This window comes from Vigna unguiculata, chromosome 1 (genome assembly GCF_004118075.2).
Source record: "Vigna unguiculata cultivar IT97K-499-35 chromosome 1, ASM411807v1, whole genome shotgun sequence".
Classification (NCBI taxonomy): domain Eukaryota; kingdom Viridiplantae; phylum Streptophyta; class Magnoliopsida; order Fabales; family Fabaceae; genus Vigna; species Vigna unguiculata.
This window is the reverse complement of record NC_040279.1, coordinates 24,922,952-24,995,040: the sequence shown is the minus strand read 5'-3', so window position 1 is coordinate 24,995,040 and position 72,089 is coordinate 24,922,952. Positions and strand designations below refer to the sequence as shown.

Here is a 72,089-nt window from a genome sequence, read left to right as displayed (position 1 = left end):
TCTTGGGAAGTTTGGAACCAACCTACATGATTAGTCCCGTGTTGTGATCCTTGCAATCACATCTAAAAATGAAAAAAACGATGACGACCCAGACATTAAAATTTTAGACGTATGAATAGCAGAAAAACAACGTATTAGTGTGAAATCATTTTAACGATGGCAGCTACAATGAGAAGACAGGTGGAGGAAGGAAGAGTTTGCCTCGTACTTTGGGTCTTTGAGTCCTTATTTACGCAAATCACTGCCATTCTTCTGCCTAAGATTGATTCTTGATTATGTGTACAACACTTGTTGGTTATATCGCATTCTCATTTTCGTTGCATCATTTCAAAATCTGTACACTAGTGCATCTACATTTTACTTTATTCATTTTTTTTCTAAAAGAGACCCGTGTATACGCACGGGTCGTGATTTAGGTTTTTAAAATTTTGTATTTTTAAAACGATTTTAGTGTTATTATAAGAAATCAATTATTAAATTAAATGTTATTATTTGTAATTAATGAAATATAATATATATATATATATATATATATATTTATTTGTTACTTTCATTTATTTTTTTTCTAACATTGGATTAGTATCTATTTTAGCTTTTATGTAACATCCCATTTATTTAATAAAGCTAAATAAAGGATATGTCACACAGTATAATATGAGAAGCGAGAATAAAAGAGTATAACGTCACTCCTACAAATATCTCAATTACTTAAAGGATGAATAAAAGAGGCACACCACAATGCCAGTACAAAGTAAAGTAAGAGAGTGATAATGACTTAAACAAATTTCCAAAGAAAGTAATACACGGGCATTAGCCCTAAATGAAAAGCCCAAAAGCAGAAGTCAGTCCAAAGGCTAAGCAGCAGAACCATCACCTCCCTGTTGACCACGGGTGTTCCTCGCATCCGCTCACATCAACAAGTCGATGATCATCGCAAAAAAGAGTACCACACAACAGAATACACAACAACAACAACAACAACAACAACAAAAGGGTAAGTTAGAGCCAAAAGCGGTTTTATCATGCAAATCAGATATACTGTCACAGTCAATTTTCCATACATCACCTAAACATGTTATGACCTTCCAAACAATACACTAAGACTCGACTTGACTCATTTGGATACATATAACCTGGTCGGATTCAGCGGATGCTTGCACTTGTGGTGGATACCTCTGCTCACCCCTGAGCTATGTGTTATAAGTGTTACAATGAATTAATTCCCTCACACACAAGATTAGCCCTTAATGAGTTTCAGGCCTCTTGCTACTCTCACCACAGAAGTCAGTCCGCTCTAGGTGAGACTAACTGACTCTTTAGAGTGTCAGGATGCAGTCCTTACCTAAAATCCTTACCAAGTTATATAGATGGGGCACCACCATGGACACCCACTAACAGGAGCCATGGAATTACGTCACGACCACTGAAGCACGACCCTGAGGATCTCACCTAGAGATCCCAAGGAATTACGTACTGACCACTTATCAAACATATACAAACAGCCAAGCAATAGATACATATATCATGCATAGGAACCTCATACCAACATTCATAACCAACCTTCATTAATCATACGTTGAATCTATACCAACTCATTATTCCCAAACGTGAGTACAATACTTCTCCTCATACCAAAACCATGCCACTGGATTACCAACCATCATGTGCATTTTTGCTCATGTCAAATTCGTGACCACGTATATATATGTCCAACCTCTCATGTATAATTCATATAAAGATCATGCCAAACTCACAATTCCCCACATATAAACATCTCCCAATCATGCATAATCATTCCCATTAAGCCATCATACAATAACTCAAACAAGCCTAAGTTAAACATCCAAGCACAGAGGGAAACCAACTCGGGACGCATTCTCGCCCAGCTCTTCGCTCAGGCTGAAGGTTCTCGCTCAAGCGAGAAGGACTCTCGCTCAGGCGAGCTCCCCTTCGCCTAGGCGAGAGCTCGACAAGGAGAACAATAACCCATGCGCAATCTCGCTAAGGCGAGACCCCCTCCGCCTAAGCGAGACATCTGCTCGCTCAAAACGAGGGTTTGGTCGCCTGAGCGACAACTCGCGTAGAAAGCCTTGGGCGAGCCTCTGCTCATCTCGCCTAGGCGAGGCAAGCTCGCTTGAGCAAGATTATCAGTGTTTACCACTGTTCACGCCTACATCACACATACACACATACCAAACAGAAAATCCAGACAGTCTAGGCATCCATGGCAGCATACAAACTTGAGAAATAATGAAACTAAAATGGTACAAGTCACAATCACACCAGACAAGGAGGTTCTAGCTTCCCTTACTTGGAACGAGCTAGTTTTGATGCCTCGACACCGAACAACGAAATACCACAACTCTAGGAGAAAATTACAGAGCTGGAAAAGTGAACATAGGGTGCTTAATACTGAAGCTCTAACACTACCCACGGAAATAGGACCAGAGATTGAGAAGTATGGGTTGAGAATACTTACGTGAGCCAAAACGAGATCAAGCTGAACGTGAAACTGAGTACGCTTTGGAACCCTAGCAGAGGCGGCATCAGCTCTAAGAGAAGAGGATCTATTTTTCGAAAATGAGCAGCATGGTTAGGGTTAGGGTATGTTAGGTCTGAATCTTCCTTATTGGGCCAGCTCTTAGGCCCACCAGACGAGACAACCCTTAAAATAAAGGACAGAGAAATTAATGGGCCTTACATTCTCCCCAACAACAAAATTTGCGACCTCGAAAATAAAGACTTATCAGGCAAACAGATGTGGGTGTGATTTCCTCATATCCTCCTCCAACTCCCAAGTAGAGTCCCCAGTCCTCCGATCCCAAATGACTTTGACAAGATTGACTGATTTTCCTCTACGTTCCTCAACTCGACTCTTCTCCAAGACAATGGGTGGCACTTCCACAGTAAGATCCTCTCTAATCTGTATATCATCAGCTTCCAACACATGAGCCGGATCAAACACGTACTTCCTCAGTTGAGACACATGAAACATCGGATGAAGGTTTGCCAACTGAGGGGGGAAAGCTATCTCATAAGCCACCAGCCCAATCCTCCTCGTGATCTGATAGGGGTCAAGAAACTTAGGAGACAGCTTCCTTGAGCGGAGAGCCCTTCTCACACCGGTGGTTCAGATCACCCTCAAGAACACATGATCACCCGCCATCAACTCCAAGGGTCTCCTTCTACGGTTTGCATAAGCCTTTTACCTACTCTGAAAGGCCTGCATCCTAACTCGCACCATTCTGACTTTCTCAGTAGTTTGTTCTAGTAATTCTGGTCCAACAAGCATTGCCTCCCCATCCTGATACCAATAGAGAGGAGTCATACACCTCCTACCATAAAGAGCCTCATATGGCGTCATGCCAATGCTCGCATGAAAACTGTTGTTGTAGGTGAACTCTATCAAAGGCAGTACTTCATCCCAAGCACCCAGATGGTCCAAAATGCATGTCTGTAGTAAGTTCTCCAGTGACTGAATCGTCCTCTCAGACTGACCATCTGTCTGAAGGTGGTAGGCTGAACTCTTGGTCAACTTGGTTCCCAAAGCATCCTGTAAGGTTTGCCAAAACCGCGACGTAAATCGAGGATCCTTATCCGATATAATGCTCGAAGGTACTCCATGCAGTCTTACAATTTTCTTTTATGTACAGTTGGGCCAACTTAGCCATGGACGTCCTCAAGTTCATCGCCAAGAAGTGAGCACTCTTAGTCAATCGGTCCACTATAACCCAGATTCTATCATGCCCACTAAAAGTCTGTGGCAGATGGGTCACAAAGTCCATGGAGATGTTGTCCTATTTCCACACGGTTATCTCCAAGGGTTGTAGATTTTCATCGGGTCTCTAATGCTCCACATTCGCCTTCTAACACGTTAAGCATGCTGATACGAATTGAACCACATCTTTCTTCATCCCCTGCCACCAGAAGATTTCCTTGAGATCCTGGTACATCTTAATCATGTCGAGGTGCAGACTAAGGCGACTCTTATGTCCTTCCTCAATAATTAACTTCTTTACCTCCGCATCATTAGGTACACAAATCTTACCCTGAAATCTCAAGATATCATCATTACCCAAGGCAAAATCTCTAGTCTCATCTGACCCAAGCTGTTCTCTAACTTTGTTCAGACTGACATCCAATAACTGCCTCTCCCTAACTGAGCTCAAGAAGTCGCTAGATATAGTCAGGGTACTACATCTAATGAACTCAGACCCTAACTCCACCTGTAACTTCATATCTCAGAATTTCTCAATTAGTTTCGCTTCCTTAATCATGAGATGTGCAGTGTGCACTATTTTCCTACTTAAGGCATCGACTACCACATTAGCCTTCCCCGGGTGATATATCAGTTCAAATTCGTAGTCCTTCAGGAACTCCATCCATCTTCTCTGTCTCATATTCAGCTCATTCTGATCAAACATGTACTTGAGACTCTTATGATCGTTGAACACATGAAATTGGGCACCATAGAGGTAATGCCTCTAGATCTTCAAAGCAAACACTATGGCCGCCAACTCCAAGTCATGAATGGGGTAGTTTCTCTCATGCACCTTGAGTTGTCTCGGAGCATATACCACAACCTTCTTCTCCTGCATCAACACACAACCAAGTTCGAGATGGGAGGCGTCACAGTAGACCTCAAAAGGCTTCCTGACATTCGGGATCACTAGTATCGGAGCGCTGGTCAATTTTCTCTTCAGCTCCTGGAAACTTTCCTCACACTTATTTGTCCAGGTGAAAGGTTGATCTTTCCGAGTGAGTTGTGTCAGGGACGCCACTATCTTGGAGAATCCCTCTATGAATCTCCTATAGTAGCCAGCTAACCCCACAAAGCTCCTGATCTCTGTTGCCGACTTGGGACTTTCCCATTTAACCATTGCCTCGACCTTTGTCGGATCCACTACAATACGATGCGCAGATATCACATGCCCTAAAAATTGAACATCTTCCATCCAGAATTCACACTTGGACAACTTGGCATACAACTGCTTCTCCCTCAAAACGCCAAGCACCAACCTCAAGTGTTCTACATGCTCCTCCTGAGTCCTGGAATAGATAAGTATGTCGTCTATAAATACTACAACGAATTTATCTAAGAACGGTCTGAAAATCATGTTCATGTAATCCATGAACACTGCCAGAGCATTGGTCACACCAAAAGGCATAACCACGTACTCATAGTGTCCATATTGAGACTTGAAGGTCGTCTTCTGTACATCGTCAACCTTCACCAAATCTGATGGTACCCTGATCGCAAATCAATCTTCTAAAACACTGCTGATCCATGCAACTAATCTATCAAGTCATCAATTCTCGGGAGAGGGTACTTATTCTTGATTGTCATCTTGTTCAACTGCCTGTAGTCCACACACAGACGTGAACTCTCGTCCTTCTTCTTCACCAACAACATTGGTGCTCCCCAAGGCGAGGTACTGGGTCAGATGAATTGCTTCTCCATCAACTCCTCAATCTGTTTCTTGAGTTCCACCAACTCCGGCAAAGCCATACGGTATAGAGCCATCGATGTTGGGCCGATTCCTGGTGCTAGATTGATAGAGAACTCCACCTCTCGATGGGGAGGCAACCCTGGCACTTCCTCTGGGAATACATCCTCAAATTCCTACACCATTGGTATGACGGACTTCATCTGTCCTCCTTCCACCTCTAGATGCGTGAAGATCACGAAGCATTGAGCACCACCTTGCAGCTCCTTCAGGACTCCTTGGGACGATAACAACTCAGGCTCCTCTGAGTCGGGGAATAACAACCTCTTTTCTCGGCAATCTATAGGAATGTGATTGGCAGAGAGCCAATCCATCCCCAAGATTACCTCCAACTCTTGTAGAGGCAGGAAGATTAGGTTCACTTTGTACTTGCGTCCCTCTACCTTCGTTGGACACCTCGCACATAAGGACGACGTCCTGACCAAACCTGACGTTGGAGTAGACACCGCAAGCTCACACTGCAGCTCGCACACCGACAGACCCAACCGTTCCACACATGCATTTGACACAAAAGAGTGTGTCGCTCCAGAATCATATAACACACAACATTTCATCTCAGTTATCAAACAATAACCCATAACCAGGTTATGTGAGCCTGCCGCCTCTGCTCCTGTCATGGCATACACCCTGCCTGTTGCCTGAGGCCTGTTGCCTCTGTCCCTCCGCTGATGCTGGTGAGGAGTCTGAACTGGAGGGCGTGTCGCTGCCCTAGCAAGGTTGGGGAAATCCTTCCCAAAGTGGCCTTCCTTGCCACAATTGTTGCACCGACGGTAGCCCTCCATACGCGGGCAGGCGTTCCTCAGGTGAGGGCCTCCACATATATAACACTGTACTCGGCCCTACTGGGGAGGGAAACTCTTAGACCCCTGGGACTGATGGTGAGGTCTATCATATGGCCTCCTCCGCTCCTCATGCCTAGGTTTGGACCCAGATGGTCCACCAATCCTTTGTGGTTGCTGGGGTTGTTGTGGGCGTTGGCCTTCTACCTCACGTTTCATATTCTCCATCACTCTGGCCTTCTCCACCAGAGCGGCCAAATCCTTGATGGACAAGGGAACCACCATCAAACGAATATCACTGCGGAGTCTATTCTCAAACTTGCAGCATCTCCATTCTTCGTCGAGTGGCAGTGTGTAGAAGTGACTGAGATGCTTGAACTTCTCAGCGTACTCAGTCACAAATTTGCTCCCCTGAGTTAGCTGGAGGAACTCCACCTCCTTGGCATACTTGACACTGTCAGGGAAATACTCTGAGAGGAACTTCCCCCTAAAAGACTCCCACGTGACCAGCTCATCCCACCCCTCCATGATGGACTTCATGCATATCCACCAATGCTCCGCCTCCCCTATGAGCATGTATACAACAAAAGATAGTCGATTCTCGGCCGGGCACATCTTCGCATCAAAGATTCTCTCCATGTTCTTTAGTCATTGGTCTGCGGCATCAGGACTGGTCTTGCCTCCAAACTTCGTCGGCTGGTGTTTCAGAAAGTCCTCAAAGCTCCACTCCCTGACTGTAGGTCGTGGCTCAGGACCAAACACAGGGGCACCCGCCTTGTTCTCCTCCAGCTGGCGGAGGACTTCCATATGTTGTCGGTGGGTATCCTCCGCAGCCACCCTCGTAGCCTCCATCTGTTGCATCACAAGCTGTTACTGCTCCAGCGACGCTGTCTATCGCTACATCGATGCTTCATGTTGTTGCATCATCCTCGTGCTCTGTTGCGTCATAGCAGCCACCATTGCTTCTATAGCTCTCGCGATATCAGGTGCATTGCCTTGAGAGGATGTCTACAAAGGAAGTCAATGTCTTACCCAGGCTCCACCATGGGCGCTAAATGTTTTTATCAGGATTTGGCGAGGAGTCTACAAAGGAAGTCAATGATCTCTAAAGACCAGGTTGTTGTCAAGGTGTAATATGAATCAAGCTCCAAAATAGATCAGACAAAAAGATTCACCAGTAAAAATCTCTCAGAAACTTAAGTTAGTGAGAGAATAAGGATTGTATGAGAGAATAGAGTGTTTAGAATTAAATATATATATATATATATATATATATATATATATATATGATTTAATAGACTCATCAATTCTATTAATAACTAATATAAGAGAATAAGATGGTAATAATAATAGTATAAAATTTCAATTAAATATTTTAATGAATTTGGGTTGGGATAGTGTAATCCAGACTTCATATTTAAAATTGGGTCTTTCTTCCTGCAACTCCAAATTTTCTTCTTCACCTCCAAAAAAAGTTTAAATCATAAAAATACCCTTTGACCATTTTAGTGAAGCCATACAAATCACACCCCCAAAATTACTTTCAGATGTCGACTTTCGGTGAAGAATACTTCCGGAAATCAAAATATATAACCGGAATTCGATATCCGAAAGTCAAAATATATAACCGGAAGTCGACTTCGGAAAGTCAAAAATATTACCAGAAGTCAAAATATATAATCGAAAGTCAAATTTTTCGGAAGTCAAAATAAATAACCGGAACTCAACTTCCGCAAGCCAAAATATATTACAGGAAGTCGACTTCCGGAAGTCAAAATATATTACCGAAATTCGACTTTCGAAAGTCAAGATATATGTCTTCCGAGAGTCAAAATTAAATAAAAAAAATTCATTTTTTGTTTTTTTATTTCAAATTTAATAATACTTTAGCTTTATTTATTTTTATATTTATATTTATTTTTTCGGTATATTAAATAAGAATAATATTACATATATATATATATATACATATTAATATTTTATTTTATTTTTCAAATACATATTAAGAAATATGAAAAAATAAACAATACTAAACTTCAAAGAACATTTAAAATTTAGAAACATAAACTTTAAATAAAATTAAAAATAGTTAAAATAAAATTAATATTTTTTTAATATAAATTTTAAGTATTTTTAATTTAATTTATTTCTTAAGTATTTTTAATATATATTTAAAAAATAAAATTATATATATCTATATATATATATATATAATTTTTTTATATAATGTATTAAAAAAATTAAACTAAAAAAATTTAAAAACAAAACTTTAAATTAAAAAAATATAAACGAAAAAAAAATTATTTTGAAATCCGAAAGTCGACTTCTGGTAATATATTTTAACTTTCGGAAGTCGACTTTTGGTAATATATTTTGACTTCCGAAAGTTGACTTCCGATAATCTATTTTGATTTCCGTTAATATATATTGACTTCCGGTAATATATTTTTACTTTCAGATATTAACTTCCGATAATATATTTTGACTTTTGCAGGTCTAGGAAGAAAGACCCTTAAAACTTAGTCCTCTTTATTTTAAAATGGCTTGATACCATGAGTGACCTTGGACCAAGTACGTATGAAAACAAAATTTAACCGAGGGTCTTTCTTCCTGCACCCCCAAAATTTCTTCAACACCTCCAAAATAATTTTAAATTCACAAAATACCCTTTGACCATTTAAGTAAAACCACATACATTACACACCCAAAATTACTTTTTGATGTCTATTTTCGGAAATCAAAATATATAATCGGAAGTCGACTTTCGAAAGTCAAAATATATAACTAGAAGTTGACTTTCAGAACTCAAAATATATAATCGAATGTTGACTTCGGGAAGTCAAAATATATTACCGAAAGTCAACTTCTGAAAGTAAAACTATATTACTGGAAATTAACTTCTGGAAGTCAAAATATATCATTAGAAGTCAACTTTCGAAAGTCAAAATATAAAATCGGAAGTCGACTTCCGGAACTTAAACTATATAACCAAAAGTCAACTTCCGGAAGTTAAAATATATTACCGGAAGTCGATTTCTGGAAGTCAAAATATATTGCCGGAAGATGACTTCTGGAAGTCAAAATATTATTTTTAAATTTTTACTTTTTAGTTTAATTATTTTTAATACATTATATAAATTATATATATATATATATATATAATTATAATTTTTAAATATATATTAAAAATACTTAAACTTTATATTTTAATTTTGTTTTAACTATTTTTTAATTTTATTTAAGGTTTATGTTTTCTAAATTTTAGATGTTTTTTTATTTTATTTATGTTTTATATTTTTCATATCTCTTATTATATATTTGAAAAATAAAATAAAATATTAATATCTATATATATAATTTTATTTTTATTTAATCTACTCAAAAATAAAAATAAATAAAACAAAAATATTATTAAACTTTAAATAAAAACACGAAAAATGAAAAATATATTCTGTTTTCATTTAATTTTTTTTAATGTTTAATTTCTTTAAAATTTTAATAATTTTTTTAGTTTATAATTTTATGCTTTATTAATTTGTTTAATTTATAATTTAGAAATAAATAATTAATGTATATATATATAATTTAAAATATTAAAATATTACACTTTCAAATAAAATAAATTTAAAAAATTCGTTTGTATATATATACATTTGTATTTTTTATTTTGTTATTTTATTTTTTAATTTTTTTAATTTTTAATTTTTATACTTTTTGTTTTTAACATTTTTTAAACTCGTTTATATTTTAATTTTTTATTTTGTTTAAAATGTGCTTTTGAAATAATATATATATATATATATATATATATATATATATATATTAAATTTATTTTTTATATAATATAGTAAAATATAATATTTTCAAATAAATTAAATTAAAATGCATTAACTCTTTAACAAAATATTTAAAAAAATTAAATATATATATATATATATATTGACTTTCGGAAGTCGACTTCTGGTAATATATTTTAACTTTCGGAAGTCGACTTCCGGTAGTATATTTTTACTTCTGGAAGTCGACTTCCGGTGATATATTTTGACTTTCGGAAGTTGACTTCTGGTAATATATTGATTTCGGAAGTCGACTTCCGAATATATTTTGACTTCCGGAAGTTGACTTACGGTTATATATTTTAACTTTCAGAAGTCGACTTCCGGTTATATATTTTGACTTCCGGAAGTCAACTTCAGATTATATATTTTGACTTTCAGAAGTTGACTTCCGATAATATATTGATTTTCGGAAGTCGACTTTCGATAATATATTTGGACTTCTGGAAGTCGGCTTACGGTTATATATTTTGACTTTCTAAAGTTGACTTTCGGTTATATATTTTGACTTCCGGAAATTGACTTCATGTTATATATTTTTACTTTCAGAAGTCAACTTTTGGTTATATATTTTGACTTTTAAAAATATTCTTCGCCGGAAATCGACGTCCGGAAATAACTTTGGGGGTGTGATCTACGTGGCTTAACCCAAATTATCAAAGGGTATTTTTGAAATTTTAAATTTTTTTGGAAATGTAGAAAAAATGCCTGGAGGTGCAGGAAATAAGCCCATTTAACCGAAGTTGTATGATCTAAAGAGAACTGATAAACCTTTTTCCAAGTTGGTGAATTCGAAAAGTTTCCCACAATTCATGACTTTAGACAAGTAAGGTAAAACATATTACAAGCTACGTCAATTTTTTCATATAGTTAGTTAAATTGATCAAGTTACAATCAAATTGTATAATTTGAATTGTTATGCTTTTAGGTACAAAGACTTGATCTTGATCTTTGACTATAAATTATATTTTTTGACCCATTAATATATTTGATACAATTAAATATGACAACAGATTGGATTAGATAAAGATAGTGTCTATTCGTATCCATCCATCTAAAAATATTTTTTACGTTATCTGTACCATCTACAAATATTTAAAATATAAATTCAAATAAAAATAAGAGATTTTAAATAAATTCAAATCAAATTACTCAATGAAATATTAATAAAAATAATTTTGATCTCTTAAAATAAATTAGAATGAATTGTAGCAAAATATAAATTTTAAAAAATTAATCTTTAAAAAATAACTTTAATTACACATATCTAAATAACTATTTCATAATTAATATTTTTTCACTTTAATTTTATTTTGTCACTAAAATATAAAAAATTAATTAAGTAAAATTTATTAATATTTTTTTGCCCTAACCGCGATATCCGTTAGGTACATAGAGTATCCGCCGTTCGGTGAGGAATTTATTTTTCATCCCTATATACAACAAAATAAACTTGCATTTAGGTTCCAAAATTATACAGATAAAAAATAAAAATATATTTTTTCTTATTTCTATCATTTCGATATCCATTTCAAAAGTAAATATTAACAACAATTTGTACAATCAAGTTTTCATAAAATAAATTACGATGTATGGTTGCATCTGTGTAATTCTAGTTTTTATTCTCAAATTTAAAAAGAATTTTGTTAATCTCTCAAAAGTAAAAGAAAAACATGAGTTTTTGAAGATTAAACTACTTTTAATCCTTTAATTTAGTGTTTAGAAACTAAAACAATTTTTTTTAGGAGAGAGAGAAATAAACTTCAATTGAAAATCAAAACCATACTCATTCCAAACTCCAACTCCTAAAAATAGGGGTGGCAATGCGGGCCGGCCCGCCCCGTTTAGGCCCGCCCCGCATAAGACCCGCCCCGCCCCGCACATTTTATGCGGGCCGCATACTCTGGCCCGCCCCGCATACACGTTGGCCCGCGGACCCGCGGGCTGACCCGTTTTTTTTTTTTATTATTTTTTAATTTATTTATTTTTTTTATGATAAAACTTTCAATGTTTAAAAATTGGGAAACTTTAAGAAGTTCACAAAATTAAGTAAAGACTTTGGGGAATTAGATGATAAATTGATAATTCAACATTTTCATCATATTCATACTATGACATACACAATGTATTCTTTAAATTTTAGCACATTAAAAATTACATAATACTTGTCTTTTCCAATTATACAAGAATTTGAAATATTAATGCAAGAGTCCATAAAAGAAGTAATTAATATACACAAGTATAAGTTTTTTTTTTTTTTAAATTTTATGCGGGCTTGCGGGCCGGCCCGCGCGGGCCGCGGGCCTATGCGGGCCGAGCCCGCGCGGGCCTGCGGGCTCAATATCCTAGCCCGCCCCGCGTTTTTTTTGCGGGCCTGCGGGCCGGGCACGCGGGCCAGGGCCTAATTGCCATCCCTACCTAAAAACAAAATTATAGAAGCAATTATTGTATCACCTTTGTCCTTATTCACATCAATAAAATTTACAGAATGGTTCTAGTTATGAAAATACGTAGCAGCTTGAGCCATGAGGCTTTTGCTTACATCTGAAATGTAACTTGCTGCAACCAATATCAGAACCATGACAAGCATGAACTTGAGGGCAACATCTCTTGTTTTTTCCTGCGGAACCCTCACACCATCTTCTTCAAAACGGTACTCTGCATCTTCTGTCATATCATTTTCTTCTGATATTTCACTCTCTCCTTTTCTGCTGTTTCCTCTTTTCTCTTCCTTCATTTCTTGCTCCTCTTCAAGAATCACAGAGCTTTTCTTTGGCATCACCACTGAAAGAATGCTCTGCATCATGTTGCCATGAATTGCATCGTCGTTGCAGTATGATGGGATTTCGAACTCTTTCTTGAAACGCTTCCATCTGTTTCCTTCGAAATGACGCTCCCCAGATATTACCAGCAAACCAACATGGTTTATTTGAATTCGTATTTGGTCTCTCTTGAAACCTGAAAAAGAAAACAACTTTTTTCTGCTTTGTAAAACTTGCATTTGTATTAGTTTAATGCACTTAAATTAATTCCACTTTATTCTTTTAATTATTATAAGGGTTAAATATGTTTTTTTCCCTCAAATTTTAGTAAATTTTATATCAATTTAGTTATTTATCTTTAGAAATACGTGAATTTATTTTTTCTTATCAAATTTTATTAAGTTTATTTGACATTTTAAACGTATTTTATGGTCATATTTGAGTTAATATTGAAACAAAAATGTGTCAAATGGTATAAACTATCATAAAATGCGTGAAACGTAAGATAAATTTAACAAAATTTGGTTAAAAGAACTAAATTCAAACATTTTTAAAGATGAAAGACTAAATTGGTCAAAGTTTTGAAAAGTGACTAATTCCAAATTTGACTTAAACTTGAGGAACAAAAACATATTTAACCCTTATTATAATATATATGGAGTGATTTTTGTTTCTTCACGAGTCTTGTATATTATTTGGCATGTACATCGACCTTCCTTAATTGCTTTTTCAAGAGATTTCTGATAGGATTTATATTTAAAAAGGTGGAAAATTGTTTATCTTTAAAAAAACATTGAAAAAGTGAAATATATTTATTTTATCAAGAAATGTTTAAAAAGTAAAAATATAAAGCCACCCATTATTAACAAAGATGTTTTTTTTTTATGAAGAGATGAAGCAATTGAAAAACATGAAAAAATGATATTTGGAGAAATGCAATGGAACATGCCTGGAAGATGAAGTTCAAGGGTGTCACGACCCTCTTCTCTACGCCACATAAACAAAGGATCAAAATCTTCGTAAGACCTATTGGCATGTGCATGCTTGGGAATTTCCATGAATTGGGGAAGTTTTGGTGAGTGAGATGGTTTTAGGTTGAAGAGGAACCAATTAATATAGATTGTTTTACATATAAAAAGTGAAGAAGAGAAGAGGCTTCTAAGGTTTCCTTTGGGTTGGTGTTGAACTAGAATTATCCCTTGTTAACCTTGTCAAGTATCGTCACCCCGAGGGTTAGTAATTTTTAGGGTTTATATTTGTAGATATATGCTTCTATATGATTCATTCATGTTGTTCCATTCGTGATAACAAAGCAAGAAAATGCTATACGGGGAAGAAAACCATCAGAATTAATGAATATTTTCTACAAATGAAAAAGATTTCATGCACTATGAAATTCTAAATGAGGAAGCAACTCAGAACTAAACTTATTTAAAGCAAATATTGTGGTAATTAAGAATTCAGCCAAATATTGCACAATGCCATTAGTTCTTCTTCTTCTTCTTCTTTTAAATGGAGTTTCGGGTGTTGCATATGAACAATTAGCTAATGATTTTTCTATCACTTTTGTGAGTAAAAAACAACAATGAGATTGTGGTTTTGAACCCCACCTTGGTTTAGTGTACTCAATTTGTGAATTACTATTGTAATAATTATTGAAGTTAGAAAAATGTTGAATAATATTTTGGAATTAAAATTTGGTCTTACATTAATAACAATATCATAAAAGAGGTATTTTATGTCAGATATTTACAGTTTTTTAGGTTAATAACAACACTTTAACATGGACGCAGGTAAATCTACGTCAGCATAAATCCTAAAGTGAAAATGTAATATTTACGTGAACATAAGAGTATCTAAAGTAAAAAGTGTAAGATATAGTAGAAAGAAATGCCCAAAATTTACCTCGGATAATATATGACCCAACATAAATTTTGAGCTTTTTTTTTTCAATTAGTTTGTGTCTGACTCAGACCAAAACTTGAAATATCGAAAGATGACTTGATCTAATATATGATACAATAGCTACATTTAAATAAATTAACTTTTTTATTACATTAAAATGATGAAAGTGAAGCAAATTAATTTAATATAAATTGTACATGTATAAAAGGTGTTTAACCTTATGATATATGAATTGTAGTGACCTTGTTACATACTTTTCATTCTAATTAAAGTCAAGTCATAATTTTTTATTAGTTATGCAATATAATGAATGTCAAATGTTACTCTTGTAATAAACTTTCATTTTCTAGTTGGGTTTTATGTGAAAGGAATAGAACCGTATTACAATATAATTCTTACGTATAATTATAATTAATTATCAACGAGACCTATAATAAATGACAAATGGTTGAATGATTACCATATTATAAACAATTCACAATTATTAAAATTAACCTTTAATGTATGGAATGAGGTAAATATGTCTTTAGGAAACACTCGTCATGTTTGGAAATAGGAAAATGAGTTTTTGATAAATATTATTGAATTTGGACTTACGTGTTTGAAGATTTCTGCATGGATTGAGACTCAACAAATTCATATATTTCGAATTTTCTTGCCTCGTCCTCAATTTGTCTAAATATCTAACTCAATAAATTATAAGTTAAATATAATGATGGTAATATTATAACTTACATGATTTATAATTGAATGACCAAAATGTTTAACGTGGAAGTTCCACGACAACCTCCGATGCTTTATTAGGTAAGAAATTATACAGAGGGACAATAGTTGCATCAACTCTCAATATTTTGATGACATCATCCTCTACTTCTATCATCATCATCATCAATTGTGTTACATCAAAATACAATTTTAAACAAATTTAAGTAATTTAAAATTACTAAAGAATTCTTTTGTTGCAAGTCTCGTCATTAGCAAAAATAAAGCAACCAATTAAAACACCTCCTGTTTGTATAATCAATCCTGGTCATTTCTTTCTTTTATAGAAACATCTATTAATTAAGAACTAAATGACCATAAAACATAATTTAAATTATCTTTTGTTAATCTCTTATTAAAATTTGTGTGTATTTAATTTATTGAGAAAAAAATATAATTATAAAAATATGTGCTTATATTATATATATATATATATATATATATATATATATATATATATATATATATATATATATTAAAAGTAGAAAAATATTCATTAAGATATTATAAATAGACAAGATTCTGATATATATTATTTATTTATTAAGTATTTATAATCTTGTGGATGGGGAAAAGTATCGGAGAGAATTTTAGATTTTAATTTTATGTTTGGATGAGGTGATTTAAGATACTAATTAATTTATTTGTTGAATTTAAATTTTTTTAGAGTAAAATAAATTGTTTGGATAAGAAAATTAGAATCTAATAACTTTTAAAACTATTTTAAATAACTAAAATAATAAAATTTGAAATTTACTTAAAAGTATATTAAAATTCTATAAATAGTATTTTTTATATACGTATATATTAAAAATAAATTATTAAATATTAATTGAATAGTTAATTTTAACTGATATTTTTCTAAAACTTTATATTTTAAAATAAATATTTTTAAAATAAGCTTCTCTTAAAAAAATCAATTAATTCATTCAAACAAAAAATTAAAATATAAAATATTTCAATTGTTTTATTCAAACAAAATGTTTTAAAAATGAAAAATTTTTAATCATAAACAATTCAACTATTATGTATTTTAATCTTTTGAAATTATAAAAATCCCTTATTGAAAGACTATGTAAGGGTTAAATTGATTGTTTTTACCAAAGGCCGAGTAAATATAAGATGCGTTTGAGAGTGAATGATGTTCCGTGTTTGGGAAACATAAAAAGCAGATCCGTGTTATTAGTGTACTGTGTACCTATTTAGATGCATCATTGGTGTTTAGAATTTGACAATTAGGAGAGATCATACATTCATTGATGACTAGTTGTTGCACACTTCAAAAGAAATTGTAGTCTCTTATCCTGCACCAAAACAGGAATTAAAGTTGTACCTAGTACAACAATCTATAAAATAAAGTGTCACAGTAAAACAAGTGTGGTACAAGAAAATAATTAAAAAAAAAAGTGGTGCACAATATATACTCAAAATGAGTGGTGGTTTGTTTTTCAAAAAGTTATCACCATCTTCCTCAAAAATTCCAACCATAACAAACAGCATTTTTCCTAAATATTATGGATAAAGGAGGAAAAATTAAGACTAAGTTTTTTTTTTTCATTTTCTTTTATTTTCCCAAAATCTCTAGAAAGAGAAATCAACATTAAAGATGTCACCACTTTGCATGTTGTTTTCAATCTCATTTCCCTGAATTGATGTGTCTTTTTTAGTCACGGTGAGTTTCGTGGCTATGTCTGCAGAACCTTCATCCACTTCGGTGGCCGTCGCAGATGGACAATCCAAGTCTGCCAGAAAACCCAAATGTAAATTTTTCTTCTTTCCTCTCAAATTTTTTATTCAGATTTTGGAATTTTAGGTGAATCTCATTATGAAATGTCCTTCCCTAACAATGACGCATTTTCTTGTATTTACATGGTTTTTGATCATTACATGGTTTTAAAATGGAAGTTTTCCTTTGAAAAGGTTAAAGGGTGTTTGATAAAATGTTCATTTAGGTTTTGGAAAAATGTTTGAATCTCATTTTGCACATGAAATTGTGTACCATCATAGTTGATTGATTGTTCTGTCACATAAACAGTGTTCCCTGTACAGATCTATCCATCAAATGATATAATGGTGATTATACATTGAAAGTAATTCTATTGATTTCTCTTTTTTTGAATACTATAAGATATCTCTTGTGTTTTATTTTTGCAGTTTATGTGTTTTCTGTAACATTTATGTGACTCATGAAATTTTGTATTTGTGATAGATTCTAGATTCTCACAGCAAGAACTTCATGCCTGGCAGCCAATTCTAACACCTAGTTGGGTACAACTTCCTACATAACTTTCTAAGTTTTACAACAGAATCATAGTATGAAACCGTGTTTGTCTCAAAATTTGTCCACTATTTCTTTTTCCAGGCCATTTCAATATTTACGGTTATAGGACTCATCTTCGTTCCGGTTGGTCTTGCTTCACTGTTTGCATCTGAGAGTGTAAGAGATTGTCTCCATTTATATTACATAGTATCAAGTAGAATTTTGGTACTGAAATTGAATCTTTGTTGAAGTAGATCTTTTGATACAGGTGGTGGAAGTTCCATTCCGATATGATGAAGAATGTCTTCCACCCAATCGTAAAAATGACGCAGTGGCATACATTAAAGATGACAAGGCAAACAAAACTTGCAATATGAAATTGACAGTCAGTACAATTGCTTATCACCAATTTAGATGGACATAAAGTTCTACTTTTTCTTCGAGGAATTCATTTCTCCTTGTTTGAATCATGTGTAGTTTAGGCTGCAACTTTTGTAAAACAAATTTCTGCAAATTTTGCAGGTTAAGAGTAAAATGACGGCCCCTGTTTATGTCTATTATCAGCTTGATAATTTTTACCAAAACCATCGACGGTATGCGCAGTGAACCAGTGACTTTTTCCCTTCATTCCTTCACATCAATGCATTTGGGTTGGCACCCATTTTATTAGATTGAGACATCTTCAATCGTGTTCTTAAATTTAGATCCAACCTAGCTTAATCTGAAAAGATGGCTAAGCTCTATATTTTCTCTTCTGATTTTGTGTCATTCTTCATATCAAGATTAAACACATCTATCTTGAGAACTTCTTGGTTTTCACTGACCTTTATTATGAATGTTGAAATGGTTCTCCTTACTTGGATTTTTGGATGATATTTTCAGATTCGTTAAAAGTAGAGATGACAAACAACTAAGGAAAAAAGCATCTGAGAATGATGTCGGCTCGTGTAGTCCCGAAGATTATACACCAAATGAAATGGGTCATAAACCAATTGTTCCTTGTGGCCTTATTGCTTGGAGTATGTTTAATGACACGTACAAACTTTCAAGCAACAACAAGGAATTGGTGATAAACAAAAAGAATATAGCATGGAAGAGTGACCAAGATGCAAAATTCGGGTCTGATGTTTATCCAAAGAATTTTCAAGTTGGAGGCTTGAGAGGGGGTGCTAAACTTAATGAGAGCATACCTGTAAGTATATCTTTGTATTTATGTTCATCTTTTGTGGGAAAAATTAGGCTTCTTTATTTTGCCTTAATTTGTCTCCTGTTTTCAAATATTAGTATACAAAACAAAGAAAACCAATGAATAACAAGAAGGTAGTAATTTTGTAGATTGAAAGGAAAAAGATGAAACAAAAGTAAACAGTGTTTTAATTCTTCTACTTTTGAGATTTTGAGAATTGAATCTTTGTCACCATGTGTGACATGTACCAGCTGAGTGATCAAGAGGATCTCATTGTTTGGATGAGAACAGCAGCACTACCAACTTTCAGAAAACTATATGGAAAGATCGAGACTGACATAAACGATAATGTTGAAGTAATGCTTGTAATAGAGAACAATTATAATACATACGAGTTTGGAGCCAGAAAGAGCATAGTTCTTTCAACCACAGCTTGGGTTGGTGGAAGAAACCACTTCTTGGGGATGGCATATATTCTCATTGGTGGAATTTCCTTGTTACTGGCTGTGGGTTTCCTACTTCTATATGTGATGCAACCAAGGTGAGAAAGTACTACAGATTTTTCTCTCCTTTTCGTCATAGTTCTGTTAATTTTTATGGGTAAAAACATTAACAAAATACACCATGATATTTTTCTGCATGATGGGAAGGAATCATGATTTTGCTCTGTATAGATAATGACATTGCTATGTTGTTGTATATGCAGACCTCTTGGAGATCCATCATACTTGTCTTGGAACAGAAATCCTGGAACTCTAAGATGATTGGCTTTTACCATTTGAGTTGTTTAACAGTTCATCACTTCTCATATCTCAATAAAGGATTTGTCACAAGGCCATGTACTTTGGAATGAGTTTGTCAACAATTTATTCTTGATACTGTCATAGAATTTCCTCACTATTAGTGTTATATGGGACAGAGATAAGTATATATCATTGTGAGTACTTGGACCTTATCTGTTTTTTACTGTTTTAAAGTTTCCTCTAAGATTGTTTATCTCTTATAATTACATCTTTTGAGGATTACTTTAGGTTCTGTTCTTTGTGTTTTTGTTTTTGTTTATTTAAAGCAGGTATTTAAAATAGTTTTTAAAAATTCTTATATGTTGAATGAAAATTTAATTGATTTAGAAAACAGTTTTCAAAACAAAAAGTGAGAGGAAAATAAAATATGCCTATGTTTTAGATTTAATTTGGATTAGCATGTAACATGTACTACAGAGAGTTTTATGTTAATCACATTTAGAAATGTTGTGTATAACATTACCTAATTTAAGTCTATATAATAAAAGGTAAAAGAAAAAGTTGAAATTTTGATTGGTTTATATCCTCTATTTAACTTTTTCTAATCTAAAAAAATAGTCCATAAAGCATTGAAATTAAAAAGATATAAATAGGAAAAAAAAAAGCATTTTATGATTATTTTGGTCAGAGGAACTTGGATCGAAATGTCAAATCTCAACACCTCAAGAGTAATACATCTAACACTTTTATACTTCAAATCCTTGCACTACTATTTATTATTCTAACCTCTAATCTTTAATTTTTAATTTCTTTCTTCATGAATGAAATTCATTAAATAAAAAGTGAAGTTTATAAAAATCTTGTGATTTTTAATAAACTTTAATTAATAGATATTAAAAAAAATACAATAGATATTATATTTGTATGATTTTTATTCATGTATATTTCACGTTCAAGTACACTTTTTTTGCAGCTTTCAAGTTTATTTTGTTAGATACAAAACTGTATATATTCTCCATAGATTATGTTCACGAGGACAATTTAGTAGTAAAATTCAAGTGAATCTTGCAAAAGAAAATACAAAATAGTTATATTGATGAATAATAGTCTAATCTATTACATATTAAGAAAAAAATACTACCAAAATTACTACATTACCTATTTTATTTTATTGACACATGTTATAAAAAATAGTTTTTTTTTTGTTTCTGGTACAAAAGGACGCGGATTCAAATCCTACAAAAGTCAACTTGTTTATGTTTTTCATTTATTTATGATTTCAACTATAATATTAATCATAAATAATATTATTATTTGTAATACTTTTATAAGTATTAGTATTTTTAATTATTAATAATATTATTATTATAATATTATCTATAGTGATAGTAGTAAAATTATAACAAATATTAGTATTATTATAATAATAACAATAATTGTTAATTATTATATGTTACTATTATATATTATTACTAATAGTATTATTAACATTATTAGTAGTAAAGTTATTACTCTTATTCGTAATATATAATATTATTACTATTATATATTTTTGTTAGTAATTACGTCTCAACTTTTATTAGATTATGATAAATTATTTTTTTGTCTTAAACTTAAAAAAAATAGGTATATTAATAAATATATGATTAGTTTAAAATTTCAATCCAACATTTCATTGTTGATGTTCATACCCATTCAAATTTGAAGAATTTGTCGATCATTATTGAATTATGTCAATCGTTGACAAAAACAAACAAATTAAAGATATTTTACTTGATTGATTGTCTAATTCATTTTATTTAACTCTTAATGTTTCATTTTCTACAACGAAGATTATCAAAACAAAATTCGGAATAAGATGAAAGATGAATTTCTTGAACACAATATGGTTATTTACATTCAAAAAGGAATAACTGGAGATTTTTATTTTGAATAAATTATTGATGAGTTCAAAATTTTTACTATAATTATTTTGGTTCCTCCAAAATTATTGGTCAAGATCCGTCACAGGTTATTATTATCAACTATAATTAATAATCTCAAGATTCGACTAACCAGCTCTAGTACCAATTGTTAGATTTGATGCATCAATCTTTCACAACCAAGAGGGGGTGAATTGGTTTCTCAAACTTTGGATTTGTTCTTACACTTGAAAAACAATTTTTATGAAATCTTTACCCAATTGACAAAAGGAGTTTAAGAATGCATATTGTTTAACCTTTATACTTAGCAAAAATTAAAAGAGAATGAAAAGAAAGCACAAGAGACAATAAGATTTATATTGGTTCGTATGAGTCAGTTGTTGTCTGGACGTACCTAGTTGACTAGGTTATTTGGCTAATCAACTAGATTATGACAAACCTCAAGTTCATGTTCCAGACCTAATCTAGCTGACTAGATTAGTATTCTAGTCAACTAGTGAGACAACAAAACAACAATTTTAACTGTCACACACATACCAGACATGGCCTAATGATCTAATCAACTAAGTGTGAGGCTTTTAACACATTCAGCATGACACATATCATGTTCACATACATACATATATATATATATATATATATATATATATATGTATGTATATATATATATATATATATATATGTCTTGTTTGAATTCCAACACTTTTATGCTATCATTTTTCCTATGGACATCATAAAAAACAACATAGATTTAACTTTGAAAAATAGGAACAACACAACCTTTATCAGATTTGTTTATCAACTAAATGTCGCACTTGCACCATTATTAGTTTTCACACACCACCCATTGTAGTGATAAAAGAAGGAAAAATGTAAAAATTGGTGTTGTATTTTATTTACTTAGACACATTTTTTACTTTTATACATAAGATTACTTGGAAGGAATCAATAAAGGATTCATTTCTCTCATTCTTGAACTACGTGTGAGACACTACATCATTTTTTACTTTAGACCACACTGAACTAGCCCACGTGTATAAAAGTGTTGCCTAAACATAGAAATGACCACAAATATATAAGTGTGGCTTAAAAGCACTAAAGGCCACATTTTATAAATTGTTGGTTATTTAGGCAATATTTTTTTAAAAATTGCCCATAGAAAATGTGGGCAAAACAATAAAATTGTGGCCTCTTTTGTGTTGTTTCCTTATCAGTTATACTATACACTATGAATCTCATTCATACCTATAGATTAGGTAACGCTGGCATGACAACAACTAGAAAACCATTGCGTAAAATAGGAATAAGCCACAATTGTTTTTATTGTTGCTTATATAGTGAGTTTTGTTTATCTTAAACCTAGAGAGCATACAAAAAGTGTCTATTTTTTTAAGCAATATGGTAGAAAATGTTGATAATTATAGGCAACAGTTGTTAAAATGTGGATAGTTTAGACCACATTTTTAAAATTGTGATAATTTAACTTTAAATATTTTTAAATTACCATCATATGACCTAATTAAATTATTGTAAGATGGATCAATTTGTTGTGGTGGAAGGTAGTTGGGCTAAGTCACAATCAAATCATGATATTTTGGTTGCTACAATCTTAAGAAGAAAGAGTTGTACTTTAACTATCAATTATAACTTTTGGCTTAATGGTAAACACTCAATTCATCAATTAGTATCAAAGGCAAGGTCACGAGTTCGAAAGAATACACAACATTTTAAGTTGTGTTACTGAATTTCAAAAGAAAGAACATATATGATTATTAGTCTTATTTCTTTATTTAAAACTAGAGAAAGAATGTATATGACTATTTGTCTTATTTCTTTATTTAAAACTGATTAATGAGTATCAGTTTTATATCCTTACCAATAGAGACGAGGGAGCTCTCAACAGATACTAAACAGTCAAGTTCATCATAGACTATTCAATGAACAACACAACCCCTCACAAGTTCATCATAGACTATTCAATGAACAATCCAACCCTTCATGAACCATTCATCAGAAACTTAATATGTATTATCCATAATTTAACAACGTGCAATATAATTGAAATTAACAAATAATATAATTTACTGGTTAAAGTTAATCCATAATCATTATATAATAAAATTATATAAATATAACATCATAATAAATATGTGATCCCAAAGATGGTTCATGGATTTTTATATGCTAAAATAGATGTAATAAAAATGACATCATTGATAAATTTACATCTCATGAAAATCATAATAATATAAAGTGTAAATTTCAGACTCTCACTAATACATCAAAAGACTTAACCACACTCATATGAGTTACATGATTTTGAAAAACTCCAATAGATAAGTCTTTCGTCAATGGATCTACTAACATAAGTTTTGTAGTATTATGCTCAATCCGAGTTTGAAAACCTAAAACTTTCTCTCTAACCAACAAAAATTTTATATCAAAATGCTTTAAGCAATTAGAACTTTTGTTGTTTTTCAGAGAAATGCATAGCAGCAGTATTGTTACCATATATCACAATTGACCTATAAATTCAACAATTTGAAAGCCAAAAATCAAAATTTTTAAGTCACACAACTTGACAAGTAGCTTCATAACAATCAACATACTTTGCCTCCATGGTAGGAGTAGTTGTAAGAGTTTATTTAACACTCTTTCAAGAAATAGCTTCTCCTACCATCATAAAACCAAATTCGAAAGTAGATTTTCGATCGTCAGGGCAACTAGCAAAATTAGAATCAAAATAATCAATGACCTGAAGTTTATCATACTTCTTATTGGTCAACATATGTTATAGGTCAACATGTGGTCCTTGGTTCCTTGCAAATATCTAAAGACCTTTCTAACAACTTTCCAATGACTCAAACTTGTGTCGGTTAAGTATCTCTCTAAAGCATTAACAACAAAAGTAATATCAGGACAATTACAAACTTGAGCATACATTAATTAAACTACCGATAATAGAAGCATATGGGACTTTTTCCATTTCAAATCTTTCATTAGCATTTTTTAGAACATTGAGATTTAGAGAGTTTGCCATCTTTTTAAACAAGTGCAACACATGGGGAGCAAGAATGCATGTTAAATCATTTGAGAACTTTATCAATATATCCACTTTGAGACAATCCAAGAATGTCACAGGACCTACCAAAAAAAAATCTAAATGCCTAGAACAATAGAGGCATCACCAAGGTCCATCATATCAAAGTGGCTATTTTAACATAAATTTTGTCTCAGTCTAAAGTTCAACACTACTTCTAGCAAGAAAAATATCATCAACAAAAGACTGTGAATATATCTATCAAATAATTTGCATACAAAGTTCAATTGTTCAAAATTTCTTCAAGTAAATATACTGATATGAGGAATTTTCCTTTATGATCAAATTTCAAATACCATTGTCTAGAAGATTGTTTCAGTCATAAATAAACTTCTTCAACCTGCAAATTAAATGTTATTTGCCTTTTCTGACAAAGCCATCATGTTGAACCATCATGGTGTATTTTGACACCATCAAACACTATTTGAGTGTTCTCATTTCTCACAAGAAGCTCTATGGACAGTAGTGGACTAAGGTGTAGGAGCTGGAGGCTCTTCCTCTCCTAAAGAAAAGCCCATATTGGTAATTGTCGAATACAAATCCAAAGATTCTCTCATGTCCTCAAAATTTGTCTCATTCAAAGTTTTGACTGAAGTCAATTGCATAGTATCATAACATTAAAGAAACATTTAATATGAACAATTATTATGCAATAAAATTTAAATGTTTCTTAATACACAGCCAAACATACCTATAATACCAAAATTCACATTCACTATTATTCTGCCTAAGGGTCTCAAATCATAATCAATAATAAATATAATTAAGAAACAAAATACAATGCACAACTCATGTCATCAAACAAATCTGTACCGATAGGATACAAAGACAAATAATTGAAGTAAGATAAAATGAAACTATATTGTATCAAGAAATAAATAAAATACATTAACGACAAAATACCGATAGGATATGATTAAAATTAATGTAATAAAAATTACTTAACAAAATAATTAAATTATCTCATGCACACCAAATTTTCATACATATACTCACGATAGATGAGTTCACAATTATATAAAATTATATACTCATGCTTAATACAATATAATAAAATTATATTATGCATAAACAACACGTTAATTAAACACATAAAACATATAAACATTTATGTAAATAAAGGTCAATTTTTTTAATTCAAGTATAAACATATTACCAGGGAGGTACACCAAAGTAACACGTCATCAAAATAATAAGAACTTGTAAAAAAATCAGACAAAAAAAATCAAGTTTACAATTTATAAAATTAAGTTTTATTCATGAAATAATTAAAATTAAATTATTTAATGAACACAATTTCATACAACTCTACCCATGATAGGTGAATTCAGAATCATATAAAATTATATTATTCATGCTTAAAAAATATAATAAAATTATATTATGCATGAAATAATTAAATTTAAATACCTACAAGTATTCTAACAAAAATTATAAAAAAAAATATCTCGGTGATTTACAAAGTAGAATGACGTGATTTTCCAACCACATGATTGTCACGTTATGTAGTGGTCAAAACCCTAAAACAATTTTAGCAATAATCGATCCAAAAGTGAAGAAAAAGAAATTTGCGATGAAATATGTTCAATTATCTCAAAATATAGAACCAAAAGCATAAAAAAATTGATAGGATATTCCTAGTACATTCACTAATAAAACCCCTTTATCAATTTTTGAATCAAAATAAGAAATTTTACATCCCAAATTCGAACAGAGGAAGAAGGAGCAATTCCATACACACAATATGTGTATCGTTCAGAATAATAAAATCCTTAATTATTCTATGCAAAAAATAGTGAATAGTTATGAGATTAATATGATACATATTCTGAAATTTGAACAACTATAATTTGTATATTAAAAGGCTCTAATATCAATTGTTGGAATATTCATATCAATAACAATACAATGAATAACCTAAGATACAATATTTAGAATACTCATATCAATAACAATACAATGAATAACCGAAGGTACAATATATAGTATATTCAAGTATATGTTTAAAAAGAATTATGTACCTGGAATCAACGAAGGATCCATCTCTCTTATTCTTAAACTTAAACTGCGTGTGAGAGGATACTGCTCTCTAAAGGTATGTCAAAAGACTGAATCTGAAAACAAAGAACATATCTGACTATTTGTACTATTTCTTTATTTAAAACTTATTAATGAGATATCAATTTTATATACTTATTAGTAAAGATCAAGAACCTATCATCATGTTACTGAATAGTCAAGTTCATCATAGATCATTCACTGAACAATCCAACCCATCACGGATCATTCATTCAAAACTCAATATGTATTATTCATAAATTAATAACAATGTGCAACATAATTAATATTAATAAATAATATAATTTATTGGTTAATGTTAATTCATAATAATTATATAATAAAATATAACACAATATTGATATGATGGGACAATCCTAATTGTTTATATTATAACAAATAATATTATATTTTTATGTATTAACTTTTCATATAATGTGTGATTAGAAAATAATACAATCTACCAAGGTTAGAGTCATTAGACTATTTAGAAGATCATCTGATCAACTATATATGTACATTAAGCAATCTTTACAAGATACATTAAGAAACAAAAATCCTAATGAAATTGTTAGATTGACTACTACTAGCAGAGTTGACTCACATCTTTTAGGTTGTGTTTGTATATGTGGTTGGTACTATTAATGCTGATATGCGATGAAGGATGTGCAAAGATGCTTCCCGTTTTGTTCTATTGATTTGCAAAGATTTGAATGAATGAATTTGCGAGAGCAAGCTTTTATCCTTTTGCTCACCATTTAGCACATATGGAAGGATGAACTGTCGAGGAACTACACAATGACAAAAGTAACCTTCACTTTATTTTAAAATCAATTGTGCAAAGTTGAATCATACCCCAAACTTCTCTCTTTGTTCTTAAACATCTCCCACCATCGACAATCACACCAAATCTCCAATCATACCCACCGCAAAGGTAATTATCACTTACATACTATAATAATACTAAAAATAATAATAATAATATTTTTTAATTTATAAAAATGATTTTCTTTTCTTATATATAAATAATTAGTTATTATTTTTTTATTATATATTTATTATTATTATAATAATATTTTTTTTAATTTTAATTTTATTTTAACATAATTTTTACTATTTTTATTTAACTTTATATCACATTTATCCTCAAGAATAAATGATAATTATCTAATTTTACTATTAAAACATTTGTTTTAATTTATTATAACTATCACATCATATATAAACTTTCATAAATCGTTCCTTCAAATCCTTTCGTAAACCTTTCCTTCAAATCCTTTCATCCATCCTTTCAAATTCTTTAATCTAAACAACACCACAATCGATTCTTTATCTCCTCAAATTCATTCACTCATTCTCTCTCAAATCCTCTCCACAATCCAAACACTATGTTAAAGAAGATACTATATAACAATACACCCAATAATCAAAGGACTTTTAGACGTGTATGTTGAGAATGAGCATGTTAGTACAAGAAAAATCTTAAGAAAAAGAAAGTTGTAATAACATAAATATGTGGAAATATCACCTTGTTTATTCATGTATCTCAAACTAGTATATATACAGATGTATGAATACATTTTCATTAATTCCTACCTACAAATCTGCATAAGAATATTGACTCCATAAATAGATTACATGATTCGTGGCATATCACATAATCACATAATTGCCTAATATATCAGCAATCAATGATAAAAATAATCAGCCCAAGATATTAGCTAACATGTAATTCACACAATACTTTAAGTGTGATGCCAAGAATGTCAACTTAAAACCAACCTTCTAGAAAGCTCTAACAAAACGATCAATAATTAACATGTCATTTGTCAATAATCACTCTTAAGGCCTAAAAATATATTAGTCATTATAAGGAAATAAAACTAATGGATGATAAATATTCTTGAATGCAAAATTGATACATGATCTTGAGTGTAAATTTGTATAGACAATAGCTAAAGTGAAACATTGTCTTACTAAACAATGGCTAAGAGAAATCAATCTTTATAAATTCTTTGCTTATTTGAATCTAATTCAACAAGGAGTATTTTAAATTCATATAATCTCTTTAAAAGTAGTATCACTACTAAAAAAACTCATATTACATGCTAATTAAAATTCTTAGAAAAAATGGCAAAAATATTTTTTTTCTAACAAATTATTTTAACAAATTTGCAAGAAAAATATTATGTAATATGAAAATTCTAGTAGTGTATACTTCAAAATCTTATAAATAACTTAGTGTTAAATACTTGTATTATTTATTTAAGAGACAAAGAACGTACTCAAGAGTAATTTTGTGAGTTATAAGTGATAATAAAAATACTTTTATAATAATTAGATTATAATAAAACCTTTCAAGAATTTCTTAAAAGAAAAAATGATGTATTTTAGTTTCACTGTATCTATATAAAATAAGGTGTTCATTATATAATGGCTTAATTACTCGGATCATACCCATTTTGGTTCGAAAATTTCAAAATGGTACCTACTTTGAACTTTGTCTCAATTTAGTACCCAATTTTGATTATTGCATCAATGTAGTACCCTCCGTTAAGTCTTCACAAACGTCGTTAACTACCTTGCCACGTGTCAGCCTTTAGATTTTTTAATTTTTTTTAATTTTTTTTAATTTTTTAATTTAAAAAGAAAATTGCCACGTGTCAAATCCTTGATGACACGTGGCAAGGTATCGTCACGTGGCGAGGTACTTGCCAAGTGTCATTGTCTTCATTTAAACTTAGTCCCCATATATATCTATTTGTTTCAATTTAGTACTTATTTGTTTCAATTTAGTACCCAATTTATTTGTTTGAATTTTATTCAAATATTTTTTTTAAATGGAAAAATATTGTATCTCTTTTAAGACAAAATTTATTATTTATATAAATGTTATATTGATATTTGTTACTAAAAATGAGTTATAAAATTAAGTATTGAAATTTATATTAAAGTTAATGATAAAAGTCATGAATAACATATTTGTAAGTCATTTTTAATAACAAATATAAATATAATATTTATATAAATAATAAATTTGGTCTTAAGGGAGACACAATATTTCTCTATTTTGTAAAAAAATATTCAGACAAAATTGAAACAAATAAATTGAGTACTAAATTGAAACCAATAAACATATATGGGTACTAAATTGAAACAAATAGACACATGTGGAAACTAAGTTGAAATGAAGACAATGACACTTGCTAGGTATCTTGCCACGTGGCGATACTTTGCCACGTGTCACATCAAGGATTTGACACGTGGTAATTTTTTTTTAAATTAAAAAAAATTAAAAAAATTAAAAAATTAAAAAAAAATTAAAAAATGCAGAGGCTGACACATGACAAGGTAGTTAACGCCGTTTCTGAAGACTTACCACTTCTCTTACCAATATAAATATAGAGAAATGATACAATGACACGTTTTTCTTACCACTTCTCTTACCACCTGATGTGGCGTGAGATATTTAATTTTCATTTTTTTTAATTTAATTGAAAAATAAAATGACAATGTAGAAGCTTAGAGTATGCACTCGTGCATGTTGGACACTTACCATTCATCACAGAACCCTCCTCTCTTTTCATTTTGATTTTTCAAAAAATCTCTCTCCTCTGAACCAACTCTTCCCCAAACCCCCCCCAGAAAACCCTCCCCGCACACACCTCTCCTCCACCGTGAAAATTCATCACGGACCCCTCTCTCCTTTGAATGTTGAAACTCCAAACCCGTTTATGTTCTTCGAAAAACCCTATCCCATTTTAATCTTCAAACTATTCCCCCTATCCCAAATCCCTCTGAACCAACTATTCCCCATACCTCTGAACCAACTGTTCCCGAACACACCTCTCCTTTCATTGTTGAATCCCCCAACCCGTATCAGTTCTTCGAAATAGTTAAAAAAACATGTTACAACGGTTGCGAACCACAAGCTAAAATACCAATGAAATAGTTAAAAAAAACATGTTAGAAAACATCAAGATATGAACTTAATTAACTATAATAAATAAATGGAAAATGATTAGTTGACTACTTTTTCTTACGACTTCTCTTGCCACCGAAGAAAAATACTAACCTGCAACATTTTTAAACTTATCTTGCAACTCAAGCGCAATTATGATGTAACCCATCAAGGAGTTTTTGCATAAAATAAGTTGACAGATATTGGAAGTGCATAACAACACACAAATCTCTCCCCTACTCAAAGGGTGGACTTCAATTGTGCACACAAATACCAGACCCCATCCCATTTATTATAAACCAAGTGTAAGTTCCTTTGGGAAAAAATAGTCTGCAACATTCTTAAATTTGTCTATAACCCAAAAGCAATTAAGGTGTAACCCACGAAGGAGTTTTTGTACAGGGAAAAATTGATAGATTTTGGAAATGCATGACAACACACAATTTTCTCCTTTCCTAAAAGGTTGGACACCAGCTGCGCACACCAATACAAGACTCCATCCTACTTTCTCTAAACCATGTGTAAGTTCATTTAGGGAAAAACTAGCCTGCAACATATTTAAACTTATGTTGCAATCCAAGAATAATTAAGGTGTAACCTACGAAGGAGTTTTTGCACAAAATAAAATTGACAGATTTTGAAAGTGCATTACAACACACATTTTGTTTCCCTTTGTAAAAGGGTGGATCCCAACTGTGCATACCAATACTAGACCCCATTCCACCTCTTCTAAACCAAGTGCAAGTTCATTTAAGGAAAAACTAGTCTGCAACATTTTTAAATTTATCTTGCAACCCAAGACCAATTAAGGTATAACCCACAAAGGAGTTTTTGCACAAAGTAAAATTGACAGATTTTGGAAGTGCATAAGAACACATAATTTTCTCCCTTACTAAAAGGGTGGACCCGAGCCATGCACACAAATACCAAACCCCATCTCATTTCTTCAAAACTGGGTGTAAGTTCATTTGGGGAAAATTTACCTTCCAACATTTTTAAATTTATCTTGCAACCTAACAACAATTAAGGTGTAACCCACGAGAGAGCTTTTCACAAATTAAAATTCACAGATTTTGGAATTGCATAAGAACACACAATTCTCCCCCTTACTAAAAGGTTGGACCCCAACTATGCAAACCAAGATCAGACCCCATCCCAATTCTTCTAAACCAGGTGTAAGTTCATTTGGGAAAAACTAGCCTACAACATTTTTAAATTTATCTTGCAACCTAAGAGCAATTAAGGTGTAACCCACCAAAGAGCTTTTGCACAAATTAAAATTGAAAGATTTTGGAATTACATAAGAACACACAATTCTCCCCCTTACTAAAAGGTTGGACCCCAACATTGCACACCAATACCAGATAGAATTGGGATTTTCTAGAAAGCCAAATAGAATTGGTTTATGGTTTTTCGAAGAACTAATACGGGTTGGGGGATTCAATAATGAAAGGAGAGGTGTGTCTGGGAAGGGTTTTCTGGGGACGTTTTGGGAACAGTTGGTTCAGAGGGATTTGGGATAGGGGGAACAGTTTGAAGATTAAAATGGGATAGGGTTTTTCGAAGAACAAAAACGGGTTTGGGGTTTCAACATTCAAAGGAGAGAGGGGTCTGTGATGAATTTTCACGGTGGAGGAGAGGTGTGTGCGGGAAGGGTTTTCTGGGGAGGTTTGGGGAAGAGTTGGTTCAGAGGAGAGAGATTTTTTGAAAAATCAAAATGAAAAGAGAGAAGGGTTCTGTGATGAATGGTAAGTGTCCAACACGCGCGAGTGCATACTCTAAGCTTCTGCATTGTCATTTCATTTTTCAATTAAATTAAAAAAAATTAAAAATTAAATATCTCACGCCACATCAGGTGGTAAGAGAAGTGATAAGAACAAGGTGTCATTGTATCATTTCTCATAAATATACGTATATTTAATAAATTTAAATATGTTTTTAGCCATCATCAAATAAAATGAATGAGTTTTGATCGTGATCCTTATAACTTTTTTCTTTATTTTTAGTGCTTGTAAATTTAAAAATTACTTTTTTTTATTGTTAATATTACATGATATTAGTTAATATATGAACAAAAGGTCAAATAATCATTCTAAGTGACACATACTAATGTTAATGTTGTGACAGAATTCCAATATTTAACATCTTAAGAGTATTCTTAAAATTTATAAATTAAATGTTATTTTTTTAAATGAATATTAGAGATTAAGGAAAGTGATTTTGAAAATTTGAAGAGATAAAAATCAATGAAACATATTTTACAGGAATCAAAACTAAAGTTTACATACTTTATGAAGATTATAAATAGATATTTCAAATCTAATGGAAGGAGAAACAATTTCTCTTTATAGAAACAAAAAATTAAAACTTTTTAATTTTAATAAACAAAAACTATATTTAAGTCTATTTAACATTTTTACAATAGTTTCATTAAATACAATCCTATATGATTCTTTCTCTTTTCCCAACATTTTAAAAAACTATTAAACTAGAAATTAATATCATTCACAATAATATAATTATGGTTTTCACATATTTAAATTATTAAATACAAATCTTTTGTTATATAACTTGTTTCGGGTAAAACGAGACGAAATTTTTCTTATACAATTTGTTTCTCTCACTTAATGATATTCTTTTTCTTGTTAAGATGTCTTGTTCGTTCAAGACTAATCGGTGGTACTTGTTAAAGATACTCTGATACTTGTTAAATATTTACTACAACAAAATTTGTTTTAGACAATAACATAAAATTGTGAATTAAACCACAAAAGTCGTGAGCTAAAATTTAGACAATAACTTTTTAGACTTAGTTTAGGAGAGCATAACTGTAGGTAAATAGGTCACGATTTTCAGTATGACAACAATTTTAAAATCGTTGCTTAAAATCCTCATAAAAAACAATAATTTTGATGTATGTGTTCTTCAAAACTTCATAATTTCAAAATTCTGAGCTCTTGGCATTTTCAATCTAAAATTAAAGGGAAGGAAGAAATTCAAAATTTTGCATTTTTGGAATTAGTTTTGCATTTTCAGTCAAAAAAGGAGGGAGAGAATATTTATAATCTAAAAGCTTTAATTTTTAGTGCATTTTAGACAACATTTTTATAAATTAGCCCACATTTTTTACAACCAACATTTATATAAATGTTGCTTAAGATGGTTTTTAAGCCACGTATAAAAAAATGTTTCCTTTACTATGTTTAGACATCATTTATATACCCCTGGTCTCGTTTAGTTTTGTCTAAAGTCATTTTTGTTGTAATGATCGAAAAGTTAAGCAAGTTAAATCAATCTTAAATGTGTATTAAATGTACCAACAACTTTTCAATGGACTTTGATTAGGAGTAGCCTAATAATGACTCAATTTCTCCTAATCATGTTTATGACCTTACTTAGCATAATTCATTCTCATAATTAGGCAATTTTGGTTTGAGATTGATCGATCTGTTCAGCTACCAAGGTAATGATTTAGACGTTGAAGTCTAAATCAAGTTATTATACGACTATCACTAACTGTTATTGTGCAGTTACATGATGATTATAGGTTTAATTAGTCAGATGATATTTACTTTCATTTAGATGTGTGAGTTTAGTACCTGCTCGTAAAAAGGTGTCAATTGAGTCCCAACTTTTGAAAAGATGTCTCAATTAGGTCCTTTTCAACAAAAAATTATTACCACCATTAACGGTATTGATATTTAAAATGACTTACAAAATTAAGTATTGATATTTATATTAAGATTTAGTGGTAAAATGTTAGAATTATGGTGCTTGATTTAGTCCCACATCGCTTAGAATAGTGAGATGTGGTTCTCTATTTTACTATATAAGAGACTCTGTGTAAAGCTTTAAGACACACCAAAGATACAAATACTTCCTAGTGTAGTCGTGGACGTAGGCATACACATTGTAGCCGAACCACGTTAAATTCTCTGTGTCTATTTTTCTCTCCTTTATTCTTTCCTTTATTGCCTTGTTCCTAACAATTGGTATCAAGAGCCATTTTTCTTAGTATGCTCTGTGGTTGCAGCATTGTCTAATCTTCCACATCAGAAAAGATTTGGTTTCTATTTTTCTTCTTGGGGATCTCAGTTTAGAGAAGTAGTGGGAGCTTTGGTCAAAGGCAGCAGGAGCTTTGGTCAAAAGCCGCAGCAGGAGCTTTGGTCAAAAGCCGCAGCAGGAGCTTTCGTCAAAGCAGCAAGAGCAATGGCATTGGAAGAAGGGAAGGTGAGGATTGAGAAGTTTGATGGCAGTGACTTCGGGTTCTGGAAGATGCAGATAGAGGACTACCTGTATCAGAAGAAGTTGTATCTACCCTTAACAGGGCAGAAGCCAACTGACATGGAGCAGGCGGAATGGGATTTGTTAGATCGACAGACACTCGGTGTGATCCGATTGACATTAGCCAAGAATGTTGCGTTCAATATCATGAACGAGAACACAACCGTAGATTTGATGAAGGCATTGTCAAATATGTATGAGAAGCCATCTGCAGCCAATAAAGTGTATTTGATTCGCAGACTAGTCAACCTAAAAATGGGTGAAGGTAACTCGATTACTAATCATATTAGTGAATTCAATACAATTATTGCGCAGTTGACATCAGTGCATATAACATTTGATGATGAGGTGAAAGCATTAATTTTATTATCATCTCTTCCGGAAAGTTGGAGTGCAACTGTTACTGCAGTTAGTAATTCTGCAAGTAATAGTAAGTTGAAGCTTGATAACATCCGTGACTTGATCTTAAGCGAAGATGTTCGCAGGAAAAGTTCAGGGGAATCTTCCAGTTCTAGTTCCAGTTCAGCATTGAGTACTGAAACTAGAGGAAGAAGTAGCCAGAAAGGTCGTAATCAAGGCCGAGGCAGATCAAAGTCTAGAGAGAAATCAAAACCAAAATACCGGAATGATATCACTTGTTGGAATTGTCAGAAAAGGGGTCACTTTACAAATCAATGTAAGGCTCCAAGGAAGAACAACAACAACAAGAGGCAAGATAGTGATCAATCAACAAATGCAGCAACTGATGAAATTGAAGATGCACTATTATGTAGTCTAGATAGTTCTATTGATTCATGGATTATGGACTCAGGTGCGTCATTTCATACTACACCTTCTTTAGAACTATTATCTAACTATGTTCCAGGAAAGTTTGGGAAGGTCTACCTTGCAGATGGAAAATCTCTTGATATTATAGGAAGAGGTGATATCAATATCAGAACCTCTAATGGAAGTGTGTGGACTTTGAAGAATGTCAGACATATTCCAGCCTTAAAGAGAAACTTAATATCTATAGGGCAGTTGGATGATGAGGGGCATTACACCACCTTTGGAGATGGACACTGGAAAGTAATGAAAGGTAATCTTATTGTTGCTCGTGGAAAGAAGCGAGGATCTCTTTACATGATTGCAGATGAGGATATGATATCAGTTGCAGAAGTTGGCAACAGTTCCTCTTTGTGGCATCAGAGACTTGGGCATATGAGTGAGAAAGGAATGAAGCTCATGGTCTCAAAAGGTAAAATACCTAACTTGAAGCATGTTGACGTTGGACCTTGCGAACATTGTATCTTTGGAAAGCAAAAAAAGGTTAGCTTCTCCAAAACAAGTAAGTCGTCTAAAGTTGAAAGACTAGCACTAGTGCATACAGATGTTTGGGGGCCAGCTCCAGTGAAATCTCTTGGAGGTTCACAGTATTACGTAACCTTCATTGATGACTCTACAAGAAAGGTATGGGTTTATTTTCTTAAAAATAAATCTGATGTGTTTTCTGTGTTTAAAAGGTGGAAACAGGAGGTTAAGACTCAAACAGGTTTAAAGATTAAATGTTTGAAGTCTGATAATGGTGGAGAATATGACAGTAATCAATTCAAGGAGTTTTGTTCAGAGAATGGGATCAGAATGATCAAGACGGTTCCAGGAACACCAGAACAAAACGGTGTGGTAGAAAGAATGAATAGAACCTTGAATGAGAGAGCAAGATGTATGAGAATCCAGTCAGGATTACCCAAGGTATTTTGGGCAGATGCAATAAGCACAACAACCTATCTCATAAACAGAGGACCATCAGTTCCTTTAGGCTATCAGTTACCTGAAGAAGTATGGTCTGGAAATGAGGTAAACCTTTCACATCTGAAAGTTTTTGGTTGTGCTTCATATATTTTGTTGAACTCTAATAGTAGAGATAAATTGGACCCTAAGGCAAAGCGATGCTATTTCATTGGCTATGGATCTGACATGTATGGCTACAGGTTTTGGGATGACCAAAACAAGAAAATTATCAGAAGTAGAAATGTTACTTTTAATGAAAACATGTTCTATAAGGACAGGACTGCAGAATTTGCAAATGCAAATAAAAGGCCAGAGCAGGTATCATTAGAAGAAGTTTCAGAAAGTGATGTAGCCAACAGAAGGCAGAATACAGAAGTAGAGCCTGAGTCAGAGCCCGAGTCAGAGTTTGGGTCAGAACCTGAACAGATAGTAGAGTCAGTAACTCCTGAATTACCGACTAGAAGGTCTAGCAGAACCATTGTAGCACCACAAAGGTACTCCCCTTCATTGCATTACTTGTTGTTGACTGATGCTGGTGAGCCAGAGCATTTTGCTGAGGCTATGCAGGGAGGTGAATCTATTAAGTGGGAGCTAGCAATGGAAGATGAGATAAAGTCTCTTCAGAAGAATAAGACATGGTCTTTAACCAAGCTTCCAGAAGGAAAGAAGGTTTTGCAAAACAGGTGGGTCTATCGGTTAAAAGAAGAACCAGATGGCAGCAAACGATATAAGGCCAGACTCGTAGTGAAAGGGTTCCAACAGAGACAAGGAATTGACTTCACAGAAATTTTCTCTCCTGTTGTCAAGATGACTACCATCAGAGTTATCTTGAGTATAGTAGCTGCAGAAAATCTTCATCTGGAGCAGTTAGATGTGAAAACTACATTCCTACATGGAGATCTTGAGGAAGAAATCTTTATGGCACAACCAAAAGGTTTTGAAGTACAAGGCAAAGAGAATCTTGTATGCAAGCTTCATAAAAGTTTGTATGGGTTGAAACAAGCACCGCGACAATGGTATAAGAAGTTTAATGAGTTTATGAGAAACTCAGGATTTCACAGATGTGAAGATCATTGTTGTTATGTGAAGAAATATGTTGATAGTTATATCATTCTTGCCTTGTATGTTGATGACATGTTGATTGCTGGTGCTAATATGACAGAAATTGACAGGTTGAAGAAACAATTGTCAGAAAATTTTGAAATGAAGGATCTTGGTCCAGCCAAGCAAATTCTTGGTATGAGAATTTCCAGGGATAGATCTAAAGGTATTCTAAATTTATCCCAGGAAAAATATATTGAAAAATTGCTTAGCAGGTTCAATGTTGGAAATGCTAAAACCAGGAATACACCTTTGGGAACTCACTTAAAGTTCTCAAAAAGGCAATCTTCTGAGACAGAGGAAGAAGAAAATCACATGTCTAAAGTGCCATATGCATCTGCAGTAGGGAGCTTGATGTATGCTATGGTTTGCACCAGACCTGATATAGCACATGCAGTGGGAGTTGTGAGCAGGTTTCTATCCAATCCCGGAAAGGAGCATTGGGAAGGCGTGAAGTGGATATTGAGATATTTGAAGGGCACTTCAAAAATGCATTTGTCCTTTAAAAGAAGTAATCTCACTTTACAGGGGTTTTCTGATGCAGATTTAGGAGGTGATTTGGATGGTAGAGAGAGCACAACAGGTTATATTTTTACGTTGGGTGGCACAGCTATCAGTTGGAAGTCCAAACTTCAAGGAAGAGTCTCCCTTTCAACCACTGAAGCTGAATATATAGCTATCTCAGAAACAGCAAAAGAGATGATATGGTTGAAGAATCTTCTAAAAGAATTAGGAAAAGGGCAAGATGAACCTTCATTGTTCAGTGACAGTCAAAGTGCCATTTGTCTTGCTAAAAATCCAATTCTTCACTCCAGATGCAAACACATTGAATTGAAGTATCATTTTATCAGAAACTTGATAAATGATGGAGATTTGATTTTGTTGAAGATTCCAGGTGCAGAGAATCCAGCTGATATGTTGACCAAGACTGTCACAACAACTAAGTTGAGGCTTTGCATTGCCTCAACTGGCTTTCGAGAAAATTGATAATGAAGGCACTACACTAGGTGGTAATGTAAATCAAACCCCAAGTGGGAGAATTGTTAGAATTATGGTGCTTGATTTAGTCCCACATCGCTTAGAATAGTGAGATGTGGTTCTCTATTTTACTATATAAGAGACTCTGTGTAAAGCTTTAAGACACACCAAAAATACAAATACTTCCTAGTGTAGTCGTGGACGTAGGCATACACATTGTAGCCGAACCACGTTAAATTCTCTGTGTCTATTTTTCTCTCCTTTATTCTTTCCTTTATTGCCTTGTTCCTAACATAAAAGTCACCAATTAAGTTAACGACTTTAGTAATTTTTGTCTGGAAGGGACCTGATTAAGACACTTTTTCAAAAATTGAGACTATATTGACACATTTTTTAAAACAGGTACAAAATTGACACAAAAATAGATACCATGTGACTGAAATGTACTATCTCTGCCTAAATGACACCCGTTCAGTTCTACCAGGATTCATGTACATACCGCTCATAAACTATTTATGAATATTAACATGTAATTACTATACTAATTATGAAATTTGAATTCTTTATTAAATAATATTTTTAAAATTCAATAAAATGACAGAAAAAAAATACAGTAGAAAATCTAAATTCATTAATTATGTTATTTCATATCAAACTTTACCATTGTAAAATTTCACTTAAGAAACATTAAAAGGGTGTTGTTATTAAACATAAACATAGTTTTGATGTGTATTATGAATGGTCCCTAGATAAGGACATTGATGGTTGCATTCTATCTTAATAGTTACAGTTGTTGTAATTGGCTATAGTGGCGTGTTATTGCAATGATTTAATGGTGTTGGTTATTTGGTGAATAAGCAGCCACTTGGTGAACACATTCCTTCTCTTATTTATTATTAGTTGGAAATTTTGTGTTCATAATAAATTCGATCAAATCCAATCACACATGCTATATTTTAAAAAAAATCTAATATCCATACTTTATTTTTTACCAAAATTACTTTATTAGTGTTTTAGAGTATCTATTAAAGCTTGAGACGGAGAGGTTATAATTTATTTATTTTTTTCATGTTTGTTAACATTCATGTAATTTTTTTTTATGTTGTAAAAGTCTTGTAAAATTATATTTAATAATAATTTTCTTATAAATTATCAAGAAAAAAAATAGCTTTAGAAAAAAGTTTTATTCTTCTAATTTAAGATTTTATTTAAAATTTCAGACAAGATTGCGGATCTTATACTTTTATATTATGTTAACTTCTATTAAAAAAAAAAACTCGTAAGACTATATCTCAAATTTTTGTCTAATTACATTTGAAATGAATTAAACGTGTTTTTTGATATAATATTTTTGGAAAATAGTTTTTCGGTATAATAAACATTAAACATTTTTTTTACTATAATAAGAAAAAAAATTAAGTTTTAGTACAACAATTTTAATTATGTTAAATTTATTTAAATTTTGTAATATTTTAGATAGTTCAACACGTGTTTAGTCTTTATGTGTATTTATTAAAGTGAACATTAACTTAATATGTAATTAACTTTGAAAACCTTTCAACTTAATAAATATATGTAATAATTATTTAATATTAGAATATCTATTTAATTACCTTAACTATCAACTAAATTCAAATAAAATTAACATAATACAATTTTTGTATTGAAGCAGTAATTTATTTTCCATTATACGAAAAGTAAAATATATAATATTTATTATATTAAACGATATTTACCTTCATATTTATAATTTAATTAAAAATGCTACTTAGAATTAGTTCATACAAGGAATATTATAGATTATAGTAGTACTTTCAATTTAAATTTCATAGATATATAACTATTTCAAAAGGCCATCACATTTAATATTATTTACCTATTCTTTTAAGAATTTTGACAAAATCTTTCTTCTTGAGATTTTTTAGTCCATTAACCAGAAAATAACTTACACATAATAAAAGCCCTACAAATTATTTAAAATTTTACCCAATTTAGATGGTTTATTGCTTTATTGATAATCGCGTTCCCGTATTACAACGGAAAGGTTAACAAATAAGCCAACATATACTTTTTTTATTAGAAGAATCTTCACATGACTTTATTCCAAAATTTTAAGAATAAATAGTTTAAGCAGTTATAATATAATTTTTTCGTCATTTAATTATAAGTTATTATGCACTGTAAAGTTATGTGTCCGCATAATAATAGTTATTTTAGAAATAATGTGAAATTACATAGAAATTAACTTTTGTGTTAGTAATAAAAAAAGTTAATGGGCAAAACTTTAGAGGGACAATTGTGGAATTTACGTGAGAATCACTGCATTGTTCTTTCTGGTCTTTACGAGGTACCTGGGACATGATTACATTCTAAACATCACACATTCTCTGTAATTTCTTTCTCTTTCTCTCTGTGTTCTTCTTCAACACAACTCTGTTCTCTTCGGTGGCACAAAACCACTCCCGAGAACTTAACACGCGCCACCCTTTTCTCTCTCTTCCCCAACTCTGCTCTCTGTACAGAAACAGCTTCAGCTGTGTAAATCGCAATGCAGGCAACTGAGGTAACAAGCTCTTACTTCTTCTTCGAATTCAAAATCCCGTCTTTTCACCCTTTTCTTGTTGGAATTGGTGCATTATTTGATTTTCTGTTTCTGGGTGTTGATTATTGCAGACGAGGACTGTTCAAGTTAAGCAGCTTTCAGATCTAGCTGGTGAGAGAGAGATTCACGAGTTCTTCTCCTTTTCTGGAGAAATTGAGCATGTTGAGATCCTCAGGTGGGTAGTTTTTGTACCGATATTTTTTTGCCTCTTCTTCGTTGCTTGAATTGGGTTTCTGCTAGTTGTAATCCTCCCTACTGGTGATTGAAGGGTGCTCAGAAAGGCAAAAGAAAGGGGGAAGGGGTTGGAAAATTCAGAGAAGAAATCATGGGGTGCTCTTAGTTTTGATTTTAATGATATAAAACCGTATTAATTAAAGGAAAATAAAACAAAGGACAGGTAAGGTATAATTTTTTAATTAATTAAGCTGATAGGGTAAACTGTGCTGTCGAAGTGCATTAATCTTCTGTTGTCTTTTTTTACCTTATCTTAGTCTAAAGCAAAGTAATTGAAGATAAACTCAAAGTATTCTTCTACTTTAGGATTTGAACTCTTCTTGTGTATTCAAAGTTCATTCAATTATTGAACTTACGATTTCTTTTTTTCCGAGTCAGCTGAAAGAAGTCAAATCTGTATTATGATAGCTTATTGTGTTGTCTGTTTTATTGCAGTGAAGATGGAAAATCAAAAACTGCATATGTGACATTTAAAGATCCCAAAGCACTTGAAATTGCATTATTGTTATCGGTAATGCCACTTTTCCTTTTACGACATTGTTGGAGCTATGGTAGATTATCGAGTTGGATTTGTAATCATGGTAGGTACTAGGTATTGTGTACTGGATGTGACGGATGGTTGAAAGGGATCACTTTCATATAATGCAGCTCACTTAAGAAATGGAAGGAGACTGATTCTAGAAGGAGATCTTAAATTAAAATCCTTTAGAATCAACATACCATTTTATAGCTTATGTTAAAGAAGATTGCAAGCATATGGAAGTTGTTGTGTTGTATTTTTAAACTTTTAGTAGCTGTTTTGCTAGCATCACGGCATTTTCATTTGAAAACACAGATATGTTGAACATTAAAATTACGAATGACAGAGCCTAACCATTTTTTACATTAGAAAGGTCTGTATTTTCTTAGCAATGTCTATTTGGATATCTCTATGAATTAAGTCAATTCCTCTCTGGCCTGTTTTCATATAGCACCATAACATTTTGGTCTTGATGTTAAATTTTGGGAAGATATAAATCTTATATATGCCTTTGCAGTTTTTGGCTTGTGCGAGTAAAAAATTTGTTCTTTTTCTCAGGGAGCAACAATAGTGGACCAAGTTGTGAGGATAACTCCAGCTGATAACTATGTACCAAATCATGAGATGCAGGTAAGAAATCCAAGAACTATAATATCATATATGCACTAATTGACATAAAATTTAGTGCTTATCAGAAGCAATTTATGCAGGAAGAAAGGGTGGTAGAAAATTCTATAAACTTTGCTCCTTCTGAAAATGTCTCCACAGATATTGAGGTAAATCCAGAAACCTGATTAAGATTTTGCATAATCTTTTTCTCCCAATGGATTTTTCTTCATTGGCATTTGGAGTAGACTAAAAAGTCGTATTGAATTTATTTATATTATACCCAGCGCTTTGTTAGTTCATTGGAGTGTGTTTTGGATATACCAGATTACTGGACTTTGCATTCTGAAACTAGTGAAGAAAGTCCCTGTCATGATATTTTGTTTGTTGCAAGTTACCTCAATTGCATCTAAATATTGAGGCTTCTTCCAATGTGTCAATCTTGCATCTTTTACTTGTAATCTTCAGAGGATCATTCCATTAATTTTGTAGCTCGGCAATAATTACTAGAGCTGTTCACGGTTTTCTCTGATTGAGTTCACGGTCTGCTATATTATACCTCTTTCAGGAAGGGAAAGCCAGCCCCACCAATAGAAGAATCTACCTTACCAAAGCACAAGATGCAGTTACAAGTATGCTGGCAAAAGGTTCAGCAATAAGGCAGGATGCTGTGAACAAAGCTAAAGCATTTGATGAAAAGCACCAATTGACTGCCAATGCATCTGCAAAGGTCATTTCTTTTGACAAGAAAGTTGGACTAACTGAGAAATGGACAGTAGGCATTGCTGCAGTGAATCAGAAAGTCAAATCTGTGGATCAGAGGCTTCATGTTTCAGATAAAACAATGGCAGCAATAATTGCAGCGGAGAGGAAGCTGAATGACACTGGATCAGCTGTCAAAACAAGCAGGTATGGTTGAATATGGTGCATGATCTCCATTTCTGCTCTTGGATTTCTCCATGAAATTTTGATGAGTTTGTGGTGAGATCCAAACAAGAAATACAAAGTGTAGTAAAATTTAGAAATTTCTTTAGTTGCTACATGTATTAACAACTACAGGTTGGAGGAAAATGAGAAATATGCATGATGTTCCTTGAGTGTTGTTTGGATGTGATAATAAGGTAGATATACTTGTTAATGGATTGTCTTTGTCTGGTGCAGATATGTGACTGCTGGAACAGCATGGTTAAATGGTGCTTTTAGCAAGGTGGCAAAGGCTGGACACGTTGCAAGTTCTAAAACTAGAGAAAAATTTAACTTGGCTGTCTCAAACTTGACAACAAAGGTTTGATATGCTCTTGCAATATTAGTAATAAAGATAAAAGAAATTTTAAGCACTAAACTTGGACATAGTTCTGTAAGTATTTGTGATATTGTTTTCCAGACATAATTCAAGTTATATCTTGATAATTATGTTAATTATTAATTCAAATTTTTATCATATAGATTATCGAGGTGAAACTTCGTAATTGGAGAACCATTTGAGAAACACTTGAAAAACCGGAACTAACCTTTGTCAAATTTTAAAGCTATAATTTTTCTTTTGTTAAGGAAAATGAATAATGAGCAGAAGATAATATATTTTTAATATCATGGCTTTATTCATTGATGCAGGAACCGTCGGTGGCTGCTGCATAGGCCAGAATTCTGGTAATGAAGTCACTTCATCAGGTCTTTCAGAACGTGTTTTTCAAACTATTTGAGCATTCACTGCTTTCTTTCTGTCCTTCAACAGTTAGATGCAAGTGGCAAGTGCGGTGATTCATTTTCAATCCTATTTTTTGTATTCTTTTCTCAATCTGGTGTTCTGGTTGTTGCTTATATGTAATTTTTAGCATTGGTAATTTTGGCTTTCTCTATTTCTTTTTGTGAAAAGGAAATTATAGGTGTGTTGTGCAACTGTGTTTCCTATGTCAAAAAAATAGTTTTGCATGTATAACTTGGTTCAAAGATTTACGTGGGAAATTACCAACATGCAGACTACAGAATTTTCCATTGCTTTGCTGATGCAATTTATGAAAATTGTAAAGAACTATCACTATATTGTATTGGCCCAGTTGTTCTAATTTTTGTGTTTGTTTCAAAATGCAACATCTTATCATGGATGAAAAGTAACAAGCATGGTCAAGACCATGCTCTGATAATAACAATCATTAGGATCAACGCAGGCGTAATAATGGACATTGCTGCCCTCCACTTTTGACTAATATGATGGCCTTCTTGTCGGCTGATGAAAGGGTCCTTAGCATACAGACAAATCTTTTTAAAATAATAGTTTTTTTCAAAACTTGTTTTTGAATTTGTACAATCATCAAACGTTGTTTCACGTGCCATCTATGTTCTCATTTTTATCTCTTGTCAAAGGTCTTTCTCTGTCATTATCTCTAATAAGAATTATAAAATATTTCTTTACACATGGTAGGTTGCATTTGGATGCTCAAAAGTGTTCACATTCTCTCAAATCAAAAAATCTTGCGCTCGGAACTTAGATTGACTGCATATTACTGAGCAAGATTAGTTACTTAATGAGTCTTTTTTTAGAGGTAAAATATATCTTTTGAAAGTTTTTGTATGATATTTGTGTTAGAGATTCAAGTATGAGATTAAGTCTTAAATTGGTTAAAATTGATAAAGTAAAGCATAATGAAGACTTATAGATTGGTTAAAATTAAGAATAAAGACTCATAAACTTATTGTTTTAAGATTTTTAGTTGAAAGTGGTGTTAATGATTTATGTGATTGGGTTCAAGTTTTATTGGTGTTGTATTTTTCTATTTGAACCTTTTCTATAAACCTAACAATTTGGATCCTGTAGTTTTTTTTTTTGTTGAGCATATAAGTTTTTCTGTTTAAGCTTGTTTGTTACCAACCCTTAGTCAAATGAATAATTTTCTTTTCAAAATTCAGTTCTACTTTTTGTAGCATTTGTCTAATATTTAAAAGATGGTTCTTATGTTCTCACTTTTGTTCGGTTCAGAAGTTCCAAATTCATTGCTTCATTTGGCAGAGTTGGTTCATTTAATGTATAATAACCATTACCTATTGCAGTACAAATTCCCTTTATTCTATTCATCGACATCCTTAAAAAAACTACAAAATAATGTATTTGCTCTTTCTGTTATACACAGAGGAATCATGATTAAAAAGTTGAGTTGGGTAATTTAGTTAAGCATAATGAAGTGTGCAAGCCTATTTTGAAAGACAACACTTCTTTTAGATATCTGTTTTTCATTTCTTGTACATTTTTTAAGAAAGAAAATTGATATTTATTCCAATAACTTTACCAACATTTAAATTAAATATAAAAATTCATATTAATATTAGAAAATTTGAGATTTTATAATAAACTAACTATAGTAAAATATATTTTGACTTTGTAAGCATTAAAAGAACTTAAAATTATTATATAATAACAATTTAAACTTAACTATTTGATTTTTTTTTATTTAAGAGAAATGGTTCGGCACACTAGATAAGAGACGCCAAAAAATGGACAAGTGGGTTGAATTACTTAATTAACCTAGTCATTTTTTAAATCTCACCCACTCATTAATAAAAGAAGCTATTTTCTTGAGCTGTTTCACTGTGGTTATTGTTCTCATGACTAACATAGTTGTCATCACCACTTAGTCATTGAATTTAAAAATTATGACTACCATTACCATTAATGTCTAAGTCATGACCACATTTATAAATATCACCTATTTTTTTACCACCACCACTAGAAATGTTTGTCACCATTGATATATTTTAAATATTTAATTTTTGTTAGATAAATCTTATAGAGATTTGATGAAGTAAGAAAAGTTGGGTTAAATAGAGTATATACAAACTTTTTGTAGAATGATTTGGAAAACCACCTATCACATAGCTAGTCTAATAGATAACTTTTGTGGGGACATAAACTATTCTAAAAGCAACTTCATAAGTGCTTACATAAAGGAGTGACGGAATTTGGACTAAAAATGTAGGAGTCAAATTAGATTTGTTATATATAATTTTTCTTTAGAAAAAAAACTCTTCATTTTTTCTCTTCATTTCCTTTTCTTAAAACAAACACACATAATAGTAAAATTCAAAAAAATACTATCATTCACTATTATATCATGCTATTATATCATGATACCAAACCATGAATACCATTGTAGATAAGTCATTCGTATCTCATCAATTTGATTTGGTGGTATTGTCAAATTTGATGTCGTTTTTTCCAGATCACGTTCCAATGAATTTTTAAATTCATGATATGTAACTCTGAGAACTTTAGAGATTTGTTTTTTATTGTCTTAAATTCTTGGTTCTTATTAAATTTCTCAAGTTAACGTAAATGCATTTTTTTTATCTTTATCACAAACCTTCCTCTTTGAAAAAAAAAGAATCAATTTTTTTACTTTTTATCATAATTTTTCTAATATAAATTTATCACCTCTCACTTATTTAGAAAAAATAAAATTTATATTCACAAATCACAATTATCACAATGCAAAACATAACAAAACTCATACTACTTTAATTAAATAAGTAATATTATATAAATTCAAAACTTAAAAAAAATTACCATAAGTAGCGAAAAACACAAAATCCCTAAATTTTATAATTAAGGGTTATAATAATTTAGGAAAAATTATAATTAGGGTTCATACCAATTTCATAAAAGAATCCCTAAAATCATAATTAGGGTTTATATTAATTTGGGATAAACTTAATTTGAAAGAAACATCCTAAAAAGAATCATAAACTAACATACATAAATCATAATAAGATACTAACCTTGATTTGTGAGAGATCATGCAAAAATGTATACACAATCTCAATCTATGTGTTTCCAACCTCTATTTCTCAATTTATCTCTTTGTATTTATCTTTTTTCACAGACTTTCATGATAATTTACATGGTGGAAAGATCTTATAGTCAGAAAAAAAAAACCTAATCTCTTTTATAAATTAATGTCTCCATTAAAATTTTTTATTTATCTTTTATTATAATTTTCCATAATATAATCTTAATATAAATAATATATAATATAATTTTAAAAAATATATAAATATAGGTAAAAAAAATTAAAAAAAAAAATGGGGAGCCGTGGCTCCCCTATCATCACCTAGTTCCGTAAAGGAAGGCTTAAGCTAGGTAGTATAAACATGTAATAACAAGAGTAATGAACATTTATTTTATTTTATATTGGTTCACTTAAATTAACCTACATCTAATTTTCTTTTTCATGATAACCTCGAATGATTTCATAATAATTTCTTATATTAAAACACGTATTATTAATGCTACTTTTACATTTAACGAGTACATAAAGTCATTTATCTTCTTTCGAAACAATAATGTAAGAGATGTGATTCCATTTATAATCTATAATTCTAGTACATACATTTTATTTTTTTATATTCTTCATTTTTCTTAGGATATTCCCAATTCACCACTTAATTTCCGACGATCACACCTTGAAGTGTGAGTCTTTACCATATTCCAAACTTCTTTTCAAAATCTAAGTATTTTATCCACAAACAAAGTCGATTGTTGGATTCTTCAAGTGAATATAAAGGGGAAAAAGTCCACAGGTAATCAAAGAGACATAGATCCATAGATTGGTTGAGTCATGAGTCAACACATACAAGTGATGTAACAATACTTCTAATCCAAAATCTTAAAACAATACCTTTGTAGATATTTTTTTTTTATATATTACATTTAATTATGTTTTCGATCTTCATTTTGATTAGAAAATTTCAAAATGGTCTTTCAATTTTTATTTTTCTTAATTAGGTCCCAATTTTTGAAAAAATAATGTAATTTAATAATTTCTGTTAGTACTGTACCAACGACGTTAAAGATATGTCACGTGTTGATTCCTCCTTCTTTTTGTTTTTTTTAATTGTCTACGTGTCATGTGATAGTGACAGTATCATGTGTTAGTGTCAACGTCAAATGTCATTGCTTTAATCTCAATTACTTCTCTGTATTTGTTATTTTGATTCAATTTAGTCTCATTTTTTAAATAAAATAATTTTGTCTCTCTCCTGATAAAAACTTTAATTTTATATGATTGGAATACTGATATTTTTATTAAAATTGATATTTTATTAAACATTTGAAGAATTATTTTTAAACTAACTTTATTTAAAAGTATTTTTAATAAGATTAAGTTTATTTAACTTTATATTTTACATTGAACTTTATTTAAATTTTATTTTAAAATTTTAAATTTACTTGTATTAATATTTTATTACATCATAATTTAATATTATCTATTCGAATTTATATTCAAAATAGTTGTGAATAAATTTATAAACAAAAACACTACAACATTTAATCATTTCTATACAAATGTTAGAGTTGATTTAAAAATAATTTCAAAAATATTTTAAAAAATATCAATATAAAATTTGTATAAAAATTAAATTTATTAGAGAGGGACGAAATTGCTCCTTTTTTAAAAAAATTGAGATTAAATTGAATCAAAATAATAAATACAGAGACCAAATTAAAATTAAGACAATGACACTTAACGCTGATACTGACAGGTGGCACTGTCAATATTACATCACACTACCACTCATTACTACATTGCATTACGCTTTGACATGTGGATTTCGTTTACAAAATTTTAAAAAATAAAAACAAAAACTAAATAACAAAACATGAACTAAGAGGTAACATTTCTTTAACTTTGTTAGCAAAATACTAACAAAAAATGACCAAATTAGATCACATTTTCAAAAATAGGGACTTAATTAAAAAAAATAAAAATTGGGAGACCAATTTAAAATTTTTGTACGAAAATGAGACCAAAAGCATTAGGGATGGCAAACCAGGCTAGCCCGACCCGTTTTGGCCTGCCCCACGTTTTGGCCCGCAAAGGGTGGGTCGGGTTGGCCCGCCCTGTAAGACCCACTAAATTTAAATAACTATTTAATAAATGCGGGTAGGAGAAGCCTTTATGACATTAAATGCTAACCTTCATGACGTGGTAAAGTATTAGCTAAAATGGTTGAGAGTACTTTAATTATGTGAAAGGACTTGGGTTTGAGTCTTATGTATGCCATTGATGTGTTATTTATTTTTTGTATCCTTTTTAAGATGTGCTTGGGCGTGATAAGTAGGGATATAATTTTTAATATATGAATATTATCATGAAATATGACTTGGTTGAATTGGTTATGCACTTGAATTGTAATTGTGTGGTGATGGGTTTAAACCTTAGCTTAAGCAAAAATGACTTCTTTTTGCTAATCACAAGATTAATGTAAATTTTCGTTTTTCTCTTAATGGGCATTAAAATTAAGGTTTTAGAATGGAAATAAGAGAGAAATTAGAGAGGTAGAGGAACATTTTGCAGAAACACACCTATAACACTGAAAACAGAGAGTGGGGAGAGAGTGGTATCAAGTTGGGAAGGAGATTGGAAGAAGTCAAGGAGAGACTCATTGCTAAGGATTTGGAAGTGTAGGAATTCTCAAATTTGGCAAGGAAAACCAGGTTAGGGGAGTTCTATTCTATGTTTTGTATGTTAATTATATGCTCGTGTGATAAATATGATGAATGGAATGCATCTGTCTTTGTTTTCCTTTAAAATTCGTCGTGTTCTGGAAATTCCAGAAATCGCCTGGCAGCGTCGGGAAAGCTCGTCAAGCGACATATGCGCCACAACCCAAATTCTGGGTTTTCTCTATGAACCGCTTGGCGGCTAAAGGCGACCCGCCAGGCGGCACGAACTGTGTTGCCTAAATTTTTCTGGTTTTTGGCGTTTCATTGGTGTGATGATGTTTGGATTGAATTTTCATGGTGCGTATATGATTGGCATGATGAATTACGATTGAAAGTTACTAAATTGATGAAAATTGCATGAACTTGCAAATGGAATTGGGGGTTAGGGTTTATGTTGGGATCGGTGATAAATAAACATGAATTATGTCAATGAATGGTGGGCTGGTTTTGCAGAATTGATGTTAATATGTATGATGTATGAACTCTGGATGATGTTTAGATATAAAATTATGTCAGTATGAAGGGGGGAATTGTGATTGGAAGGTTTGGATGCATTTCAGTGCAGGAAAAATTTGGATATAACCCAGATATGCATGCACCACCTGGCGGCGCATGAACTGCCACCAGGCGGCTTGTCAGTACTTTCTGTTTTGGTGGTTTTGTATGGGTTTGTGTCATTGGGTGTTTAATTAGTGAATTGCTACATGTATGATTAAAACTAAGCAGGTAAGAAGAATTTGACATAAAAGAGACTAGGAGAGATTAAAATAAATGAAAGGGGTTAAGTGTGATAGAGGTTAGTGGCTGATTGTGGACGTTTGGTTGCATATGATAAGTTAAATTCAGAATGTATGCTAATTTGGTAAAAGTGAGATGGATTTTGTGTATTAGGGTATGGATGGTGCAATTTTCCTCTATACATAGTTTTGTGGTTGTGGGTTGTTATTAAAGTACATGTATAATATCAACCAAATTGTGGTGGCATGAGTTTATATAAATATTAGACTGTGTGATCATAAGGCAGGGTGGAGTCCTTCAGGCGGTGACGGAGCAGCAGAGCTCTTGTATGGCGCTTGGCGCCTGGCGGTGTGAGATGCCCGCCAGGCAGTTTGGAACCAGATTCCGCTTAGCGACGTGAGATGCGCGCCAGGCGGTTTTGGTGTAGTGTTGGCGCGTGAGGAGGATTTCTACACGACTTTAGGTGATGTTCATGATGCGATGCTTTGGCTGGGGGCCCAGTTACGAGTGCATCTTGTATTGGGGAACACGTGGCCATTATAGGTTATAGCCTGGTGGTTTAGGAAGTCCAGTGGAGTGTGCGAGTAGTGGCTCGTACGGTGAGGTTTCGGATGATTGCCCTCTTCAATGCATCTGATAGAGTTTTTGGTAGTTTGGGAACAACTACGAACTTAGGTTCGTTTTGGGGAACTCCACTTGGTGTCGCGGTGAGATGTCGTGGCGAAGTTATTCCCACGTGTAGACTACTAGGTGGTGGCCTGTATTCGGAGGGGTGAGTAGACACTCGTGTAGCAAAGATTGATCATTGATCTCACCTAAAGAGTATAGAAATGATAGACGTCCAATGCAAGTGTTGGAAGTGAGGAACTAAAGGAAAAAAGGGAAAAACACTAACCTGAGTTATAATATTGAGATGATGTGCTTAATATGATATTTGTTTGGTTTTATTTAAATGAGCTCACCCTATCTATGTGTGTTTGGCGATGATCATGTAACTTGTTACATGGGAGCAGATGTTGATGCAGGTGAGCAGGCTGATGCATAGAAACGGAGTGGGGATCACTTGGGGATTTTCACTGATTTATTTTGTCAGACTATGGAATCTATTGTAATAGTTTCATAGACAATTATACTTGTAATACTGTATTGCCGTGAATTATATTTTCTGGTTTGGCGCGTTGAACTTAAAGATTTAAATTTTCCCGCATTTTGGGAAATCGTACTAAATAAAGGAGGTTGTTTTGTTAAATTTATTTTCTTTTATTTTTAAAAAGTAATTTCCGGCTAGAACGTTACACGCCCCACCCAACGGGTTGGCCCACAAGCTCGTTGGTTGGCCCGCATTGGTGATGAGCAAAATAAAACCTTTTTGTAATGAAATTTTTTTTCCATAATAATTGATATTTATTTTCTATCGAGATAATTTTAATTAGTCTAACTAATCAAATATAAGAAACAATAACAACAAAGATTATATTTAAAGTACAATAGTAACATGTCACCTTACAAGACAGATACAAATTTGTTAACCTAAAACTGCATAAAAAGATATTCCATATTCAAGAACTAAAATCATTATCTTATATACAATGATTATACATAATAATAATAATAATAATAATAATAAAAGGAACTTACAAAAACAATGTCATGAATGATGTGAGGATTGAAAAGGGAGAATATTTCACTTTGTAAATGGGCCAACGGGCCATCCCACCTCACCTTTAGCTCGCGCAGGCTGCAGGCCTGTGCGAGCCAACGGGTTCAGCATCCCAGCCCGACCTGCATTTTTTTGTTCTACGGACTAGCCTGCTTGACCCACCCCAAATTGTCACCCCTAAAAGGCATAATTAAACCTATACATTATTAATCTCAATTATTTCAACCCAATGTAAGACTCTCAACTTAACACTTGATTCATTATAGTTAACTAAAATCCTAAGATATCTAATGAATGTATAACAATAAGGCTTTTAGAAAATTCTTATGGGTGCATGATCAATTATACTTATTAGTTTAAAAACATAGCTACCACATCTAAAAATATAACTTAAAACTTAATAGTGATTGATAATTACATCATATAAAATATCAAAGTAGGATTTTAAAATTACTTTATTCTCACATATATCGGAGAATATGTATACCTCTCTTCAAGAGAGATCACCCTTTTAGAGATTCGATAAGACTAATGACTTCATCCTTTGTTTCTACGAGAGATTATTCTTCAAAGTTATAGAGATCAAATTAGATGAATGACAATCCAAGATTTTACCCTTTTTAACTCACTATTCCATAGTATCTCTTACTTCTTAATGAATTTAGGATAGAGAAACATAAGTATTTATCATAACGTATATGATTTATATCACTACAAAAACTTGTCTATAGTATTATAGTTATTCAATTTCTTTATTTTCTCAATTACTTATAATTGTATTGTAGTGTAATTTATAAATCGACTCATATGAGTGCGGTTACTATGTAATGCAATGGATATCAACCGTTGTACATGCTCGTATCACAAGTGGTTGGGAAACGGTAATAGTTTCACTATATCAAATACTTATTTGCAATTTTGTCTTAGTTTATATACTAATTTAAATTATTCTCTTGTGTGCAGAGATTCAATACCACTACATCAATCCCCACCAAGTTCAACAAATATTTAAGGATAGTTTGTGCAAAGTACATTATACAAATGTACAATAGTACTTAGTACATTTGTTTATGGTAGCATATGAAATTGTAATGTGTCTTGCATTAATATGGATAGTATTTAAGTATTTTGTCACATTTTCTATTTGAATAGCATTTGGCTTTTGTTTCTGGTTGGTTTTGGTTTTCTGGTTGAAAATTTGCAGGTTAAATGTGGTGATTATCAATAAAACAACATCAGAATTTAAAAAAAAAAAATGACAACTTTATGCCTCAGTTGTAACCAAAACCGAGGCAAAGAGATATAACGATTTTACTTTTTTTTAATAAATCATATGCCTCAATTGGACAAGAACCAAGGCAATAAATCTATGTTATATGCCTCGGTTGGACCAGAACCGAGACAGTAAATCTATATAATTTTTTATTATTATTTCTGATACACTCTTAGGCCTCGGTTGGTGGAAATCGAGGCAATAACTTTGCAAGATGCCTCGGGTGGATAACCGAGGCATAAAAGATTGTCTTTTTATTTCTGCAGTATATGCCTCGGGTGCAAACCTGAAGTCAAAAGTGAGAAATAACCGTTGTCATTTTCCTTTCCTGCACTAGTGCTACAAAAATTCGTCAATAATAACATTTTTTTGACAGATTATCCATGAATAAAATTTTATCCATAAAAGTGCAATATGTAATATTTACCGACGAATATATCCTTCGATAATTACTGACGAAGAATCCATTAGTAATTACACCGACTATCCCACGATGAATTGTTCGATCACTGGTTATCTTCCCTTTCTTAGATTTTTATTTGTTTCTTTAGAGCTTTGATGAATTCAGCGTATAATTGCAATTCAATTTCCAACACCCATCATCAAACACCATTTAGACTTATCACCATTCAACATACATAAAGACAATCCATTAACATAAAAGATCACAAACCACAGAGCTGAAATTTCATCACATGACCTCATCAAACTCTACACTCATCAACCACGGCCAAACACCATAACGCATTAATCACATTTCCCAAATTTTTATATTTCCAACCTAATCAATTATCAATTTACAAACACAACCCAAATCAAAACAAGAAATATCAAATGGAATGTATCAGATCAATGGGACGGGACACATGAGGTGGTTCGACAGCGATGCCAGTGATGACCATGGAGGTGTCTGGCGTCATCACCGGTTACCCCGACGGAGAAGACTCATGAGTCAAAGGCAGTGTTGTAGGGATTTCCTCACATGGACTTAACGAAGAAGAAGATGAGAGGGAAATTGTTAAACAAAAGACAAGTTTCGTTAACATAAACAAATTGTTACAGAACATTAAAATAAACTCTTAGGAAACTTAATATAATCACTCAAATAAATTTAAATTTTATATCAATAATTAATAATGATAAAAATCTTATATTATAAAAAACAATATGAAGTAATTGTTTTTCTATAATTAAAATTATAATTAAAATAACTTTTGTCTATAAAATTTAAATGAATTAATTAGTTAAATAACATAAAAGTTAAAAGAATAATAAAATATCAATAATTAATAGTAAAAAAAAAAATCTTATAATATAAAAAAAGTTAGGATAATTTTTTTATAATTAAAATTATTTTTATCTATAAAATTCAAATGAATAAATTAATTAAATAACACAAAATTACAAAAATAATAAAATATCAATTAATAGTGAAAAAGTCTTATATTATAAAGAAGAAATACTTAGGATAAATATCTTCCATAATTGAATTTATTTTTATAATAAAATTTAAGTGAATTAATTAATTAAATAACACAAAAATTAAAAAATAATAAAATATTAATAACTAATATAAAAAATAATCAAAGAAAATTTGGATAAATCTTCTCTATAATTAATTTACTTAATAAAGTTTAGGTGAAAGAGTTATTAATGGATTTTACTGACATAAATATATTAATCGATAAAATATATTAATAAGTAATAGTTAAAAATTCATTGATAAAATTCATGAATATATTAATTTATTGACGAAAATAAATATATCGGTAAAATTTTGTCAATAAATCTAATAATTTTTCTCGTGTATAGACATAAATCATAGATCATTTAATAGTAGTTATCATAAATATACTACTCTTGATTAGTTTAATTAACCAAACGATTATGCTAGGCCCATCTAATAGTAGTTATCATAAATAAACTACTCTTCATTAATTCAATTACTATTTTATCCTTTATTATTAACTAAATTACTCGTTGGTTCTTTTAATTAAAAGTCACACGCTTATGTGTCATACATGAAATCTCACCACCATTGGAACAATATAACTAGTTCTCGTATGAATTCTATGTAAAGCCTTGGATTTATGAACTGCATAACCAAGTTAAGTTTGTATAATATTATTAAATGTGTTCTTACAGGAACTATATTCGTCAATTCAGGTACTTTTGGCTTAAACTATGATGTCAATGTCCGAAGAAATTCCTGCTTCTTTTCCTGCTTCAACTGAAAAAGTGACATTTGAATGAGGTGGATCGGTAATTTGATGAATACACTTATAATCTGAGATAACAAAACCTGGCGTAATACGAGAAAAGGGAAAAAACTGCTTAAAATTGTGTTTATAGGATAATAAATAGGTTTCAATGTTATATTAAACAAACACATTATTTTACCTTAAAATGGAGTGGATTCTCGAGGAAGCCAGTAATAAGTTGGTGGTTACCACACCCTTCATCATTGAGTTGAAATTACCATCGTTTTGTTGCAATTCTTAGTACTCATTTTTTGGACTCTCTAAGCAACAATTGCAGTTGCGAATACAAACTTCAAAAATTTTGGAACACATTTATTTCTCGGAAATATGAAGTCAGAATATTTATTATATATCTAAACTATATGAAAACAAATACATCTGGATATTATTTAAATATCCTAACTTAATTTGTTGACACTTGTTCATTTTACAGGTTTTTTCATAACTTTGCTTTCTTTTAGATAGAACTCGTGAGCTGAACTAAAACCGTGAGTATTTACTGATGTAACTCTCTTCTCTGGCCTCAGTTTCATTTGAATTTCTAAAGATTAAAGTAATTTGCTCTTTTTCGCCTATTTGAGTGTTGGATGGAGAGAATACTCTGTATAATTTGATTGATGTTGGATGCATTAATAATCTGAGTTCAGTTGGTTTGAGATGATTTTTTAATTCTAAGGGTAGTGTTGGGTGGTTGCGTTGTCTACGTATGGATCATACTTCTTCTTTTCTCTTTTCTCCAGTTTCCTTAGGTATGACATTCTTTCTTCTCATATCTCAGTCCCCTCACAATTCCATTCAAAAAAAGAATCTTTTATTTCACAACCTATTCTCTTAATTTTTTTTGTCTTCCTCTGCCAAAAACTCTTCAAATCCTCTTCCACCCTTCTCCATTAATAACTGTTGACATGGTTTTGGATTACAACGCCTTTATTATTTCATTCTTCAAGCTTTTTCTACGACTCTCCAACCATGGTAGGTTCTTCTACTTTTCCTTTTCTAATCGTTACCCTTTTTCCTTTCTTCTATAATTTTCCTTTATTTCATGTTTATGTGTTGAAAGTGTCATCTGGCTACTCCAAATTGGTTCATACAATGATCTACAAATATGATGTTCTTGAAAGTTTAGTTTTACATATTATTGTTGTGGATTGAACAAAAGGTAACATTTTTTTCTGTATTACTTATTTATTTATGCTTTAATATGTTATTTTTCAATTTTTTTGGTTTTTTCAAAGTTATGCTTTTATAGTTTTTTTTTATTCTTCTGATGAGTTTTTATGGTGTAGGACTGAATGCAAAAACTTTTGATGTTGGTATTCAATGGTTCCCGACCCCAATTAAAGAAACAGTACTATTGTTTAATCTTTTATTTATTATATTTATTTTGTGGTTTAATTTGTTCTTTCATAATGTTGATACTATTGAAACTGGTACTGGAAGTAATTCAAAATCTAATGTTAACCAACATCTATTCTTCTGATGAGGATTTTTTATGGTTCAAGACTAAATGCAGAAACCTTTGGTGTTGGTATTCAATGGTTCCCAACCCTGATTAAACAAACAATACTATATTTTAATCTTTTATTTATTATATTTATTTTTGTGGTTTAATTTGTTCTTTCATACTATTAACACTATTGAAACTAGAACTCGAAGTAACTCAAGTTCTAATTTTAGCCAACATTCCAGGTTTGCGATCCTCCCCTTATACCTACATTTCAGGTTTTATCACATGGTGAATCCCAATTTTCGTGTTTTGTTGAATCCGAAGCTGTTGGGGGTAAGCAGCTATGTAGCATAAATATAAATAGCTGGCTTTGCACATGTTTAAAATTTTAAAGATATAAAAAAGTGCATTGTAATTTTTTCTTCAAACTTTAAAAGATGGGAAACAAAATATGTTTTTTACTGCTTTAGTATATTATTATTTTATTATTCCACAGATCAGTAAGGCCATTAGCACTGCCATGAAGGGATTGGTGAGAAACTTACTAAAGTTTATATATGATGAGAAAAAAGGCTTTAGAGGTGAGTATAAGACATTTTCTTTGAAATCTAAAGACAAATGTTTAATCTGCTTATTTTCATGGTGTTAAGGCTCATATATGAATAATTTTGTGTATTGCTTTTATTTTCATGGTTTTCAGAAGTTACTACATTTTAGACATTACAATTATTCTGTGATTTTATTTTTGTCTTGGGTTTATTGTCTTCTGATGGTTTGAACTTAACTACTCAAGCCACTTAACAATATTTTTGAATTCAAATTAAAAACATGGTTGTATGAAGTAATGTGAGAAGAGTGACAAAAAAATGTGTAATTTGTGCTCTTAAAGTAATTTATATGGACATTTCAGTTTGGTATCTACTATGTTGATGATGAGATGCTGCAAAAGCTTTGTCAAGTGAGTTGTTGAATATGGTATCTTCTATGGTGGATGCACATGGAAGTGATGGTCCCTTGCAAGAACATATGAATGCAGATGGGTGTGTTATGATATTTATGGACATCTAATGAAATGAAATGGATCAGGCTAGCCATGAAAATATTGTTAAGAAGGTTTGTTTCTTTTCTTTCATGTGAAAAATTCAGTCAAAATGGTTTCCATTTAAATCAACTTATGCACTTATTATGATATAAATGATGAAGTTGTTTTTTTTTTATTTCTTTTGTTAGTGGATCCCTAAGCTAAAGCATTACGCACCTGGTGTTCAGTAATTCTCATTGGAACTAAGTTAGGTCAGCATTTAACCCCACCCTTCATTGAATGGATTGACATAGCTGTTACTGAAGGGGTTGTATTGTTTTTTTTAGTGAATTTAAAGAAAAAAACTTTATTCATGTCCAATAAATATGATTTCATTCAATCATAGAACTAAATTTAACTAAATATATAAACTAGGTAAATGACTAAGTGTAGCTATTTGTTAATATTTAAATCAGAAGTTTAACTTTGACTACAATTTCTTATACTAAATAGATCAAGGTGGTTGTATGAGGTCTGATAAGGGTCCATGACAGGATCCAAATTTGTGAAGTCTTATTTCCTTTAGTTTTTTACTCTCGGTAAGCATTGAACATTGTAAAAGATATGGAAAAACTAACTATAGTTATTGCTTGGATTCAACTAGAAGTCGCATGCCTATGCATCCAATATCTCAAATCTGTGTTTGGATGTTAAAAGAAAGAGGTTGCAACATGCACACAAAGAAGAAGTCTATCTTCTCAAAAAATGAATAATGAGTTGGGTTATGTGCATGTTTTTGTTAGTAGTTGTTGTTCATTCAGATCATTGTAATTTAGAATGTTCCTAAGTTAGTTAATCAAAATATAACTATCAGATAATTATAATAGTTTTCATATTTGATTTTTTTTTGTCTTTTTAATGATTAATGATGTGATTCAGTATAGAAATTTTGATTGTCGAAGATGCACAATATTGTTTTGTTGTTTTAGAAGAATGAAGGGTTAGTTCTTCCTTTTATCATTCAATCCATAAAGACAATGGAGACATTGGTGAGTCCCAATCCCAAGTCAAAAAATTGAAAGATAATTCTTCTAATTCCTAATACAGAGTATTAATCCCTATTCCGCTTCATAATAATTCTAATTCCATCAAATAATATGAATACTTTACATAGACATCACCATTGGGTTTTACTGTACATGCATAAAAAAACTATGAATATAAAATTTTACCATAATACACCGAAATAATCATAATTATCTATTCATGTTGGATTCTGCCTTTGATAAAATATCAAGGAAAGTATAGCAAAGTTGTGATCACTGTGACCTTTCTTGGGTTATATTAAAATAATCATAGAATGACCTTATATATTACGAACTAATTATTAGAATTTGATGAAGTAATTATGTTTGCTAATTAAAAAATTTGCAGGCTAGCTCAACAACTATAGGTGTTATTCCCATGTTCTTAGAGAATGCTTGTGATTTTGAAATTGATTTTGTGGATTTGATCATCTTATCTTTGGATATGTTTGTGTTTGCTTCTCAGTCTTACTTCATTTTCTTCTGTCATCATATATATTCAAGTATGTTCCAGAATTTGACAATGAAATTGCAATATGTCATATAGGTTGTACTACTTTGTTTTTTTTTTTTTTGCCTTTGATAGTCTACTGAAGATTTAAGGATGAGCAGAAAATGTGTTTGGGCCAATGTATCCTGTAATGCTACAATGATATGAATTTGGATCCATGTAATACTACCAATGTATCCCTTGAGTTTTTAAACATTCTAGAAATTTAGGATGTTAGAATAATCAAATTTTAAGATGGAAAATATTGAGCATGCTAAACAGTTGTGTGCATGTAGATGGTTCTTAATGATGAAGTACAATTATGTCTACGAAATGCTTTAAAGTTTGTAGATTTCTAAACCTTAAGTTTAATTTTAGCGTGTGGTATGAAATGTCTGGTGCATTATCATGTCTAAGAGTTTTTTATTGAATTTTTTTATTGTCAAGTAGCAACGCAATAGACATTATTTTGTTTCCTTTCATACATGTATACATCTGGTGTTAATAGTTTCATTGGTATTATTTAGAGACGATTATCTGAGCTTTGAAAATTTTTTATACGGGTTGAAATTTCTCTTAAATGAGTAAAATATTATTAATGCCTTTTTAACTATTTCATTTTATATTTTATTTGTTAAGCATTGCAGATTTATGGAGCTAGATTTATCTTAAAGAGGGCAATTTTATTTTTCGATAAAACCCATGGTTGCAAAATCATGGTTTGGTAGTCGGTGGAAAGCTCCTCAGAAGCATGATGCTAATTCTGATAAGGTTGTATCAAAGTATAAGCTTTTGATATAGGAAGTTTGATGTCAAAGTAGTTAATTTATGAAAGTCTTCGCATAATAAATGGATTGTTAATTTATGTATCAGTTCCTAACTTATTGTGAAATTGTATCACAGATTAAAACCAACACCATTTTCAGATTTAACAGCTATTTAGAGAGAAGTGGTTCCTTATGCTTAACCACTAAGTCTGCTTCAGAAATTCACAGATAAAAAATGGCAGACTTCTTAATTTGTGATAGATGAGTACCTACTCATTTGATTAATTAGTTAAGATCAATTTCAAAAATTCTTGCAAGATCATGGAATAAAGCTTAAATTAATTTGTTAGTCCCATATTTCTTTGAAATATTTAAACAAGTCCAACTACACTTTAAATCTGGGTCCTTGAACTTATAAATAGATATGAGTAATATTAGATATGAGCTTGATAGATGTTAGCGTATTATAGGGTACCTAAGCCTCATATTGAAAATATTAAATACTCAATTGACTACACAAGTGGCTTGATCTTTTAAGTGCTAGGTTTTAGGAGACAATTTCTCAAACACATAAAAGCTTATTAATTAATGTAAGTATACAACAATATTATATAACTTTGTGGTATTTTAAGAATTAACCTTAAAATTGTTTTTAATAAAACATATGTATTATAACTTTAATATTTGTGATAACATTGTACAGTAAGAACAAAGAAAAGTTTGATGTTCCTACGGTTGAAATTTTGGTTGATGCAATGGTGGAGTAAAATTTAATGTTCTTCATACTTTGACGGGTGGATTGTAAAAGAGGTTAATGTGTGATGGTATTTGTATCCCTGAGTGATCGATATGCATTTTTTATTTTATTTAATGACCTTTAACTTTTAATGAAAAGTAAAGTAGAAATTTATAAAAAAAGAAATGCTCGTGCTCTTAAAGCATGACGTGCAAAAGGAAATCTAAAATTAAGTTTGATATATATGATTTTTACAAGATATTTATAGTATTGCGTAATTTATGCGATTATCAATATAATTGATAAATATGTGGTATTTTAAAATTTTCTTTTTAATGTAAAATAGATTTTTAGTTTAGCCACATCAATCGATTTTACTACTCTGACGGATAACTTGTAGTGAATGCGATATCATTTTTTAATTAATATAATAATGTAGGTATTACATGCTATCATCAAAAAATGAATTTATATTTAAATATTATTTTTTAATTTTATTATTAGTATTAAAATAATAATAATAATAATATAATAATAATTACTATTACTACTGCTCCTTGATAATTATATTTTTTTAAATCTATTACTTTATCATAAAAATTCAATATTAAAATTATATTATTAATTTTAATTAATTTTTTATAAAAAAACATCAATAATTATTTATTTGATTATTTTTCATATCAGTCGGCTCTTTATTTAAATATTAGATTTATAATTATAATATTATATAAATAAATAACTTATTTAAATTAATAATAATTATATTAATTTTTTAATACAAATTAAAAAATAAAAACAAATGCACGGGATAACATATACATTTTACTCTAATAATGACCGTACATCTACATTCATTTTAATAATATATACATGTATTTATATATATATATATATATATATATATATATATATATATATATTTATATATATATATATTATATTATATGTGTTTTTATTTAAAAATTTTAACATCCATTTCATGTTGTATTTATTTTGTACGAGACCCTATTACATAATATGCTTACATTTTACTCTAATAACGACCCGTCCATACACATTTTAATATAATATACATGTGTTTTTATTTAAAAATTTTAACATCAATTTCATGTTGTATTTATTTTGTACGAGACCATATTACATAATATGCATACATCTTACTTAAATAATGACCCATACATACACATTTTATTTTAATATAATATACATGTGTTTTATCTACATGTGTTTTGATTTAAAAATTTTAACATCAATTTCATGTTATATTTATTTAAAAATAATATAAATTTTTAAATTTAAATTTTAAGTTTATTTTTTAATATATAATACCTTCGAATATGTTTAAACACTAATTTTAGCAATCTATATCCACTACTTTTTAATAATTTATTACTGTGATATATATTATTTTATTTAAATGGTCTTTAGTAATTTTTATTAATGTGTTACTTAGGTAGTTGTTTTTTATGTTTAATTACTTTTTAATAAGTTTTATTACATTTTGTAGTGGTAGTTTTGTATTTAATTTTAACTATTTTAATATTTAACTATTGATTCAAATGTTATTTTTTAATATTAACATTTTTCATCTAAAAAAATAATATCTTTGATTTTATATATAAATATATTTCAATTGCTTTGTATCTGTTTGTCGATATTTATATATGTTTCTGTTTAAAAAGTTTAACACAATCTCATGTTTTTATTTTTTACAGGACCATATTTCAATTATGTGCATATTTTGTAAATGATCATATTATTATTTGAATTAATACTAATAGTAATAATGTTAGTACTATTATTATTATTAACCTTAGCATTGACATTAAAATTATTATTATTATTATTATTAGGATTAACATTGATATTAAAATTATTATTATTATTATTATTATTATTATTATTATTAGTTTAAGTATTTTTATAAGTTGCTACTTTGAATTGAGATGATAGTTCAACTTTTAACTTAAACTTTGTGGCAGCTACTTTCTTAACGTCAATTTCATGATGTATTTATTTTGTACAAGACCAAATTACACAATATGCCTACATTTTTACTTTAACAACAACTCGTGCATATACATTTAATTTTAGTATAATATACATGTATTTATTTCTACATGTGTTTTTATTTAAAAATTTTAACAAATGTCATGTTGTACTTATTTTGTATGGAACCATATTACACAATATACCTACATTTTATTTTAACAATAACTTGCATGCACCTTTTATTTTAATATAGTATATAACTCAAAACCAGAATTATAAATTTTAACTATGTAACAATATTATTTTATTACACATTACTGATCCATTAGTGTCGGTATTATGATTTAAAACAAACAAATTCATATTTGATTACTATTTTTTAATCTTATCATTTTGTTATTATAATCTATTATTATTAGTAATATAAAAATAAATATATTGATTATATAATAATAAAATACAATTATATAAATAAATAATTTATTTAAATATAACAATAATTATTAAAAAAATTTAATCCAACTAAAAAAAAACAACAACAAAAAAATGACTCTTGCATTCAAATAAACTCTCAAGTTGCAACCAAGTTTGTACAGTTTTTTTGAGAAAGATCATCAGTGTGCAAGTCACTTAAAGCAAAACCAATAAAAGAGCAACTCTTTTTCCTTAGACCCTATAAAAATTCAATAGAATTTAGAGCATAATATCAACTACCAAAGTTCAAAACTAATGGATAATGAAACAATCGTCACAAAGTTACTCTTTTTCGTGTTGTATGGGTATCTATAGTTGTTAAAAAGAATTCAATATGATTATATAGTAATGCCAAATATCAACAATTGGAAAAAGAACAAGCACTAGTGGGCAAACTAAATAAAGGATAGAAGATCCATTCAACAAGTTTACAAGAGAATTTTGGTAGGTAAACTTAAATGAAGGTAGTTTGAGAAATGTAAAAGAAATGAGTACTTCTTTGTAATAGCTATGAAGTTCATTAAATTGTACTTTGGTAATAGTTGGATAGTTGCATTTAAAACTAGAAATTCATTAATAGTATTTTGGTAGTAGTTAGGTAGCGATTTTAATTGTATTTTGGTAATAGTTGTATTAGATGTATGAGATTAAATATGTTTTTGTTCATTTAACTTCCGGTCAAAATTGGAATTTATCCTTCCTGAAACTTTGGCCTAACTTAATCCTTCAACTGTATAAGTATAAATGTGTAGATTTGACACTTTTAACAAAATTTTATTAAGTTTATTTGAAGTTTCAAACACATTTCTTAGCTAACATTGAAGCGGAAATGTGTCAAACGAGATAAACAACTCAAATGCTATATGAAATATGTTTGAAATGTCAAATAAACTTAACAAAATTTGGTTAAAAAGATTAAATCCACGCATTAATAAAATTATGAGAGTAAATTAGGCCAAAATTTTAAAGAAGAATTAATTTCAATTTTCAGTTAAACAATAAAAAACATATTTAAACATAAATGTATGTGGTTAAATGGTTAAGTTAAAGAGTCTATAAATAGTAAATGTAGTACTACAAGTATTAAAAGTTAAAGAGCCAAGTTACAAGTCATAACACAAAGAGTATTTATCCAAGAAAGAATCTTTGTTAACATGGGTTTGAATACACACACAACTCTTTAAATAAGAGTGAATTAGAAATTTTCATTAAAATATTTAGAATGGAAAAACTTTGTATTTCTTTATTTTAAGATATTATAACGCTTTTAACATCCAATTAAATTAATAAAATGTCATTTTTAATGTCTCACATTTCATGACAATTCCTTTCTTGTTTTGTGTACTTCCATATTCTCTCTCCCCGCTAGTGCTCTAACCTAACCCGATTATTCATACAATTAATGAAATGATAGAAAAAATTAGTGAAAGAAATGACGCTCAATATGCGTATATAAAATTGTTAGAATTTCTTAAAATTAAAAATGCTTCACAGAATATTAAAATGTGAGACATTATATCGTGCATGAGTTTTTCACCTTCCCTCACAGAATCATTGAGAAAAAACAAAACTTTTACTCTTTTTTTTTTTTTAATTCCCCACTCTATTTTTCATCTTCCCATTATCAACCACTTATACCAAGCATACCCAGAAAGTAAAACTGAGGAAATTTTGAGTATATATGAAATATTTTTCAATTTCCCCAAGTGGGTGTCTTTTAAGAGAAAAAATTGCAAGATTTAGGGAAACACAGATTAGTAAAATCTATGGATAATACATTTGTAGTTAGTTATTAAAATATGCTATTACTAAAAAATTGTTTAATTTTTATTTTATTTTATTTCGCTGTAAGAGATTTATTTTCCTTTTATCCATTTATCTTATTATGTTATTTTGCCAACGCGGTGGAGAAACTATTGGATTCAGTGTTGCAACAAATAAAATAAAACAATCTTAGTTTACTTGAACTAAACTATTGGCTATTTTAAATTTTTTTGTGGGTTCTTAATTATTCCTTCAATATATAACCTTTCCTTACATTTTTATATTAAAAAAATGCATTGAAGATGCATCCCTAATAAAAGAAGCAAGAACATGTGCACTTTAGTGTCAACCTCAAGACAAGGATAGATAATTGAATATGAATTAATAGTTTATCTTAAATTAGGTCAACAACAAGTTTTCTTAACAAATTGGAGAAATTGAAGTTGAGAAAGTGCTTATTTGCCAATCAATTGTGTTTAACCTTTTTTTAAGGAAGAAGCCAAAACCATTCTTGGCTTTCAATCAACATTTGTCAACAAGAAATATAAAGAAAAAAAATAAATAATGAAGTTGGAGAACCATGTGGAATGAATGTTAAACCAATCAAGCTCATAAATAAAATTAAATAAAATAAACCCAAGTATCAAATTTAATATATATCTTTGACAAATTTATGCCTTAAGTTGAGCTTCTAACAAGTGATGTCTTAAACCGTAATTTCACTTTTTATTTTTGCCTTTTAAGATCAATTTTATGCTTTTAAGCATGTTAAAATTAATTTGTATGAGGAATTTAAAGGTCATAGCTATTTTTCTCCATAATTTCATACAAAATGCTTAACTAAAGATGTTTTGTTACCAAAAGAAAAATGTTGAATGTGATAATTATTTTTGCATAAAATGTATTAAAGTCGATGAGAGTTAAAACTGCTAAAAAATTTCTTTCTTCTGTGTCATTTCAGGAGCCTAATACATATGTATATATATAGCAATTATATATATTTAATTCCTAGGATTCTATGCCTTACATTACGGTGAGGTAATTGCGTCTCCTGATTGTTAGGTACTTGATTGCACTTAATTTCCAATCAGATCAAGGATTCTCAATCATATCTCAATCATATTAATACCGTTTTACCCCCCCCCCAAGATGGAGCATGCAAGTCTTGGATGCCCAACTTGCTCAAGAGTGGACCAAAGCGTTTGAGACCGATGGCTTTAGTGAAAGGATCAGCTAGTTGAGTAGTCGTGGGAACATAGGAGGGAAGGAGACGGTTCTGGATTATCTCGTCACGTACAAAGTGACAATCCACTTCAATATGTTTAGTACGTTCATGGAAAACAGGATTCTTTGTAATGTGGAGTGCGGCTTGATTGTCACAATAGAGGCGAACCGGAGGGGTATGCATCACTAAGAGAGAAGAGAGAATATCTTTGACCCATATTAATTCGCGGGTTGTTTTAGCCATTGATCGATACTCGGCTTCAGCTGAAGATGCAGATACTGTATGTTGTTTCTGTGTTTTCCAAGAAATTGGAGCATTGCCAAGCTTAATAAACCACCCAGTGAGTGATCGGCGAGTAAGAGGACAACTAGCCTAGTCTGCATCACACCATCCATATAGCTGCAAATCGTTGTTGCTAGGAAGAAGAATACCTTGCCCAGGATGACCTTTGAGATAGCGTACAACGCGCAATGCAGCGTGCCAATGCTCAACACGAGGTTGTTGCATGAATTGTGACAAAATATGAACGCTATAAGTGAGATCTGGCCGAGTAAAGCATAAATAAATGAGTCGTCCAACAAGGCGACGATAAGAGCTAGGATCAATTAGAGGAGGACCGGTTGCGAGTCCGAGTCGATGATTCTCCTCACATGGTGTGGATGCTGGTTTTGCACTAAGTAAGCCTGTTTCAGTAATGATGTCCAAAGCATATTTGCGCTGACACAAGAAAATTCCAAATGGGGAACGTGCAACTTCGACTCCTAAAAAATATTTTAAGCGCCCCAAATCTTTCATGTGAAAACACTTGTGGAGATATTTCTTAAAGGAATGAATATCATCACTATTATTTCCGGTAATCACGAGATCATCAACATATACCAAAACAGCTAACTGCACACCCTTTTGGTGAAAGCAGAACAAAGAGTGGTCTTTTTGGGATTGTTGGAAACCATACCGAACCAGAGCAGAGGACAATTTGCCAAACCAGCAGTGTGGAGCCTGCCGCAAGCCATATAGGGATTTTCGAAGTTTACACACCAACCCGTGTTGAGACACCCGAAAACCTGGAGGAAGTTTCATGTAAACCTCATCTGTGAGATCACCATGAAGAAAAGCATTGTGAACGTCCATTTGGTGAAGCTCCCAATTTTTCGCCACTGCCACAGCCAAAGTAGTTCGGATGGTGACCATTTTTGCTACTGGAGCATAAGTCTCATTGTAATCTAAGCCTTCAACTTGGTGATTCCCAAGAACGACAAGTCTGGCTTTAAATCGTTCCACGGACCCGTCAGAGTGGTACTTAATCTTATATACCCACTTACAACCCAATGTTTTCTTTCCTGGCGGTAGTTTTGTGAGATCCCAAGTTTCATTAGTTTCAAGAGCATGAATTTCACGAGACATAGCTTCACGCCAACGCTTGTCCTTCATAACTTGAGAAAAAAATAAAGGCTTTTGTTCGGTGTGCAAGGTTGCAAGAAAACTACAATGTCGAGTAGAAAAAAAATCATAATTCACAAATTTATGTAATGGATAGGACAAACCTGAGGACGATGGTGAAGAAGATGAACGGTTAGAAAGACTCTTCAGTATCGTGTTGTGGGTGACAAAATCTCGAAGTCGAACAGATGGTGTCTTGAGTCGGTGACCGCGACCAATCGGGACCAACGTGGAGGATATTATGTTGGGAGGCACAACAGTTTCTAGGGAACATGTTGTCGTAGGGGCTTCAGTGAGGGGAGACGAAGCTGGGGCTGAAATTGCAATTGTGTCATCAGTAAGCACATGAGGAACTTCGTCATTGAGGTTGAAACCAGAGTTGACAGTTTCCTCTGAAAGGTTCGCAACCCCTGGGGTTGATGCATGACCCCCCATGTCGGTAAGGGTAGGTTCTATACAATCACTCACGGGAAGGGTGTGAAGGTCTGGATCGTTGGTTTCAAGGATGAGTCCAGGATTAGAACCATCAAGTGGAAGAGAATTGGACTGGAGTGGCAAATTGGGAGGCTCAACAAATGGAAAAACATCTTCATGAAAACGAACATCACGGGAGACAAAGAAAATTTCTTTGTCGAGATCAAACAACTTCCAACCTTTCTGGCCAAAGGGATACTCGACAAACACACAGCGACGACTGCGACTATTAAATTTGTCTCCTCCTCTATTTTGATTGTGTGCATAACACAAGGATCCGAATATTCTCAAGTGATCATAATTTGGTGCCTTCCCATGAAGAATTTCATATGGTGTTTTGCCGTTTAATACAAAAGAAGGAGTGAGATTGATCAAATATCCAGCCGCTAATACACATTCCCCCCAAAATTTGATAGGAAGATTACCTTGAAACCGTAGTGAGCGAGCAACATTAAGAATATGTCGATGTTTGCGTTCCACTCTACCATTTTGCTGTGGTGTTCTAGTACAAGACGTTTGATGAATAATGCCATGTTGTAGAAAATGGTCTTTTAAGCACATAAATTCAGTTCCATTGTTAGATCGAACAATTTTAATGCACTTGCCGTATTGGCACTCAACAAATGTGAGAAAACTTTTTACCATACCTGCGACTTCTTTCTTTTCTTTTAATAAATATATCCAAACGCCCCGAGAATAATCGTCCACAATGGTTAAAAAATAATATGCACCGCAAGACGATGGAGTTCTATATGGTCCCCATAAGTCACAATGGATTAATTCAAAAATAGCTGTAACATGATGATCACTAGAAGGAAACGGATTTCGCGTTTGTTTCGATTTTTCACAAACTTCACAAACTTTATTAAACTCCTCACTCTTACACGTATCAGATATGATGGGAAGCATCCTTACAATTTTATGCGATGGATGTCCCATTCTTATGTGCCAAAGTTCTAGTTGACTCTTTATTCCCACATGATGTGTCGTAGACTTGTGCACCCCACGATACCAATACAGTCCATCTTTCAGTTCACCCACTCCAATCAGCGTCCTCGAAATGCGGTCCTGCATCATACATAATTTGTCAGTGAATTGTATCACACAATTGCCTTCATCAGTTATTTGAGGGACAGATATCAAATTGCATTTGAGTTTTGGCACATATAAAACATTTGTTAATATCAGTCCTCCCTCAAGGATCACATTTCCCTTTTTGCAAGCCAAGACTTCTTCACCGTCTGGTAATCCCACTGGGCATCCTTGAATTTCTTTCATATCACACAAAGTTTGTAATGAACCTGTCATGTGGTTAGATGCACCACTATCAATAATCCACAAATCCCATAATTTCTTACCGGTCATTTTTTCTGTGTCATGTGACTTTCTAGAATTGATCATGTTTGTCAATACTTGCCATTGTTCATCAGTGAAGCCAGTCATGTCAAGCGACTTGTCTTCCACCTTACTTACGTCAGCTTGAACCATATTTGTTCGTATAACAGCTCCTTTTCCACGATTTCCTTGACGTCCTTGGCCCCTTCCATTGTTGCTTCCTCCATTCTTCGGACGATCCCCCCACCAATCAGGATATCCTATTATTTGAAAACATCCTTTAATATCGTGCCCACTCTTACCACAGTGAACACATATTGTAGATTTTTCCCCATAATCACTGCGACCTCGTCCTCTGGTTCCGGCTTGTGCTAAAAAACCAACGACCATTCCTTTTTCTTCATTTGATCGAGTGATATTTTTCATTCGTTCTTCTTGTATTGCCATTGAATATACGCGGTTCAAGGGAAGCAAGGGGTCTGTTGCCAGGATGTTTGATCGCATTGTGCCATAAGCTCCTTCATCAAGACCCATCAAGAACTGATGAACCTTTTCTTCTTCCCTCCGCTTCTCGAGTTTGTACTTGATTCCACACGTGCATCCGCTGCATGTACACCCAGGTATTTGCTCATAATTTCCTAACTCATCCCAAAGAGTTTTGAGCTTCCCATAATAATTCACCATGGTCATACCATCTTGTTTGCAGTTCGCCAATTCCGCCTTTAGTTGTTGTATTCTTGGCCCGTTCGCAACTGAAAAACGTTCTTCGATTTCTTTCCATAGTGTCTGCGCATCTTCAACATATGCTACCGTGGATCGTAGAGTTGGTTCGATTGTGTTTAGAATCCAAGAAACAATCATAGACTGAACTGTCCACCAATCCTCGAATTCGGGTTCATCATCTCCAGGTTTCTCGTGAGTGCCATCCACGAAACCCCATTTTCGTCGTGCCCGAAGTGATACTCTTACAGCTCGAGCCCATTCGTCATAGTTTTCTCCTTTCAATTGCACTTGCGTGATTATGCTTCCAGGATTATCACTTGCGTGAAGATCATATGGTGAATGAATCTTCTTCATTCCTCCTCTTTCGGAGGACTCTCTGTTTTCTCCTGCCATTTATGTGTTTGTCGGGTATTAGAGCCAGTTTTGTTCTGATACCATGCTGAAAAATTTATTTCTTCTGTGTCATTTCAGGAGCCCAATACATATGTATATATATAGCAATTATATATATTTAATTCCTAGGATTCTATGCCTTACATTATGGTGAGGTAATTGCGTCTCCTAATTGTTAGGTACTTGATTGCACTTAATTTCCAATGAGATCAAGGATTCTCAATCATATCTCAATCATATTAATACCGTTTTAAAAACCATTGAAGGGTGGTTTATGTAATCAAAAGTGAAGTAAATTCATACGTGTATCACGGATAAGTTAAAAATATGTCGGTTTCATTCGTAAAGATATATCTTTACCAATAAATTTTTTTTTTACGAAAGAAAAAAGAGAAAAGTTATGTTTTATATTAA

The 72,089-nt window shown here is 31.5% G+C and overlaps 3 protein-coding genes across 3 annotated transcripts; 2 read left to right on the top strand and 1 right to left on the bottom strand.

Moving 5' to 3' along the window:
• Positions 1-12,577: 12,577 nt before the first annotated feature.
• LOC114175277 (inactive protein RESTRICTED TEV MOVEMENT 2-like) lies at positions 12,578-13,963 on the bottom strand. The gene is made up of 2 exons (XM_028060081.1): positions 13,834-13,963; positions 12,578-13,080 (listed from the first exon to the last, which is right to left on the bottom strand). Exons 1-2 carry the CDS (start codon positions 13,940-13,942, stop codon positions 12,617-12,619), a joined length of 573 nt encoding a protein of 190 aa, XP_027915882.1. The 5' UTR covers positions 13,943-13,963; the 3' UTR covers positions 12,578-12,616.
• Positions 13,964-17,028: 3,065 nt separating this feature from the next.
• On the top strand, positions 17,029-20,006 carry LOC114180691 (ALA-interacting subunit 3-like). Its single transcript, XM_028066995.1, has 8 exons — positions 17,029-17,311; positions 17,761-17,819; positions 17,914-17,988; positions 18,080-18,196; positions 18,334-18,404; positions 18,694-19,003; positions 19,249-19,538; positions 19,704-20,006. Exons 1-8 carry the CDS (start codon positions 17,239-17,241, stop codon positions 19,759-19,761), a joined length of 1,053 nt encoding a protein of 350 aa, XP_027922796.1. The 5' UTR covers positions 17,029-17,238; the 3' UTR covers positions 19,762-20,006.
• Positions 20,007-41,228: 21,222 nt separating this feature from the next.
• Positions 41,229-44,942, top strand: LOC114164718 (binding partner of ACD11 1). Its single transcript, XM_028049469.1, has 8 exons — positions 41,229-41,477; positions 41,588-41,691; positions 42,186-42,261; positions 42,829-42,900; positions 42,981-43,046; positions 43,445-43,785; positions 44,038-44,161; positions 44,491-44,942. Exons 1-8 carry the CDS (start codon positions 41,463-41,465, stop codon positions 44,512-44,514), a joined length of 822 nt encoding a protein of 273 aa, XP_027905270.1. The 5' UTR covers positions 41,229-41,462; the 3' UTR covers positions 44,515-44,942.
• The last annotated feature ends 27,147 nt before the right edge of the window (positions 44,943-72,089 follow it).

What these genes read in the sequence shown, in the direction of transcription:
- LOC114175277 (XM_028060081.1), bottom strand. Translation starts at nt 13,942, where the DNA reads ATGGAAATTCCCAAGCATGCACATGCCAATAGGTCTTACGAAGATTTT. An exon ending in CCTTGAACTTCATCTTCCAG is followed by an intron (nt 13,081 to 13,833) that starts GCATGTTCCATT and finishes TTTCTTTTTCAG; the next exon opens with GTTTCAAGAGAGACCAAATA.
- LOC114180691 (XM_028066995.1), top strand. Translation starts at nt 17,239, where the DNA reads ATGTCTGCAGAACCTTCATCCACTTCGGTGGCCGTCGCAGATGGACAA. An exon ending in CACTGTTTGCATCTGAGAGT is followed by an intron (nt 17,989 to 18,079) that starts GTAAGAGATTGT and finishes CTTTTGATACAG; the next exon opens with GTGGTGGAAGTTCCATTCCG. An exon ending in AACTTAATGAGAGCATACCT is followed by an intron (nt 19,004 to 19,248) that starts GTAAGTATATCT and finishes GACATGTACCAG; the next exon opens with CTGAGTGATCAAGAGGATCT.
- LOC114164718 (XM_028049469.1), top strand. An exon ending in GAGCATGTTGAGATCCTCAG is followed by an intron (nt 41,692 to 42,185) that starts GTGGGTAGTTTT and finishes GTTTTATTGCAG; the next exon opens with TGAAGATGGAAAATCAAAAA. An exon ending in AAATTGCATTATTGTTATCG is followed by an intron (nt 42,262 to 42,828) that starts GTAATGCCACTT and finishes TCTTTTTCTCAG; the next exon opens with GGAGCAACAATAGTGGACCA.